This window comes from Oncorhynchus clarkii, chromosome 22 (genome assembly GCF_045791955.1).
Source record: "Oncorhynchus clarkii lewisi isolate Uvic-CL-2024 chromosome 22, UVic_Ocla_1.0, whole genome shotgun sequence".
NCBI classification, from domain to species: domain Eukaryota; kingdom Metazoa; phylum Chordata; class Actinopteri; order Salmoniformes; family Salmonidae; genus Oncorhynchus; species Oncorhynchus clarkii.
Window position 1 is genome coordinate 50,803,926 of NC_092168.1, and position 58,141 is coordinate 50,862,066.

A 58,141-nucleotide genomic window follows, 5' to 3' on the forward strand; every position below is an offset into this window, starting at 1 on the left:
TACACACTAAACATGCAACAGTGGATTTTTGCATATACAAAACAACAACTGTTGTGGATCCTTGCAACCACATAAAAAAAACTCTAACAAAACTAACCAATAACTAAAGCCTAATAACTCAGGTCTACCTGATGTCTCTGTATTCAACCCAGTTAAATAATTAGCTACAAACACGAGACCCACCTCCTCCTACAGCCCAGGTCTCCAGAGGAGGAAAAAGTGTTTGTGACTTACCGCCTGGAACGTCTGTTCTTATCACCTGTTACTTACTGCCTGTGACTTACCGCCTGTGACTTACCGCCTGGAATGTCTGTTCTTACCGCCTGTGACTTACCGCCTGGAATGTCTGTTCTTACCGCCTGTGACTTACCACCTGGAACGTCTGTTGTTCCCACCTGTGACTTACCGCCTGGAACGTCTGTTGTTCCCACCTGTGACTTACTGCCTGTGACTTACCGCCGGGAACGTAACGTCTGTTCTTACCGCCTGTGACTTTCCACCTGTGACTTGCCGAATGTGACTTACCACCTGTGACTTACCACCTATGACTTGCCGCCTGTGACTTAAAACTTCTTGCTCCTACTTGAGACGCAGATGTCTCAAGTAGACACCTGGAAATGCAAATGCGCTACGCTAAATGTACTCGTTAAAACTCAAACTTTCATCAAAATGCACATGCAGGGTATTGAAATGAAGCTACACTCGTTGTGAACCTAGCCAACAAGTCAGATTTTGAAAATGCTTTTCGGCGAAAGCATGAGAAGCTATTATCTGATAGCATGCAACACCTCAAAATGCCTGAATGAGACGTAAACAAAGACTTTGCTTATCCGGCGCTACACAAAACGCAGAAATAAAATATAAAACATTCATTACCTTTGACGAGCTTCTTTCTTGGCACTCCTATATGCCCCATAAACATCACTATTGGGTCTTTTTTTCGTTTAAATCGGTCCATATATACCCAAAATAGCTTTCTATGGAAGCTGTGTCATTCGGAAAAAAACATTGTTTTTAAACGCTGCGTCATTTTTTTAAATTAAAAAAGTCGACGATAAACTTTCACAAAACACTTCGAAATACTTTTGTAATCCAACTTTAGGTATTAGTAAACGTTTATAATCTATCAAAATGATTACAGGGCGATGTATATTCAATAGCTCCTCGTCTTCAAATCAATGGCTGCCAATGTGTACATTCAAAACATCCTGGTGGAGACCGGAAGAAATTGAATCCAGTTAGTTGGATTTACCAAGAAAAAAGTCCCTTGAAAATGACGACAATGGCGACATCGTGTGGAATCTGTAGGAATTGCATGCATATCCATAATTAATTTTGTGCCCTTTTAACAACCCATGAAAGTGACGCATGGAAATTATTTTTAGCTTTCAGAGAGCAGTTTTTCTTGCGTTTTTTGATGAAACACACGATCTGTTATAGTCACAGCCGTGATTTAACCAGTTTTAGAAACTTCAGAGTGTTTTCTATCCACACATACTAATCATATGCATATACTATATTCCTGACATGAGTAGCAGGACGCTGAAAAGTTGCGCGATTTTTAACAGAATGTTCGAAAAAGGAAGGGGTAGACTTAACAGGTCTGTTCTTACCACCTGTGACTTACCACCTATGACTTGCCGCCTGTGACTTGCCGCCTGTGACTTAACGTCTGTTCTTACCACCTGTGACTTACCACCTGTGACTTACCACCTGTGACTTACCGCCTGTGACTTACCGCCTGTTCTTACCGCCTGTGACTTACCGCCTGTGACTTACCGCCTGTGACTTACCACCTGTTCTTACCGCCTGTTCTTACCGCCTGTGACTTACCGCCTGTTCTTACCGCCTGTGACTTACCACCTGTGACTTACCGCCTGTGACTTACCACCTGTGACTTACCACCTGTGACTTACCGCCTGTTCTTACCGCCTGTGACTTACCACCTGTTCTTACCGCCTGTGACTTACCGCCTGTGACTTACCACCTGTGACTTACCGCCTGTTCTTACCGCCTGTGACTTACCGCCTGTTCTTACCGCCTGTGACTTACCACCTGTGACTTACCGCCTGTGACTTACCACCTGTGACTTACCACCTGTGACTTACCACCTGTGACTTACCGCCTGTTCTTACCGCCTGTGACTTACCACCTGTTCTTACCGCCTGTGACTTACCGCCTGTGACTTACCGCCTGTTCTTACCGCCTGTGACTTACCACCTGTGACTTACCGCCTGTTCTTACCACCTGTGACTTAACACCTGTGACTTAACACCTGTGACTTACCACCTGTGACTTACCACCTGTGACTTACCACCTGTGACTTACCGCCTGTTCTTACCACCTGTGACTTACCACCTGTGACTTAACACCTGTGACTTACCACCTGTGACTTACCGCCTGTTCTTACCACCTGTGACTTACCACCTGTGACTTAACACCTGTGACTTACCACCTGTGACTTACCACCTGTGACTTACCACCTGTGACTTACCGCCTGTTCTTACCGCCTGTTCTTACCGCCTGTGACTTACCACCTGTGACTTACCACCTGTGACTTACCACCTGTGACTTACCGCCTGTTCTTACCGCCTGTGACTTACCACCTGTTCTTACCGCCTGTGACTTACCGCCTGTGACTTACCGCCTGTTCTTACCACCTGTGACTTACCACCTGTGACTTAACACCTGTGACTTACCACCTGTGACTTACCGCCTGTGACTTACCGCCTGTTCTTACCGCCTGTGACTTACCACCTGTGACTTACCGCCTGTGACTTACCACCTGTGACTTACCGCCTGTTCTTACCGCCTAGACTTACCACCTGTGACTTACCGCCTGTTCTTACCGCCTGTTCTTACCACCTGTGACTTAACACCTGTGACTTACCACCTGTGACTTACCACCTGTGACTTACCACCTGTGACTTACCACCTGTGACTTACCGCCTGTTCTTACCGCCTGTTCTTACCGCCTGTTCTTACCGCCTGTGACTTACCACCTATGACTTACCACCTGTGACTTACCACCTGTGACTTACCGCCTTGACTTACCACCTGTGACTTACCGCCTGTTCTTACCGCCTGTTCTTACCACCTGTGACTTACCACCTGTGACTTACCACCTGTGACTTACCACTTGTGACTTACCGCCTGTTCTTACCACCTGTGACTTACCGCCTGTGACTTACCACCTGTTCTTACCACCTGTGACTTACCACCTGTGACTTAATGTCTGTTCTTACCGCCTGTTACTTACCGCCTGTTCTCTCCCCATTCTAGCACGGCTCGGGGCCTGGCTGAGGATATAAAGGTTAAGTCCCAAAAGGCACCTTTTCTTCCTGTAACAGTGTACTACAGGGAACATGGTGCCATAGGTCTGCCTACCTCAGTAGTCGGTGGGGGAGGGCAGCTCTGAGCCCCAGCTGAGGATACTGCTGCCTGATCCTGGTTAAATCCTCATAGGAGAGGATTACTGCTGAGGCATCTGAGGCAGAGATCACACTGACTACAGGTCTGGTGATGGAGAAGAAGGGTTAGCCTGGTCCATGGATCTGTTGTTGCTGTGTTGCCAACTCCTGTGGTCATTGTCACGTGTGGGATTGTGAACAGGAAAAGTAGGATAGGGGAGAATCACAGACTGCCTTGTCTGAGTTGCCTGGTAACAGCAGCCCGACATGGTCATCACCGCCCTCTGGTCTCTTCTTCCCAAGACCGCATTACCTCATTCTGTTTCAACAGAAGACTTTAGTCTTGTCACATTCTCGTAAAAATAAAAATAAACACCGTAACCATAGCAACTGAAAAAGACAACGTTTCGATGACATTTAATGAATAAATGTAATACATAAAAAAAGACACTCCAATAGAAACGTACATTTTGATAATAAGCTACATGGACAGATATTCTGTACATTACATTCTCATGTCTGAAACTCAGTAGGAGTCAGGTTTTTCCAGTTTATCAAACTAGTCACTTCAAACAAATACTATGATAGAAAACACAACATAACACAGTCTGTGGGTGTGTCCTCAACGCCAACCGGATCATCATAGGGTTCTGACCAATAGAATTGCATTATATAAAATGTATTTATTTTATTTTTTTAACCTTTTATTTAAACATTGGAGTCATTTTGAGATGAAAAATCTCTTTACATTACAATAACAAAACAATAAAACATACACATATATGTGTGTGTAAAACAATATAATTCAGCACACAATAACTAAATAAACATATTTAATGAAATCAATCCCATTCAACTACATAGAGGTCCTCAATCAATAATGTAAACTGCCTGAGTTGGCACCAGCACATCTAACTACAGTGAACTCTGCAGATTATCCCATAAATTAGGGGCAAAAATATAAAAATCGCAGATTTTTTCCAAATCTGTGGAGACTGGAGGGGATCTCTAGTGTTGTCCATTCTTGAGAACAGGTAGGGTAACTTATGATTCTTATCTTAGTTAATGATGTTACATCTATACATTCATGTACATACTACCTCAATTGGGCCGACCAATCAGTGCCCCCGCACAGTGGCTAACCGGGCTATCTGCATCCCCCCCCCCCCCCCCTCCTATTTTCAAATTTATTTTTACTGTTGTTTTATTTCTTTACTTACCCACACACACACTTTTTTTTCTCCACACTATTGGTTAGAGCCTGTAAGTAGGCATTTCACTGTAAGGTCTACTACACCTGTTGTATTCAGCATTTCACTGTAAGGTTGTAACGATTTTCTGTATGAGAAGGAGAGTCGGACCAAAATGCAGCGTGTAGATTTCGATCCATGTTTTAATAAACAAACGTAAAACACGAATCAATACAAACACTACAAAAATAAAGAACGTAACGAAAACCTAAACAGCCTATCTGGTGAAAACATATAGACAGGAACAATCACCCACAAACACACAGTGAAACCCAGGCTACCTAAATATGGTTCCCAATCAGAGACAATGACGAACACCTGCCTCTGATTGAGAACCATATCAGGCCGAACATAGAACTAGACAAACTAGACATGTAACATAGAATGCCCACTCAGATCACACCCTGACCAACCACAACATAGAAATATACAAAGTAAACTATGGTCAGGGTGTGACAGTACCCCCCCCCCAAGGTGCGGACTCCGGCCGCAAAACCTGAACCTATAGGGGAGGGTCTGGGTGGGCATCTGTCCGCGGTGGCGGCTCTGGCGCTGGACGTGGACCCCACTCCATAATCGTTTTAGTCCACCTCCTTAGCGTCCCTAGATAGGTTACCCTCCTTAATGACCGCTCGGGACAGAGGGACAGCTCGGGACAGAGGTAGCTCGGGACTGATGGGTAGCTCAGCACTGAGAGGAAGCTCAGCACTGAGAGGAAGCTCAGCACTGAGAGGAAGCTCAGCACTGAGAGGAAGCCCAGGCAGATAGTTGGATCTAGCAGATCCTGGCTGACTGGAGAATCTGGAAGAGTCTGGTCGACTGGCAGATCTGGAAGAGTCTGGTCGACTGGCAGATCTGGAAGAGTCTGGTCGACTGGCAGATCTAGAAGAGTCTGGTCGACTGGCAGATCTGGAAGAGTCTGGTCGACTGGCAGATCTGGAAGAGTCTGGTCGACTGGCAGATCTGGAAGAGTCTGGTCGACTGGCAGATCTGGAAGAGTCTGGTCGACTGGCAGATCTGGAAGAGTCTGGTCGACTGGCAGATCTGGAAGAGTCTGGTTGACTGGCAGCTCTTGCTGCTCCATGCTGACTGGCTGCCCCATGCTGACTGGCAGCTCTGGCTGCTCCATGCTGACTGGCTGCTCCATGCTGACTGACAGCTCTGGCTGCTCCATGCTGACTGGCAGCTCTGGCTGCTCCATGCTGACTGGCGGCCCTGGCTACTCCATGCTGACTGGCGGCCCTGGCTGCTCCATGCTGACTGGCGGCCCTGGCTGCTCCATGCTGACTGGCGGCCCTGGCTGCTCCATGCTGACTGGCGGCCCTGGCTGCTCCATGCTGACTGGCGGCCCTGGCTGCTCCATGCTAACTGGCGGCTCTGGCTGCTCCATGCTAACTGGCAGCTCTGGCGGATCCTTGCAAACTGGCAGCTCTGGCGGATCCTTGCAAACTGGCAGCTCTGGCGGATCCTTGCAAACTGGCAGCTCTGGCGGATCCTTGCAGACTGGCAGCTCTGGCGGCTCCTTGCAGACTGGCAGCTTTGGCGGCATCCTGCAGACTGGCAGCTCTGGCGGCTCCTTGCAGACTGGCAGCTCCCTGCAGACTGGCAGCTCTATGCAGACTGGCAGCTCTATGCAGACTGGCAGCTCTATGCAGACTGGCAGCTCTATGCAGACTGGCAGCTCAATGCAGACTGGCAGCTCCTTGCAGACTGGCAGCTCCTTGCAAACTGGCAGCTCCTTGCAAACTGGCAGCTCCTTGCAAACTGGCAGCTCCTTGCAAACTGGCAGTTCTGAACAGGCGGGAGACTCCGGCAGCGCTGTAGAGAAGGAAGGCTCTAACAGCGCTAAACAGGCGGGAGACTCCGACAGTGCTGAAGAGGAGGAAGGCTCTGGCAGCGCTGAACAGGCGAGGCGCACTGTAGGCCTGATGCGTGGTGCTGGCACTGGTGGTACTGGGCCGAGGACACGCACAGGAAGCCTGGTGCGGGGAGCTGCTACCGGAGGGCTGGGGTGTGGAGGTGGTACTGGAAAAACCGGACCGTGCAGGCGCACTGGAGCTCTTGAGCACCGAGCCTGCCCAACCTTACCTGGTTGAATGTTCACGGTCGCCCTGCCAGTGCGGCGAGGTGGAATAGCCCGCACTGGGCTATGCAGGCGAACCGGAGACACCGAGCGCAAGGCTGGTGCCATGTAAGCCGGCCCAAGGAGACGCACTGGGGACCAGCTGCGTAGAGCCGGCTTCATGGCATTAGGCTCGACGCTCAATCTAGCCCGGCCGACACGCGGAGCTGGAATATACCGCACCGGGCTATGCACCCGCACTGGAGACACCATGCGCACCACTGCATAACACGGTGCCTGTCCGGTCTCTCTAGCCCCCCGGTAAGCACAGGGAGTCTGCCCAGGTCTCCTACCTGGCGTAGCCATACTCCCTGTTAGCCCCCCCCCCAAGAAATTTTTGGGGCTGCCTCTCAGGCTTCCATCCGCTACGTCGTGCTGCCTCCTCATATCTGCGCCTCTCAGCTTTCGCCGCCTCCAGTTCTTCCTTGGGGCGGCGATATTCTCCAGGCTGAGCCCAGAGTCCTTTACCGTCCAGTTCCTCTTCCCATGTCCATTTCTCCAGGTGGTGCAGCCTCTCCCACTGCAGCTGCTCCTGCTGCTGCTGCCTCTGTTCCTTCTCCTGCTGCACCTTGATGCGGCTACACTCCCCTGGTTTAGCCCAGGGTCCTCTCCCGTCGAGGATTTCCTCCCATGTCCAGAAATCCTTACTATGTATCTCCTCTTTTCGCTGCTGTTGCTGCCTGTTGACACGCTGCTTGGTCCGTTGGTGGTGGGTGATTCTGTAACGGTCTTCTGTATGAGAAGGAGAGTCGGACCAAAATGCGGCGTGTAGATTGCGATCCATGTTTATTGTGACTATAGCAACACGAATCTAAATACAAACACTACAAAATAATAAACGTAATGAAAACCGAAACAGCCTAAACTGGTGCAAACTAACACTAAGGACAATCACCCACGACAAACTCAAAGAATATGGCTGCCTAAATATGGTTCCCAATCAGAGACAACGATAAACACCTGCCTCTGATTGAGAACCACTTCAGACAGCCATAGACGTAGCTAGAACACCCTACTAGCTACAATCCCCATACATACACACCACATACAAAAACCCATGCCACACCCTGGCCTGACCAAATAAATAAAGATAAACACAAAATACTTCGACCAGGGTGTGACAAAGGTCTACTGCACCTGTTCTATTCAGCATTTCACTGTAAGGTCTACTACACCTGTTGTATTCAGCATTTCACTGTGAGGTCTCCTACACCTGTTGTATTCAGCATTTCACTGTAAGGTCTACTACACCTGTTGTATTCAGCATTTCACTGTAAGGTCTACTACACCTGTTGTATTCAGCATTTCACTGTAAGGTCTACTACACCTGTTGTATTCAGCATTTCACTGTGAGGTCTCCTACACCTGTTGTATTCAGCATTTCACTGTAAGGTCTACTACACCTGTTGTATTCAGCATTTCACTGTAAGGTCTACTACACCTGTTGTATTCAGCATTTCACTGTCAGGTCTACTACACCTGTTGTATTCAGCATTTCACTGTGAGGTCTACTACACCTGTTGTATTCAGCATTTCATTGTGAGGTCTACTACACCTGTTGTATTCAGCATTTCACTGTAAGGTCTACTACACCTGTTGTATTCAGCATTTCACTGTAAGGTCTACTACACCTGTTGTATTCAGCATTTCACTGTAAGGTCTACTACACCTGTTGTATTCAGCATTTCACTGTAAGGTCTACTACACCTGTTGTATTCAGCATTTCATTGTAAGGTCTACTACACCTGTTGTATTCAGCATTTCACTGTGAGGTCTACTACACCTGTTGTATTCAGCATTTCACTGTAAGGTCTACTACACCTGTTGTATTTAGCATTTCACTGTAAGGTCTACTACACCTGTTGTAATTCAGCATTTCACTGTAAGGTCTACTACACCTGTTGTATTCAGCATTTCACTGTAAGGTCTACTACACCTGTTGTATTCAGCATTTCACTGTAAGGTCTACTACACCTGTTGTATTCAGCATTTCACTGTAAGGTCTACTACACCTGTTGTATTCAGCATTTCACTGTAAGGTCTACTACACCTGTTGTAATTCAGCATTTCACTGTAAGGTCTACTACACCTGTTGTATTCAGCATTTCACTGTGAGGTCGACTACACATGTTGTATTCATCACGTGACAAATAAACTTTGATCATTTAGAGGGAGTTTCTGTCAGATTGGAAATTGTAAAAAATGGTAAATCATTTTTTGTAAATAATTTTTGTAAATTGATTGTAAATAAAATAAATCAGATCGATCAGTCGATTTCGTCCTTTAAGTTTGGAAGAGTAGAAAGCCTACTGGGTCAAATTTAGATTAGTACAAAAATAATTTAAACACTCAGCATCCCGGTTAAAATCTCCAACAATCAACACCACTGGGGTAGACCCCGGTGAAACAGGACCCACCTTAGACCCCGGTGAAACAGAGCCCACCCCGGTGAAACAGGACCCACCTTAGACCCCGGTGAAACAGGACCAACCTTAGACCCCGGTGAAACAGGACCCACCTTAGACCCCGGTGAAACAGGACCCACCGTAGACCCCGGTGAAACAGGACCCACCTTAGACCCCGGTGAAACAGGACCCACCTTAGACCCCGGTGAAACAGGACCCACCGTAGTCCCCGGTGAAACAGGACCCACCTTATTCCCCGGTGAAACAGAGCCCACCCCGGTGAAACAGAACCCACCGTAGACCCCGGTGAAACAGAACCCACCTTAGACCCCGGTGAAACAGAACCCACCTTATTCCCCGGTGAAACAGAGCCCACCTTAGACCCTGGTGAAACAGAGCCCACCGTAGACCCCGGTAAAACAGAACCCACCTTAGACCCCGGTGAAACAGAGCCCTCCTTATTCCCCGGTGAAACCGAGCCCACCTTAGACCCCGGTGAAGCAGAACCCACCTTAGACCCCGGTGAAGCAGAACCCACCTTAGACCCCAGTGAAACAGAACCCACCTTAGACCCCGGTGAAACAGAGCCCACCTTAGACCCTGGTAAAAGAGCCCACCGTAGACCCCGGTAAAAGAGCCCACCGTAGACCCCGGTGAAACAGAACCCACCGTAGACCCCGGTGAAACAGAACCCACCTTAGACTCCGGTAAAACAGAGCCCACCGTAGACCCCTGTAAAACAGAGCCCACCGTAGACCCCGGTAAAACAGAGCCCACCTTATTCCCCGGTGAAACAGAGCCCACCTTAGACCCTGGCGAAACAGAGCCCACCGTAGACCCCGGTAAAACAGAACCCACCTTAGACCCCGGTGAAACAGAGCCCTCCTTATTCCCCGGTGAAACCGAGCCCACCTTAGACCCCGGTGAAGCAGAACCCACCTTAGACCCCGGTGAAGCAGAACCCACCTTAGACCCCAGTGAAACAGAGCCCACCGTAGACCCCGGTAAAACAGAGCCCACCGTAGACCCGGTGAAACAGAACCCACCGTAGACCCCGGTAAAACAGAGCCCACCATAGACCCCGGTAAAACAGAGCCCACCGTAGACCCCGGTAAAACAGAGCCCACCGTAGACCCCGGTAAAACAGAGCCCACCGTAGACCCCGGCGATGCAACACCTCCGACGCTCCATGAAAAGATGATGCCGAGACATCAGGGTCCAGAGCAGTGAAGCTATTTGATGTCGGCAGCCCATTCATGAATCCCGTCACTGCAGAGGGCTCAGAAAGTGGAGGATGCCACCCTGACTTCCACGATGAAAGGTGACATGTCTCCCTGTCCAGCCAGCCAGGTCCAGTAAAGGATCATCCCGCGATTCAGCAACAAAGGTCCCGCCGACTCCATTCTCCGTCAGTGAGCGAACACTTCTGAGCAGCGGCCAGTCCACCAAAGATAGCCTGCCCGAAAGCAAGACTCCCATCAACCCAGCGCGATGCACGGCCCTCGGAGTCAAGGAAAACAGGTCTTGGCTTTCCCAGTAGCCTGTGCAAATTAGCTATTTGTATACCCAGCGTAGCGACTTCTTCTCTGTAGCCCTCCGCGAGCAGGCAGTTATATCGCAGTTATCGCACTGAAAGTCAGGTTGTTCGACTTCATCCCGGAACAGGGCAAAATATATACAACTCCTGCAGCATTGGTAGTGCAACGAGTCCTCCATTTTATCACTACAACGCAGGAAGCTCCCGACGAACAGTTATTGTGCTGATGTTGCTTCCAGAGTCAGTTTGGAACTTGGTGAATCAAATAAACCTCCAAAACATTTTTTCTCTCTCTCACAGACACTCCAGCCACCTGCTGCTGGTCCACTTGGGATGCAGCCTGTATGTCTGATAGTGTGTAAATGATACAAGACGACAGATACCCTGTTTCTATATTTCCTAGCTAACAGGTGACGGTGCCATCAGCCCCAGGAAGCCCCCAGGCACTGCTTCAGAGTTACTCGCTAACGTTCAATCACTGGATGATAAAGTAGACGAGCTCAGGGCGAGGATCTCCTTTCCAGAGAAACATCTGACAACATACTCTGTTTGACGGAATCACGGCTCTTTCAGGATATATTGTCCCCGTCCATTCAGCCTGCAGGGTTTTCTTGTACGGCAACTCCTGTTGTTCACCCGATCTGTAATACCTCACCATCAAATGCCAACCGCATTACCTCCCGTGAGAATTTTCTTTGATCATCAATCTCCCCCTATTGCTCAGTTTGGCCGGGCGGCCAGCTCAGATATTATTATTATTGTTATTTTCTAGGTGTTATTTCTGCCCTCCTCCTCCCCCTCTTCCTCCTCTCCTGCCCTCCTCCTCCTCTCCTGCCCTCCCCCTCCACCTCCTCTTCTCCTGGATTTGGAGTCACACTCAAAATTAAAGTGGAAAACTACACTACAGGCTGATCCAACTTTGATGTAATGTCCTTAAAACAAGTCAAAATGAGGCTCAGTAGTGTGTGTGGCCTCCACGTGCCTGTATGACCTCCCTACAACGCCTGGGCATGCTCCTGATGAGGTGGCGGATGGTCTCCTGAGGGATCTCCTCCCAGACCTGGACTAAAGCATCCGCCAACTCCTGGACAGTCTGTGGTGCAATGTGGCGTTGGTGGATGGAGCGAGACATGATGTCCCAGATGTGCTCAATTGGATTCAGGTCTGGGGAACGGGCGGGCCAGTCCATAGCATCAATGCCTTCCTCTTGCAGGAACTGCTGACACTCCAGCCACATGAGGTCTAGCATTGTCTTGCATTAGGAGGAACCCAGGGCCAACCGCACCAGGATATGGTCGCACAAGGGGTCTGAGGATCTCATCTCGGTACCTAATGGCAGTCAGGCTACCTCTGGCGAGCACATGGAGGGCTGTGCGGCCCCCCAAAGAAATGCCACCCCACACCATGACTGACCCACCGCCAAACCGGTCATGCTGGAGGATGTTGCAGGCAGCAAAACGTTCTCCACGGCATCTCCAGACTCTGTCACGTCTGTCACATGTGCTCAGTGTGAACCTGCTTTCATCTGTGAAGAGCACAGGGTGCCAGTGGCGAATTTGCCAATCTTGGTGTTCTCTGGCAAATGCCAAACGTCCTGCACGGTGTTGGGCTGTAAGCACAACCCCCACCTGTGGACGTCGGGCCCTCATACCACCCTCATGGAGTCTGTTTCTGATCGTTTGAGCAGACACATGCACATTTGTGGCCTGCTGGAGGTCATTTTGCAGGGCTCTGGCAGTGCTCCTCCTGCTCCTCCTTGCACAAAGGCGGAGGTAGCGGTCCTGCTGCTGGGTTGTTGCCCTCCTACGGCCTCCTCCACGTCTCCTGATGTACTGGCCTGTCTCCTGGTAGCGCCTCCATGCTCTGGACACTACGCTGACAGACACAGCAAACCTTCTTGCCACAGCTCGCATTGATGTGCCATCCTGGATGAGCTGCACTACCTGAGCCACTTGTGTGGGTTGTAGACTCCGTCTCATGCTACCACTAGAGTGAAAGCACCGCCAGCATTCAAAAGTGACCAAAACATCAGCCAGGAAGCATAGGAACTGAGAAGTGGTCTGGTCACCACCTGCAGAACCACTCCTTTATTGGGGGTGTCTTGCTAATTGCCTATAATTTCCACCTGTTGTCTATTCCATTTGCACAACAGCATGTGAAATGTATTGTCAATCAGTGTTGCTTCCTAAGTGGACAGTTTGATTTCACAGAAGTGTGATTGACTTGGAGTTACATTGTGTTGTTTAAGTGTTCCCTTTATTTTTTTGAGCAGTATATATATATGTAGATATAAAGAGAGATGTCTCTATCAGTGTTATAAGTGTTTACTACGATGGCACAACACAGCCTCTCTGCTCAGCACTCAATCCAAACTAAACCAACCATAATAACACAGAACATTACTAAAATATATATAAATATAAAGTACTAGTCAAAAGTTTTGGGAAACATCATTTAAGGGTTTTTCTTTATTTTTACTATTTTCTACATTGTAGAATAATACTGAAGACATTATGAAAATATCACATATGGAATCATGTAGTAACCAAACAAAAAGTGTTTAATAAATCAACATATATTTTATATTTGAGATTCTTCAAAGTAGCCCTCCTCCTCCCCCTCGCTTCTCCTGCCCTCCTCCCCCTCTACCCTCCTCCTCTCCTGCCCTCCACTTCTTTGCCTTGATGACAGCTTTGCACACCTGGGATTCTGTCCAATTTTTGTAGAAAATAGTAAAGAAAAACCCTTGAATGAGCAGCTGTGTCCAACCATTTGACTGGTTCTGTATATATATATATATATGTATGTATGTAGGAAAACATATATATTTGTTTTATTGTCACATACATCTGAGGTACAATACAAAGATACAGTACATAAAGGCACCTTCTAACTATACTGGACTCTACTTTCCAGTTTTAATTTCAACAGTCAATGTATCGTTGGCTGTCTCTCCCTCCTAGTTGGTCTGAAACATTCGCCATCTGAATTATACTGTTCAACAACGCCTGTATATATACTGTATATCCCTCATCTCCTCTCTCTGTATATCCTGTATATCCCCCATCTCCTCTCTCTGTATATCCTGTATATCCCCCATCTCCTCTCTCTGTATATCCTGTATATCCCCCATCTCCTCTCTCTGTATATCCTGTATATCCCCCATCTCCTCTCTCTGTATATACTGTATATCCTGTATATCCCCCATCTCCTCTCTCTGTATATACTGTATATCCTCTATATCCCCCATCTTCTCTCTCTGTATATACTGTATATCCTCTATATCCCCCATCTTCTCTCTCTGTATATACTGTATATCCTGTATATCCCCCATCTTCTCTCTCTGTATATACTGTATATCCTCTATATCCCCCATCTTCTCTCTCTGTATATACTGTATATCCTGTATATCTCCTCTCTCTGTATATACTGTATATCCTGCATATCCCTCACCCCCTCTCTCTGTGTATATGTATATCCCTCATCCCCTCTCTCCCAATCCAAGTCATGCAGCAGGGATCCACTGTAGTTCCTCCTGGGCCATCCCTCCATCTCTTCTTCCTCTTCCTCTCCTCTCCTCTCCTCTCCTGCCCTCCCCCTCCTCTCCTGCCCTCCCCCTCCTCTCCTCTCCTGCTTTACCCCTTACTTCCTCTCCTGCCCTCCCTCTCCCCTCCTCCCTCTCCTTTCTCTAGTCCTCAGTACTGAGCCATGCGGCAGGTATCCAATGTGGTCCCTCCTGAGCCAGCTGTATGGTATTGAACAGCTTCATACAGGCATCCTGCAGCTCCTCGTTGACTATGACGCGGTCGAAGTACTGACCGTACTTCCCCTCCATGAACCTGGCAGCATCCTCCATCTCCTCAAAGTCAACATCCTGAGGGGAAGGAGGAAGAGGGGTGGGGGGAAGGAGAGGCCAGGGAGGTAGAGGGGCCAGGGAGGTGTGGAGGAGGGGCCATGGAGGAGCAGAGGAGGGGCCAGGGAGGAGCAGAGGGGTGATGGAGGAGCGGAGGAGTGGCCAGGGAGGAGCGGAGGAGTGGCCAGGGAGGAGCGGAGGAATGGCCAGGGAGGAGCAGAGGAGTGGCCAGGGAGGAGCGGAGGAGGGGCCAGGGAGGAGCGGAGGAGGGGCCAGGGAGGAGCCAGACAGCATTATAAAAAAAGAGGAACTCAAGCGTGTCTGACAAGACAGAATATGAGCAGGCGGGTCAGTATAGTATACTATAGTATATTTGAACGCATCAACATCAAATATATACACAGTGTACAAACCATTAAGAAAACCTTCCTGAGTCTATGTCATGGAAAAAGCAGGGGGTCCATAATGTTTTATCTATAGGGATGTGCATCTGGGCTCCAATACGATACAGGAACGATACAATTCATGGGGATTTGGTTAGAGAACGAATCGATTCGAATCGGTTCGATGCGATACGATTCAATGCACTAACATTTGTTGCATAAACACATTAATGTTCCATTCTAAATTAAAACCTGCTGCTGATGGAGATCATAAGCTGGGCCTCTCTGAGCCGGACCTGTCTGAGCCGGACCTCTGAGCCGGGCCTCTCCGAGCCGGGCCTCCCCGAGCCGGGCCTCTCCGAACCGGGCCTCCCCGAGCCGGATCTGTCTGAGCAGGGCCTCTCTGAGCCGGGCCTCTCTGAGTCGGGCCTGTCTGAGCCGGGCCTCTCCGAGCTTAATCTGTCTGAGCTGGGCCTCTCCGAGCTTAATCTGTCTGAGCTGGGCCTCTCTGAGCTGGGCCTCTCTGAGCTGGGCCTCTCTGAGCTTAATCTGTCTGAGCTGGGCCTCTCTGAGCTGGGCCTCTCTGAGCTGAATCTGTCTATGTTTGTCTACCACCCCACTACCACTATCAGATTAGAGCCATAAAGGAGACTAGACATCTACCACCCCACTATCAGATTAGAGCCATAAGGGAGACTAGACATCTACCACCCCACTACCACTATCAGATTAGAGCCATAAAGGAGACTAGACATCTACCATCTACCACCCCACTACCACTATCAGATTAGGGTCATAAAGGACATCTACCACCCCACTATCAGATTAGGGCCATAAAGGAGACTAGACATCTACCACCCCACTATCAGATTAGAGCCATAAAGGACACTAGACATCTACCACCCCACTATCAGATTAGAGCCATAAAGGACACTAGACATCTACCATCTACCACCCCACTACCACTATCAGATTAGGGTGGGCAATGTAGCCTATGTGTTTTTGTACAACGTTGAAATCACCATCACTAATTAACTTGTCATGTTTGCAGATGATGTTTCAGTTAGTAATGTATCAATATGTACTGTTTGCAGATTAGCTATGGCATAGCCTGTGAATTTATACTGTAGCACAACTTTGGATTTCACCCCCATCTCAAAATCAATTGATTTTGAGTTTTTAGTGAGTTTATTTTCTCCGCCTGCTTTGGCCATGCAGTGCGCCTCGCAAAGTGATTGCTTGTCCTCGTTATGAAATTATCAACTTTACCCTGTATATCTAAAAAAACAACCATATACACTGATTGTTTATAGGAAAACGACCACGACTATTGCGGATGGTGAACCTGTGCAATCAAAAATATATATATTGAAAACCCCATTCAGTAGGTTTCAACCAGATGAAAGTTGTGTCTCAGATTTATTTTATTCTGGTAAAACACACAATAACCAATTACATAGGTTGTCACTCAACTAATAAATCCTAATATCACGCAAGACATTTGAGGATTTCAATGCTGAAGGTGCCGCAAGATCAGGAACACGCCTTCCATGACCTGATGTTGGTCAGCGGGCCGAAGCTGGGCACAGCCCGCAGTTTAACTAGGCTACTGATATTGGCTGGATTTTGTTTCAGCAAAATTACTTGTAGATCAATGGATGTCAATACAGTTACCCTGTGTACCCAGTTACACGCGGTTCGACACTGAAGGAAAGGACGCGTCGGTTTACACAAAAGATAAGGTATTTTCGGGAAATGGTAGAAAGAAAGTATAAGCAAAACATTTGATTAAATCTGCGATTTGTAACAGTACTATCTTAAATATTTGAATTGGGACAGATGCGTACCGATGAATCTTTACAACCCTAATTATCTACATTCAAAAGGGACAGCACATTCATCTCACTTTAAAAGGTCTGTTGACAACACAGCTGGTGATGATGTGTGCATCCCTCCGTGTCTGTCTCAGTCGTTCTGAACTGGGAGGCTTTATAAAGATGACATAAGGCTTGAATTTCTTATTCCTCACGGACAGGATGCTCTGAAAGACACAATACATACACACATACTGTATAAAATAAATGTATACATGAATAAATGGCAGTTATATACAGTTGAAGTCGGAAGTTTACAAACACTTAGGTTGGAGTCACTAACTTGTTTTTCAACCACTTCACAAATTTCCTGTTAACAAACTATAGTTTTGGCAAGTCGGTTAGGACATCTACTTTGTGCATGACACAAGAAATGTTTCCAACAATTGTTTACAAACTGATTTTTCACTTATAATTCACTGTATCACAATGCCAGTGGGTGAGAAGTTTACATACACTAAGTTGACTGTGCCTTTAAACAGCTTGGAAAATTCCAGAAAATGATGTCATGGCTTTAGAAGCTTCTGATAGGCTAATTGACATCATTTGAGTCTATTGGTGGCGTACTGTCGTAGCAGAATCAGAATCAATTAGGTAACATTGATAAATAAGATGTTTTATTTACTTTCATAAATATGCTAATGTGGGCAAGTCACTTGGGGCCCTGAGAGGGGAGAGGTCAGGCTTGTCTTCATATGTGAGGGTATCTGTTAAACCATGTGAAGGGCTCCACAATGTCTGTACACCAGTCGCTCCCTCCTTTTCCAGTGTCTGGAACCATTGTATGTCCCCTCTGAAGTTGCCCTTATCTTGACCTAGTATATGACCTAGAGGCTCACTCTCCTCCGTGAGCTTGTCAAGGTATTTGAGATGGGAGTATCTAGAATTGACAATTGATATATGCCATTGGATGAGGTAATGTTTTGGTACTATGTTGTACCAAAAACAAGATAAGAACTTCGTTTAGGAGACCAATCTGAACGATAATGTATAGCTAATGCTGTCTGGCTCTGGGATACTCCTCTCTCAAGTAAAAGTCTTCCTTTGTGCGGTTTTCCTAAGACCTGTGGTTCGTCATTGTGAGTTGGGAGGGGTGGATCTTTGCTATAAAAGATCTCAGTTGCCATTATGGTGACACTCTCAGAATTAATTTATAGACACTGAATTGATCTGAGAGTCAAAGGGCTATGGTGAAGCTCATGTTATTAAAATATTAAGTTTAAAGTATAACTGACTTGTGTGTGGTTTGTAAACTCTCCTTTTTTAATACAGGAAATTACCACGACAGTACCTGTGGATGTATTTCAAAGCCTACCTTCAAACTCAGTGCCTCTTTGCTTGACATCATGGGAAAATGAAAAAAAATCAGCCAAGACCTCAGAAAAACAATTGTAGACCTCCACAAGTCTGGTTCATCCTTGGGATCAATATCCAAATGCCTGAAGGTACCATGTTCATCTGTACAAACAATAGTATGCAAGTATGAACACCATGGGACCAGACAGCCGTTAAATCGCTCAAGAAGGAGACGCGTTCTGTCTCCTAGAGATACTTTGGTGGGAAAAGTGCAAAACATTTCCAGAACAACAGCAAAGGACCTTGTGAAGATGCTGGAGGAAACAGGTACAAAAGTATCTATATACACAGTAAAACGAGTCCTATATAGACATAACCTGAAAGGCCGCTCAGCAAGGAAGAAGCCACTGCTCCAAAGCCGCCATAAATAAGCCAGACTACGGGTTGCAACTTCTCATGGGGACAAAGATCGTCCTTTTTGGAGAAATGTTCTCTGGTCTGATGAAACAAAAATATAACTGCTTGGCCATAATGACCATCGTTATGTTTGGAGGAAAAAGGGGCAGGCTTGCAAGCCGAAGAACACCATCACAACCGTGAAGCACGGGGGTGGCAGCATCATGCTGTGGGGGTGCTTTGCTGCAGGAGGGACTGGTGCACTTCACAAAATAGATGGCATCATGAGGTAGGACAATTATGTGGATATATTGAAGCAACATCTCAAGACATCAGTCAGGAAGTTAAAGCTTGGTCGTAAATGGGTCTTCCAAATGGACAATGACCCCAAGCATACTTCCAAAGTTGTGGCAAAATGGCTTAAGGACAACAAAATCAAGGTATTGGAGTGGCCATCAGAAAGCCCTGAACTCAATCCCATAGAAAATTGTGGGCAGAACTGAAAAAGCGTGTGCGAGCAAGGAGGCCTACAAACCTGACTCAGTTACACCAGCTCTGTCAGGAGGAATGGGCCAAAATTCACCCAACTTATTGTGGGAAGCTTGTGGAAGGCTACCCGAAACGTTTGACCCACGTTACACAATTTAAAGGCAATGCTAACAAATACTAATTGAGTGCATGTAAACTTCTGACCCACTGGGAATGTGATGAAATAAATAAAATCTGAAATAAATCATTCTCTCTACTATTATTCTGACATTTCACATTCTTAAAATAAAGTGGTGATCCTAACTGACCTAAAACAGGGAATTTTTACTAGGATTAAATGTCATGAATTGTGAAAAACTGAGTTTAAATGTATTTGGCTAAAGTGTATGTAAACTTCAGACTTCAACTCTATTAGCAACTTAATTTTAATCCCATTTCTACTATTTAACAATGAATCCTTTTTCCTGCTGTGATAAAAAACCTTCCTATAGATACAGAAGTAAAGGAACATAACTCACATGTGGCTCAGTGTCAATAACACACATCCTTCCACTGTCTATCACGTCTTTGACAGCATCAATACTGGTCCCATATAGATGGCCTTTATATTCACCGTACTCCAGGAACCTAGAACAGACCAAAGATACTCTATAAAACTCATGAACTGTATTACAGCTATATTACAACACGTATATAACAACTATGAGAAACCCATGAAATCCCCCAATGGATTCTGTTTCATCTCTTATGAAATGACTGTTGATTCAGAAACAGGAAGTAAGGTCAATCCTGCCAGGTCGCAAGGTCAATCCTGCCATGTCGCAAAAGAGGTCCAAAGGGTCATTTTGTTACGTTACAGCCTTATTCTAAAACGGATTAAATAAATAATATCCCTCGTCAATTTACACACAATACCCCATAAAGACATCACAATATCCCATAATGACATCACAATACCCCATAATGACATCACAATATCCCATAATGACATCACAATACCCCATAATGACATCACAATACCCCATAATGACATCACAATACCCCAAATAGAAAAAGCTAAACTGTTTTTTTAGAAATGTTTGCAAATGTATTAAAAAATTTATAATAAATACCTTATTTACATAAGTATTCAGACCCTTTGCTATGAGACTCTAAATTGATCTCAGGTGCATCCTGTTTCCATTGATCATCCTTGAGATGTTTCTACAACTTGATTGGAGTCCACCTGTGGTAAATTAAATTGATTGGATATGATTTGGAAAGGCACACACCTGCCTATATAAGCTCCCACAGTTGACAGTGCATGTCAGAGCAAAAACCAAAGCCATGAGGTTGAAGGAATCGTCCATAGAGCTCCGAGACAGGATTGTGTCAAGGCACAGATCTGGAGAAGGGCCCCAAAACATTTCGGCAGCATTGAAGGTCCCCAAGAACACAGTGGCCTCCATCCTTCTTAAATGGAAAAAGTTTTGAACCACCAAGACTCTTCCTATAGCTGGCCGCCAGGCCAAACTGAGCAATCGGGGGAGAAGGGCCTTGGTCAGAGAGGTGACCAAGAACCCGATGGTCCCTCTGACAGAGATCTAGAGTTCCTCTGTGGAGATGGGAGAATCTTCCAGAAGGACAACCATCTCTGCAGCACTCCACCAATCAGGCCTAAAGTACTCTGAACATGAGAAACAAGAGTCTCTGGTCTGATGAAACCAAGATTGAACTCTTCGGCCTGAATGCCAAGCGTCACGTCTGGAGGGAACCTGGTACCATCCCTACGGTGAAGCATGGTGGTGGCAGCATTATGCTGTGGGGATGTTTTTCAGTGGAAAGGACTGGGAGACTAGTCAGGATCTAGGGAAAGTTCAATGGAGCAAAGTAGAAAGAGATCCTTGATGAAAGCCTGCTCCAGAGCACTCAGGGCCTCAGAATGGGGAGAAGGTTCACCTTCAAACAGGACAACGACCCTAAGCACACAGGCAAGACAACGCAGGAGTGGCTTCGGGACAAGTCTCTGAATGTCCTTGTGTGGCTCAGCCAGAGCCTGGACTTGAACCCCATCGAACATCTCTGGAGAGACCTGACAAAAGCTGTACAGCAACGCTCTCCATCCAACCTGACAGAGCTTGAGAGGATCTGAAGAGAAGAATGGGAGAAATTTCCTAAGCACAGCTGTGCCAAGCTTGTAGCGTCATACCCAAGAAGACTCGAGGCTGTAGTCGCTGCCAAATGTGCTTCAACAAAGTACTGAGAAAAGGGTCTGAATACTTATGTAAATGTGGTATTTCATATATATACATACAGTGCAGCAAAAAAGTATTTAGTCAGCCACCAATTGTGCAAGTCTTCCCACTTAAATAGATGAGAGAGGCCTGTAATTTTCATCATAGGTTTTCAACTATGACAGACAAAATCAGAAAAAAAAATCCAGAAAATCACATTGTAGGATTTTTAATGAATTTATTTGCAAATTATGGTGGAAAATAAGTATTTGGTCAATAACAAAAGTTTATCTCAATACTTTGTTATATACCCTTTGTTGGCAATGACAGAGGTCAAACGTTTTCTGTAAGTCTTCACAAGGTTTTCACACACTGTTGCTGGTATTTTGGCCCATTCCTCCATGCAGATCTCCTCTAGAGCAGTGATGTTTTGGGGCTGTTTGCTGGGCAACACTGACTTTCAACTCCCTCCAAAGATGTTCTATGGGGTTGAGATCTGGAGACTGGCTACGCCACTCCAGGACCTTGAAATGCATGATGTTTCCACCCCCATGCTTCACAGTAGGTATGGTGTTCTTTGGATGCAACTCAGCATTCTTTGTCCTCCAAACACGACGAGTTTAGTTTTTACCAAAAAGTTATATTTTGGTTTCATCTGACCATATGACATTCTCCCAATCTTCTTCTGGATCATCCGAATGCTCTCTAGCAAACTTCAGACGGGCCTGGACATGTACTGGCTTAAGCAGGGGGACACGTCTGGCACTGCAGGATTTGAGTCCCTGGCGGCGTAGTGTGTTACTGATGGTAGGCTTTGTTACTTTGGTCCCAGCTCTCTGCAGGTCATTCACTAGGTCCCCCCATGTGGTTCTGGGATTTTTGCTCACCGTTCTTGTGATCATTTTGACGCCACGGGGTGAGATCTTGTGTGGAGCCCCAGATCGAGGGAGATTATCAGTGGTCTTATATGTCTTCCATTTCCTAATAATTGCTCCCACAGTTGATTTCTTCAAACCAAGCTGCTTACTTATTGCAGATTCAGTCTTCCCAGCCTGGTGCAGGTCTACAATTTTGTTTCTGGTGTCCTTTGACAGCTCTTTGGTGTTGGCCATAGTGGAGTTTGGAGTGTGACTGTTTGAGGTTGTGGACAGGTGTCTTTTATACTGATAACAAGTTCAAACAGGTGCCATTAATACAGGTAACGAGGGGAGGACAGAGGAGCATCTTAAAGGTCTGTGAGAGCCAGAAATCTTGCTTGCAAATACTTATTTTCCACCCTAATTTGCAAATAAAATCATTAAAAATCCTACAATGTGATTTTCTGGATTTTTTTCCCTCAACTGTCATAGTTGAAGTGTACCTATGATGAAAATTACAGGCCTCTCTCATCTTTTTAAGTGGGAGAACTTGCACAATTGGTGGCTGACTAAATACATTTTTGCCCCACTGTATATACAGTATATATGTATATTCTTTACATTTGCAAACATTTCTAAAAACCTGTTTTTGCTTTGTCATTATGGGGTATTGTGATGTCATTATGGGGTATTGTGATGTCATTATGGGGTATTGTGATGTCATTATGGGGTATTGTGATGTCATTGTGGGGTATTGTGATGTCATTATGGGGTATTGTGATGTCATTATGGGGTATTGTGATGTCATTATGGGGTATTGTGATGTCATTATGGGGTATTGTGATGTCATTATGGGGTATTGTCTGTAGATTGATAACGAACAATTTAATCCATTTTAGAATAAGGTTGTAGCGTAACCAAATGTGGAAAAAGGGAAGGGGTACTTTCCAAATGCACCGTATAATATCACATTTTACATCTGAGTCATGTAACAGATGCTCCTATCCGGGTACGAGTTACATCTGAGTCATGTAACAGACGCTCCTATCCGGGTACGAGTTACATCTGAGTCATGTAACAGACGCTCCTATCCGGGTACGAGTTACATCTGAGTCATGTAACAGACGCTCCTATCCGGGTACGAGTTACATCTGAGTCATGTAACAGACGCTCCTATCCGGGTACGAGTTACATCTGAGTCATGTAACAGACGCTCCTATCCGGGTACGAGTTACATCTGAGTCATGTAACAGATGCTCCTATTCGGGTACGAGTTACATGAGCAATTAGCGTTAAGGATATCTACAGATTTTTCACCTTGTCGGCTCAGGGATTCGAACCAGCGACCTTTCGCTTACTGGCCCAATGCTCTTAACCGCTAGTCTAAGAGCTAGGCTACTTGGAAATTACTAGAACTAATATGATAACAAATCACTAGCATTACCTGTGGTTGCACACCATGTAATCAAACAGCTCTTTGGTGACAAAGTTATATTCTTTTCCTGTCCCCTCTCCATCTCTGGCTGGTCGCGTTGTGTCTGAGGACGAGAAAACACATCCATACAGAATTACACCCCACCTCTATCACATCACAACACAACACCACAGAGGATACATACAGTACAGAATTACAACCCACCTCTATCACATCACAACACCACAGAGGATACATACAGTACAGAATTACAACCCACCTCTATCACAACACAACACAACATAACACCACAGAGGATACATACAGTACAGAGATACATAGAGGAGTCATAGACGATACATACAGTACAGAGATACATAGAGGAGTCATAGAGGATACATACAGTACAGAAATACATAGAGGAGTCATACAGTACAGAGATACATAGAGGAGTCATAGAGGAGACAGAGGGATCATAGAGGATACATACAGTACAGAGATACATAGAGGATACATACAGTACAGAGATACATAGAGGAGTCATAGAGGATACATACAGTACAGAGATACATAGAGGAGTTATAGAGGATACATACAGTACAGAGATACATAGAGGAGACACAGTACAGAGATACATAGAGGAGACATACAGTACAGAGATACATAGAGGAGTTATAGAGGATACATACAGTACAGAGATACATAGAGGAGTTATAGAGGAGTCATAGAGGAGACATACAGTACAGAGATACATAGAGGAGTTATATAGGATACATACAGTACAGAGATACATAGAGGATACATACAGTACAGAGATACATAGAGGAGTCATAGAGGATACATACAGTACAGAGATACATAGAGGAGTCATAGAGGAGACATAGAGGAGTCATAGAGGAGACATACAGTACAGAGATACATAGAGGAGATATAGAGGAGTCATAGAGGATACATACAGTACAGAGATACATAGAGGAGTCATAGAGGAGACATACAGTACAGAGATACATAGAGGAGTCAGAGGAGACATACAGTACAGAGATACATAGAGGAGTCATAGAGGATACATACAGTACAGAGATACATAGAGGAATCATAGAGGATACATACAGTACAGAGATACATAGAGGAGTTATATAGGATACATACAGTACAGAGATACATAGAGGAATCATAGAGGATACATACAGTACAGAGATACATAGAGGAGTTATATAGGATACATACAGTACAGAGATACATAGAGGATACATACAGTACAGAGATACATAGAGGAGTTATAGAGGATACATACAGTACAGAGATACATAGAGGAGTCATAGAGGAGACATAGAGGAGTCATAGAGGAGACATACAGTACAGAGATACATAGAGGAGATATAGAGGAGTCATAGAGGATACATACAGTACAGAGATACATAGAGGAGTCATAGAGGAGACAGAGGAATCATAGAGGATACATACAGTACAGAGATACATAGAGGAGTCATACAGTACAGAGATATATAGAGGAGTCATAGAGGAGACATACACTACAGAGATACATAGAGGAGTTGTAGAGGATACATACAGTATAGAGATACATAGAGGATACATACAGTACAGAGATACATAGAGGAGTTATAGAGGATACATACAGTACAGAGATACATAGAGGAGTCATAGAGGAGACATAGAGGAGTCAAAGAGGAGACATACAGTACAGAGATACATAGAGGAGTCATAGAGGATACATACAGTACAGAGATACATAGAGGAGTTATAGAGGAGACATAGAGGATACATACAGTACAGAGATACATAGAGGAATCATAGAGGATACATACAGTACAGAGATACATAGAGGAGTTATATAGGATACATACAGTACAGAGATACATAGAGGATACATACAGTACAGAGATACATAGAGGAGTTATAGAGGATACATACAGTACAGAGATACATAGAGGAGTCATAGAGGAGACATAGAGGAGTCATAGAGGAGACATACAGTACAGAGATACATAGAGGAGTCATAGAGGAGACATAGAGGAGTCATAGAGGAGACATACAGTACAGAGATACATAGAGGAGATATAGAGGAGTCATAGAGGATACATACAGTACAGAGATACATAGAGGAGTCATAGAGGAGACAGAGGAATCATAGAGGATACATACAGTACAGAGATACATAGAGGAGTCATACAGTACAGAGATATATAGAGGAGTCATAGAGGAGACATACACTACAGAGATACATAGAGGAGTTGTAGAGGATACATACAGTATAGAGATACATAGAGGATACATACAGTACAGAGATACATAGAGGAGTTATAGAGGATACATACAGTACAGAGATACATAGAGGAGTCATAGAGGAGACATAGAGGAGTCAAAGAGGAGACATACAGTACAGAGATACATAGAGGAGTCATAGAGGATACATACAGTACAGAGATACATAGAGGAGTTATAGAGGAGACATAGAGGATACATACAGTACAGAGATACATAGAGGATACATACAGTACAGAGATACATAGAGGAGTTATAGAGGATACATACAGTACAGAGATACATAGAGGAGTCATAGAGGAGTCATAGAGGAGACATACAGTACAGAGATACATAGAGGATACATACAGTACAGAGATACATAGAGGAGTCATAGAGGATACATACAGTACAGAGATACATAGAGGAGTCATAGAGGATACATACAGTACAGAGATACATAGAGGAGACATACAGTACAGAGATACATAGAGGAGCTATAGAGGATACATACAGTACAGAGATACATAGAGGAGTCATACAGTACAGAGATACATAGAGGAGACAGAGGATACATACAGTACAGAGATACATAGAGGATACATACAGTACAGAGATACATAGAGGAGTCATAGAGGATACATACAGTACAGAGATACATAGAGGAGACATACAGTACAGAGATACATAGAGGAGTCATAGAGGATACATACAGTACAGAGATACATAGAGGAGTCATAGAGGATACATACAGTACAGAGATACATAGAGGAGACATACAGTACAGAGAAACATAGAGGAGTCATAGAGGAGACATACAGTACAGAGATACATAGAGGAGTCATAGAGGAGACATACAGTACAGAGATACATAGAGGAGTCATAGAGGAGTCATACAGTACAGAGAGACATACAGTACAGAGATACATAGAGGAGTCATAGAGGAGTCATACAGTACAGAGATACATAGAGGAGATATAGAGGAGTCATAGAGGAGACATACAGTACAGAGATACATAGAGGAGTCATAGAGGAGTCATACAGTACAGAGATACATAGAGGATACATACAGTACAGAGATACATAGAAGATACATACAGTACAGAGATACATAGAGGAGTCATAGAGGATACATACAGTACAGAGATACATAGAGGAGACATATGGTCTGATTGTACTGTATGCTGTAACATTAAGATTTCCCTTTACTGGAACTAAGGTGCCCAGCCCCGAACTATGAAAAACAGCCCATTTCCTCATCCACCAAACTTTACAGTTGGTACTATGCATTGGGGCAGGTAGCGTTCTCCTGCCATTTGACAAACCCAGATTCATAAGTGGGACTGCCAGATGGTGCAGCGTGATTCATCACTCCAGAGAATACATTTCCACTACTCCAGAGTCCAGCGAGCTTTACACCACTCCAGCCGACACTTGGCATGGTGATCTTAGGCTTGTGTGCGGCTGCTCGGCCATGGAAACCCATTTCATGAAGCTCCATACAAACAGGTATTTTGTTGACGTTGCTTCCAGAGGCAGTTTGGAACTAGGTAGTGAGAGTTGCAACTGTGGACAGAGGATTTTTACGCGCTACACGCTTCCCGCACTCGGAGGTCCCGTTCTGTGAGCATGTGTGACCACTTCACGGCTGAGCCGTTGTTGCTCCAAGGCATTTCCACTTCACAACATCAGCACTTACAGGTGACTGGGGCACGCTCTAGCAGGGCAGAAATTTGACGAACTGACTTGTTGGAAAGGTGGCATCCTATGACGGTGCCATGTTAAAAGTCACTGAGCTCTTCAGTAAGGCCATTCCACTGACAATGTTTGTCTATGGAGATTGCAGGGCTGTGTGCTCGATTTTATGCACTTGTCAGCAACGGGTGTGGTTGAAAAAGCCGAATCCACTAATTTGAATAGGTGTCCACATACACTATATATGCTAAAGTAACATATGATGCTAGACATTATAGATGGAATACATGCATACAAGGAGTAGTGGAAGAATGACAGAAGGTGGTACTAGTGACTTGCAGGCGCCGAGGCCCAGCGTGATGACTCAGTCACCATTTATAACATTGTTTGGATGGCTGACCATCTGTGGGCTATGGCAGGGGTCTACCACACTTTATCTGTGGGCTATGACAGGGGTCTACTACACCTTATCTGTGGGCTATGGCAGGGGTCTACCACACCTTATCTGTGGGCTATGGCAGGGGTCTACCACACCTTATCTGTGGGCTATCGCAGGGGTCTACCACACCTTATCTGTGGGCTATGGCAGGGGTCTAATATACCTTATCTGTGGGCTATGACAGGGGTCTACTATACCTTATCTGTGGGCTATGGCAGGGGTCTAATATACCTTATCTGTGGGCTATGGCAGGGGTCTACCACACCTTATCTGTGGGCTATGGCAGGGGTCTACCACACCTTATCTGTGGGCTATGGCAGGGGTCTACCACACCTTATCTGTGGGCTATGGCAGGGGTCTACCACACCTTATCTGTGGGCTATGGCAGGGGTCTACCACACCTTATCTGTGGGCTATGACAGGGGTCTACTACACCTTATCTGTGGGCTATGGCAGGGGTCTACCACACCTTATCTGTGGGCTATGGCAGGTGTCTACTACATCTTATCTGTGGGCTATGGCAGGTGTCTACTACACCTTATCTGTGGGCTATGGCAGGGGTCTACCACACCTTATCTGCGGGCTATGGCAGGGGTCTACCACACCTTATCTGCGGGCTATGGCAGGGGTCTACCACACCTTATCTGTGGGCTATGGCAGGGGTCTACCACACCTTATCTGTGGGCTATGGCAGGGGTCTACCACACCTTATCTGTGGGCTATGACAGGGGTCTACTACACCTTATCTGTGGGCTAAGGCAGGGGTCTACTACACCTTATCTGTGGGCTATGGCAGGGGTCTACCACACCTTATCTGTGGGCTATCGCAGGGGTCTACCACACCTTATCTGTGGGCTATGGCAGGGGTCTACCACACCTTATCTGTGGGCTATGACAGGGGTCTACCACACCTTATCTGTGGGCTATGGCAGGGGTCTACCACACCTTATCTGCGGGCTATCGCAGGGGTCTACCACACCTTATCTGTGGGCTATGGCAGGGGTCTACTACACCTTATCTGTGGGCTATGACAGGGGTCTACCACACCTTATCTGTGGGCTATGGCAGGGGTCTACCACACCTTATCTGTGGGCTATGGCAGGGGTCTACCACACCTTATCTGTGGGCTATGACAGGGGTCTACTACACCTTATCTGTGGGCTATGGCAGGGGTCTACTACACCTTATCTGTGGGCTATGGCAGGGGTCTACCACACCTTATCTGCGGGCTATCGCAGGGGTCTACCACACCTTATCTGTGGGCTATGGCAGGGGTCTACTACACCTTATCTGTGGGCTATGACAGGGGTCTACCACACCTTATCTGTGGGCTATGACAGGGGTCTACCACACCTTATCTGTGGGCTATGGCAGGGGTCTACTATACCTTATCTGTGGGCTATGGCAGGGGTCTACTATACCTTGTCTGTGGGCTATGGCAGGGGTCTAATACACCTTATCTGTGGGCTATGGCAGGGGTCTACTATGCCTTATCTGTGGGCTATGGCAGGGGTCTACCACACCTTATCTGTGGGCTATGGCAGGGGTCTACCACACCTTATCTGCGGGCTATCGCAGGGTCTACCACACCTTATCTGTGGACTATGGCAGGGGTCTACCACACCTTATCTGTGGGCTATGGCAGGGGTCTACCACACCTTATCTGCGGGCTATCGCAGGGGTCTACTACACCTTATCTGTGGGCTATGACAGGGGTCTACCACACCTTATCTGCGGGCTATCGCAGGGGTCTACCACACCTTATCTGCGGGCTATGGCAGGGGTCTACCACACCTTATCTGTGGGCTATGGCAGGGGTCTACCACTCCTTATCTGCGGGCTATCGCAGGGGTCTACCACACCTTATCTGTGGGCTATGGCAGGGGTCTACTATACCTTATCTGTGGGCTATGGCAGGGGTCTACTACACCTTATCTGTGGGCTATGGCAGGGGTCTACCACACCTTATCTGTGGGCTATCGCAGGGGTCTACCACACCTTATCTGTGGGCTATGGCAGGGGTCTACCACACCTTATCTGTGGGCTATGGCAGGGGTCTACTATGCCTTATCTGTGGGCTATGGCAGGGGTCTACCACACCTTATCTGTGGGCTATGGCAGGGGTCTACTATGCCTTATCTGTGGGCTATGGCAGGGGTCTACTCCGCCTTATCTGTGGGCTATGGCAGGGGTCTACCACACCTTATCTGTGGGCTATGGCAGGGGTCTACTACACCTTATCTGTGGGCTATGGCAGGGGTCTACCACACCTTATCTGTGGGCTATGGCAGGGGTCTACCACACCTTATCTGTGGGCTATGGCAGGGGTCTACTATACCTTATCTGTGGGCTATGGCAGGGGTCTACTATGCCTTATCTGTGGGCTATAACACATAGAATGCTGAGTACTTAGCAGGACAGGAGAACGGTGAAATTCACGTACTTGTTGTAATTGTGTTGTAATGTGCCCCTGACTATCCGTACATTGTTAAATACAAGAAAATGGTGCAATCTGGTTCGCTTGATGGAAGGAATTTAAAATTATTTATACTTTTAACTTCTACTTTTGATACTTAAGTATAGTTTAGCAATTACATTTAACATTGAGACTTAAGTATATTTAAACCCAAATACTTTTAGACTTTCCTCAAGTAGTATTTTACTGGGTGACTTCCACTTTTACTTGACTAACTTTCTATGAAGGTATCTATACTTTTACTCCAGATTGACAATTGGGTACTTTTTTCCACTACTGAATATAAACATATGATACTAGACACTATAGATGGAATATAAACTTACGAGGCACAGCTCCCTGGAAGGTGTGTGGGTTGAGTTTGATCAGTCTTTTCCTCAGTTCATTCACCCCTACACCAGAAGGACCTGTAGAAACACACACTGTCAGCCCTACACCACTACAGTAGATGTGATACCCCAACCTATAAGCTGTGTGTGTGTGTGTGTGTGTGTGTAAGACTGTCTCAGAGGGTTTAGGAAGACTAATTTCTGTTTCCCCTGTGACAAAGGACAATAACAAATCATGTATCATCATCGTCTTCAGATACAGAACATAGCAGTGAGCTCCTCACCTACGAGGATGATCAGTCTGTGCGGGTCGTCAGGTCGTCTCTGGTAGCTGACCACCTCTTCATAGGGGCTGGACAGAGCCGAGGTGTTGGGAGAACAGGAGTAGCAGGATTGGCGACGCTTACGGTGGGTCATCCTCCGCCACAGACGGAAACTACGCCGGAATCCCGCTGGAAACAACAATAACGACTACAAGATAAACATCATCAACAACATAAACGACTACAAGATTAACATCATCAACAACAACATAAACGACTACAAGATTAACATCAACAACAACAACAACATAAACGACTACAAGATTATCAACAACATAAATGACTACAAGATTAACATCATCAACAACAACAAACGACTACAAGATTAACAACAACAACAATAACGACTACAAGATTAACATCATCAACAACAACATAAACGACTACAAGATTAACATCAACAACAACATAAACGACTACAAGATTAACATCAACAACAACAACAATATAAACGACTACAAGATTATCAACAACATAAACGACTACAATATTAATATCATCAACAACAACATAAACGACTACAAGATTAACATCATCAATAACAACATAAACGACTACAAGATTAACATCATCAACAACATAAACGACTACAATATTAACATCATCAACAACAACATAAACGACTACAAGATTAACATCATCAACAACAACAACAACATAAATGACTACAAGATTAACATCATCAACAACAACAACATAAACGACTACAAGATTAACATCATCAACAACAACAACAACATAAACGACTACAATATTAACATCATCAACAACAACAACAACATAAACGACTACAAGATTAACATCATCAACAACAACAACATAAACGACTACAAGATTAACATCCTCAACAACAACAACAACATAAACGACTACAAGATTAACATCATCAACAACATAAACGACTACAATATTAACATCATCAACAACATAAACGACTACAAGATTAACATCATCAATATTAACATCATCAACAACATAAACGACTACAAGATTAACATCATCAACAACAACATAAACGACTACAATATTAACATCATCAACAACAACAACATAAACGACTACAAGATTAACATCATCAACAACAACAACATAAACGACTACAAGATTAACATCATCAACAACAACAACATAAACGACTACAAGATTAACATCATCAACAACATAAATGACTACAATATTAACATCATCAACAACAACAACAACATAAACGACTACAAGATTAACATCATCAACAACAACAACATAAACGACTACAAGATTAACATCATCAACAACATAAACAACTACAATATTAACATCATCAACAAAAACATAAACGACTACAAGATTAACATCATCAACAACAACATAAACGACTACAAGATTATCATCAACAACAACATAAACGACTACAAGATTATCAACAACATAAATTACTACAATATTAACATCAACAACAACAACAACAACATAAACGACTACAAGATTAACATCAACAACAACATAAACGACTACAAGATTAACATCATCAATAACAACAACAACATAAACGACTACAAGATTAACATCATCAACAACAACATAAACGACTACAATATTAACATCATCAACAACAACATAAACGACTACAAGATTAACATCATCAACAACAACATAAACGACTACAAGATTATCATCATCAACAACATAAACGACTACAATATTAACAACAACAACATAAACGACTACAAGATTAACATCAACAACAACATAAACGACTACAAGATTATCATCAACAACAACATAAACGACTACAAGATTATCAACAACATAAATTACTACAATATTAACATCAACAACAACAACAACAACATAAACGACTACAAGATTAACATCAACAACAACATAAACGACTACAAGATTAACATCATCATCAATAACAACAACAACATAAACGACTACAAGATTATCATCAACAACAACAACATAAACGACTACAAGATTAACATCAACAACAACAATATAAACGACTACAAGATTATCAACAACATAAACGACTACAATATTAACATCATCAACAACAACATAAACGACTACAAGATTAACATTATCAACAACAGCATAAACGACTACAATGTTAACATCATCAACAACAACATAAACGACTACAAGATTAACATCATCAACAACAACAACATAAACGACTACAAGATTAACATCATCAACAACAACAACATAAACGACTACAAGATTAACATCATCAACAACAACAACATAAACGACTACAAGATTAACATCATCAACAACAACAACATAAACGACTACAAGATTAACATCATCAACAACAACAACATAAACGACTACAAGATTAACATCATCAACAACAACAACATAAACGACTACAAGATTAACATCATCAACAACAACAACATAAACGACTACAAGATTAACATCATCAACAACAACAACATAAACGACTACAAGATTAACATCATCAACAACAACAACATAAACGACTACAAGATTAACATCATCAACAACAACAACATAAACGACTACAAGATTAACATCATCAACAACATAAATGACTACAATATTAACATCATCAACAACAACAACAACATAAACGACTACAAGATTAACATCATCAACAACAACATAAATGACTACAATATTAACATCATCAACAACAACATAAACGACTACAAGATTATCAACAACATAAACGACTACAATATTAACATCATCAACAACAACATAAATGACTACAAGATTAACATCATCAACAACAGCATAAACGACTACAAGTTTAACATCATCAACAACAACAACAACAACATAAACGACTACAAGATTATCATCAACAACAACAACAAAAAGCTGTAAATCTATGTTGCAAGCATCGTTAGCTTACAAAAAAGGATGATTGATTAATAAAAGTGTCAATGAATTTGTCAATCAAAAAACATCTTACAGATGTAGATGCCACCCATCGTATGTGCTCCTTCTTCAGCCTCTTCGGGATACACTGGGAACATTCATTACAATGTTATTATATACAGTGCCTTCAGAAAGTATTCATACCCCGAGACTTATTCCACATTTTGTTGTGTTACAGCCTGAATTCAAAATGGATTAAATATATGTTTTTGTCTCACTCATCTACCCACAATACCCCATAATGACAAAGTGAAAACATGGTTTTAGATTTTTTTTTATATATATATTTTTTTTAAGAGCTGTGAGTTTTCTGTGTCAGTCTATAAGAGCTGTGAGTATTCTGGGTAAGTCTCTAAGAGCTGTGAGTTTTCTGGGTCAGTCTATAAAGCTGTGAGTCTTCTGGGTAAGTCTCTAAGAGCTGTGAGTCTTCTGGGTCAGTCTCTAAGAGCTGTGAGTTTTCTGTGTCAGTCCATAAGAGCTGTGAGTCTTCTGGGTCAGTCCATAAGAGCTGTGAGTCTTCTGGGTCAGTCTATAAGAGCTGTGAGTCTTCTGGGTCAGTAAATAAGAGCTGTGAGTCTTCTGGGTCAGTCCATAAGAGCTGTGAGTTTTCTGTGTCAGTCTATAAGAGCTGTGAGTCTTCTGGGTAAGTCTCTAAGAGCTGTGAGTTTTCTGGGTAAGTCTCTAAGACCTGTGAGTCTTCTGGGTAAGTCTCTAAGACCTGTGAGTCTTCTGGGTAAGTCTCTAAGAGCTGTGAGTCTTCTGGGTAAGTCTCTAAGAGCTGTGAGTCTTCTGGGTTAGTCTCTAAGAGCTATGAGTCTTCTGGGTCAGTCTCTAAGAGCTGTGAGTTTTCTGGGTAAGTCTATAAGAACTTTCCACACCTGGATTGTGCAACATTTGCCCGTGATTCTTTTCCAAATTCTTCAAGCTCTGTCAAATTGGTTGTTGATCATTATTAGAAAACCATTTTCAGGTCTTGCCACAGATTTTCAAGCACATTTAAGTCAAATCTATAACTCTATAAGTATCTCCAGTGTAAATTTGGCCTTGTGTTTTAGGTTATTGTCCTGCTGAAAGGTGAATTCATCTCCCAGTGTCTGGTGGAAAGCAGACTGAACCAGGTTTTCCTCTAGGATTGTTCCTGTGCTTTATCCTGAAACACTCCTCAGTCCTTAACGATTACAAGCATACCCATAACATGATGCAGCCACTACTATGCTTGAAAATATGGAGAGTGGTACTCAGTAATGTGTTGTGTTGGAGAGTGGTACTCAGTAATGTGTTGTGTTGGAGAATGGTACTCAGTAATGTGTTGTATTGGAGAGTGGTACTCAGTAATGTGTTGTGTTGTATTGCCTCCAAACATAACACAAAGTAGTTGTAGTTTTACTTTAGTGCCTTTAAAAAAAATTCTAAAAACATAATTCCACTTTGACATTATGGTTTATTGTGTGTAGGCTATTGACCAAAATAATCTACATATAATCCATTTTAAATTCAGGCAGTAACACAACAAAATGTGGAAAAAGTCAAGGGGTGTGAATACTTTATGAAGGCTCTGTATTGTCCTCTTCTGAATACAGTGGGAAAATGTATTATAATATTGTTTTATACTCTCCAAACCAAGAGAATACAGGTAAACAACTACTACAGTAAACCGTCAAATGATAAATTGACAAAACGATTCACAGCAAGAAATATGAATTGGTATATTGACCTTCTCGGAGGTCCTCTAGAATATCACAACGGTGGAAAATAAAGAGAAGGAAAAAAACCTGGTGAATAACGGTCTCTGTCTTTTCATCGTACAGATGAACCACAAAAGATACTGATGAACACTATATTGAAAGAAAACAGATACATCGACAGAATCTATCAAAACCATGACTCTAATAAAAACTTACCTACCAGATTCAAAATCTTCTTCATCTAATAAAGACCGATCAAAAAAAAAAGTGTTAATTCGCTGCCTGTTATTACGGAGCAATAGTAGTTAGTATACAACAGATTATTATAAGAGTGATATGGGAATGAGGACGATGTGGTTACCTGCTATGGCACCATTCCCAATGTTGGTCTTAACGTCGTCCTCTGGAAGAGAAAGCACAAGGTCAAACAGAGATCCTGCTACTGTCTCGGTCAAGACAAATCCAAGTCGTCGTCCCCCCCCCACACCACAAAAAAAGTATTTGTTTATATATTGTACATACCATCAGCAGCTATGCTCACTTTAGGGTCAGCAGAGAAGACAAAGGAAACAGAACTCATGATAAAGACATTTGGACAACCTGACAAACACCAAACACACAAAAGAGGGTGGAGCTTTGTGGTCCATATTTTACAGAAGCTCTATGTATCTTATCTAGAATTCACACTATAGAGTGCTGTGACTTTGGCTATGGATATTCAAGATAATTTACTGAACAATGACTTACTTCTGATTTATTTAATTTGTTTTTTTATCCAAATGAACTGAACGAACCATTAAGGTGTTTTTGACATAGACAGATCCCTTGAATTTACTGTATCAGTAGTTATCATGAACAATTACATCAACAATAGTCTTAACAGTGAATTTACACGTCTTTCACGTGACACAAAGGGTCCTGGAAGTGTTGAAAACATGCGAGAATTCGTTAAGGAGGGGACTTTCTCTTTTTCTTTTGAATTAGCCCTCTGGCTAATTATTTTGGCTGAGAAAACTCAGAATATGACAACAGGAGAAATATGCCAAGGCGCTATTCCTTTGGCAACACAGAATAAGCGTGTGCTCGTTATGGCATTTTCAGACCTCACGGTGGAGGCCGTTGTTTTATTGCTCAATGAATATACACTACCGGTCAAAAAAATTGCAAATATAAAATATATTTTTTAATTTGTTTAACACTTTTTTGGTTACTACATGATTCCATATGTGTTATTTCATAGTTGTGATGTCTTCACTATTATTCTACAATGTATAAAATAGTAAAAATAAAGACAAACCCTTGAATGAGTAGATGTTCTAAACCTAATCCGTCCGGCCTTGTGAATGTTGACCTGTTACCAACCCTTAGTAAACTTTTGGAAAAAATGATGTTTGACTAGATACAATGCTATTTTACAGTAAACACATTGTCAACAGACTTTCAGCACGCCTATATAGGGAAGGGCCTTCAACATGCACCGGCACTTACACAAATTACTGATTGGCTGAGAGAAATTGATGATAAAAAGTGGTGGCTGTCTTGTATGACTTCAGTGCGGCTTTTGACATTATCGATCAGAGTCAGCTGCTGGTAAAACGTATCTGTTATGTCTTTACATCCCATTCTATATTGTGTTTTGAGGGTTACCTGTCTAACAGAACACCGAGGGTGTTCTTTAATGGAATCCTCTCAAATATAATCCAGGTAGAATCAGGCATTCCCCAGGGCAGCGCTCTAGGCCCCTTACTTTTTTCATTTTTTTTTTTTACTAATGACAGTGTGTATGTATGCGAATGACTCAACACTATACACGTCAGCTACTACAGCGACTGAAAATCACTGTGACACTTAAAGAGCTGGAGTCAGTTTCAGAATGGGTAGTCCTAAATATTTCAAAAACTAATAGATTTGTATTTGGGAGGAATCATTCACTAAACTCAAAACCTCAATTAAATCTTGTAATGAATAATGTGGAAAATGAGCAAGTTGAGGTGATTAAACTGCTTGGAGTAACCCTGGATTGTAAACTGTCATGGTCAAACATATTGATGCAGTAGTAGCTAAGACGGGGAGAAGTCTGTCCATAATAAAGTGCTGCTCTACCTTCTTAACAACATTATCAACAAGGCAGGTCCTACAGGCCCTAGTTTCTACCTTCTTAAAAGCACTATCAACAAGGCAGGTCCTACAGTTCCTAGTTTCTACCTTCTTAACAGCACTATCAACAAGGCAGGTCCTACAGGCCCTAGTTTCTACCTTCTTAACAACACTATCAACAAGGCAGGTCCTACAGGCCCTAGTGTCTACTTTCTTAACAGCACTATCAACAAGGCAGGTCCTACAGTTCCTAGTTTCTACCTTCTTAACAGCACTATCAACAAGGCAGGTCCTACAGGCCCTAGTTTCTACCTTCTTAACAACACTATCAACAAGGCAGGTCCTACAGGCCCTAGTTTCTACCTTCTTAACAACACTATCAACAAGGCAGGTTCTACAGGCCCTAGTTTCTACCTTCTTAACAGCACTATCAACAAGGCAGGTCCTACAGGCTCTAGTTTCTGTCTTCTTAACAGCACTATCAACAAGGCAGGTCCTACAGGCCCTAGTTTCTACCTTCTTAACAGCACTATCAACAAGGCAGGTCCTACAGGCCCTAGTTTCTACCTTCTTAACAGCACTATCAACAAGGCAGGTCAAATGTAATGTCATGTAATATTTGTAATTGTAAATAACTGCCTTAATGTTGCTGGACCCCAGGAACTAATGGGGATCCTTTATAAACCCCAGGAAGAGTAGCTGCTGCCTTGACAGGAACTAATGGTGATCCATAATAAACCCCAGGAAGAGTAGCTGCTGCCTTGGCAGGAACTAATGGGGATCCATAATAAACCCCAGGAAGAGTAGCTGCTGCCTTGGCAGGAACTAATGGGGATCCATAATAAACCCCAGGAAGAGTAGCTGCTGCCTTGACAGGAACTAATGGGGATCCATAATAAACCCCAGGAAGAGTAGCTGCTGCCTTGGCAGGAACTAATGGGGATCCATAATAAACCCAGGAAGAGTAGCTGCTGCCTTGGCAGGAACTAATGGGAATCCCTAACAAACCCCAGGAAGAGTAGCTGCTGCCTTGGCAGGAACTAATGGGGGTCGTTAATAAATACAGCTAGAGTGGGAATTAAAACAGTGTGTATAGTAAAGGTGATACTATAGGTGTACAGACTGTTGTTGTTAGTGCTGTTACTCACGGGATTTGATGCAGGTATGGGCCTGGAAAGGCTGTGACCACCATGTCTCCCTCTGTTTGCTGCACCAGAGAGGTCAGGGGGTTAAAGCAACAACAACAACAACAAAAACATCCCTGAAAATTAAATCGATCTCAGATCGATTGTCTGCGTAGCCAAGGTAACCTACCTTTTTTAAATTATATAAATGTCATTATATCTGAGTTGGGATTTTTGGCCTAAAAATGACCTCTTCCATGCTCTGATGGCGCTGTAACCTAGCAGCTGCTGGTATGAGGCCTACATTCAGACAGTCACTGTGCTCACGCTCCCAATTCGAATCTACGTTCACAGTGCATGCCCGAAAACGTCGACATGAAAAATCCTATGACTGAAACTTCCCAGGTGGGCCTGGGAGGGCATAGGCTCACCCACTGTGGAGCCAGGTCCAGCCAATCAGAATCAATTTTTTTCTGCACATGAAATATGGGACCAATTTACATGCTGTGTTTATATTTTCGTTCAGTCTATATGACAGAAGTCCGTCGCAGTGACGGACCTATACTCCTTCACTGATTTGATCACACTGAACATACACCTATTCGATTGAGTGACCGCTATAACTGTGCTGTGTTGGTCTGGCTACGGGTTAAATTAGGAGTCTTCCAGGGTTGGGGTCAATTCCATTTTCATTTAGTCAATTAAGGAAGTGAACTGATTGACTGAATTGAAATGGAATTGATCCCAGGTGGTGTCCCACCTCTTGTGAAGGCTGTGGTGTTTATGTCTGTCTGTCTGTCTGTCTGTCACCCCCCACCTCTTGTGAAGGCTGTGGTGTTTATGTCTGTCTGTCTGTCTGTCTGTCTGTCTGTCTGTCACCCCCCACCTCTTGTGAAGACTGCAGTGTTTATGTCTGTCTATCTGTCTGTCTGTCTGTCACCCCCCACCTCTTGTGAAGGCTGCAGTGTTTATGTCTGTCTGTCTGTCTGTCTGTCTGTCTGTCACCCCCCACCTCTTGTGAAGACTGCAGTGTTTATGTCTGTATCTGTCTGTCTGTCTGTCACCCCCCACCTCTTGTGAAGGCTGCAGTGTTTATGTCTGTCTGTCTGTCTGTCTGTCACCCCCCACCTCTTGTGAAGGCTGCAGTGTTTATGTCTGTCTGTCTGTCTGTCTGTCTGTCTGTCTGTCTGTCTGTCTGTCTGTCACCCCCCACCTCTTGAGAAGACTGGTGGAGGGGATGAGTCCAGCGCAGGCTGAGGCATTGGGCAGCTTCCTAGCCTGCCACCAGTGGATGTCTGTCTGGTCGACTATCTCCAGCAGGTCTCCTCTACTGAAGACCATGCCAGCGTCAGGACAGGGGATGGCTGGGTCCTGCAGGGGGCAGTAGTCTGCCATGGCCCGTACATACAGCTGAGGAGAGAGAAAAAGAAGAAGAAGAAGCAGCAGAAAAAGAAGAAGAAGAAGCAGAAGAAGAAGCAGCAGAAGAAGAAGAAGCAGAAGAAGCAGAAGAAGAAGCAGAAGAAGAAGAAGAAGAAGAAGAAGCAGCAGAAAATGAAGAAGAAGAAGAAGCAGCAGAAGAAGAAGAAGCAGAAGAAGAAGAAGAAGCAGAAGAAGAAGAAGCAGAAGAAGAAGAAGCAGCAGAAGAAGAAGAAGCAGAAGAAGAAGAAGCAGAAGAAGAGAAGAAGCAGCAGAAAAAGAAGAAGCAGCAGAAGAAGAAGCAGAAGAAGCAGAAGAAGCAGAAGAAGAAGAAGAAGCAGAAGAAGAAAAAGCAAAAGAAGAAGAAGCAAAAGAAGCAGAAATTGGAGCAGAAGAAGAAGCAGAAGAAGCAGCAGAAAAAGAAGCAGCAGCAGAAAAAGAAGAAGCAGAAGACAGAAGAAGAAGCAGAAGAAGAAGAAGCAGAAGACAGAAGAAGAAGCAGAAGAAGAAGAAGCAGCAGAAAAAGAAGACGCAGAAGCAGAAGCAGAAGAAGAAGAAGCAGAAGAAGAAGAAGCAGAAGAACAAGTTGGAGCAGAAGAAGCAGCAGAAAAAGAAGAAGCAGAAGAAGCAGAAGCAGAAGACGAAGCAGAAATTGGAGCAGAAGGAGAAGAAGAAGCAGCAGAAAAAGAAGAAGCAGCAGAAGAAGAAGTTGGAGCGGAGAGGAGGGACATGAGTAACACACATGCTATTAGGAAACTACATGGATTATTGAGAGATTGTTATAGTGACCTCACCAAGGCTGGCTGTTGGGTCTTAGTTGATTGTGGTGTGTTTGGAATCACTTTGAACAAAATAGTGCCTTGAGATTGGACCTAGAGGGATGAGTTTAAAACAGAACAATAAAGAGACGAGAGAAGACGAGAGATAGGGAGAGACGAGAGAGAGAGAGGGAGTGGGAGAGGGAGAAGAAACAAGACAGAGAGAGAGAGAGAGAGGGAGAGAAGAAAAGAGACAGAGCGAGAGGGAGAGAAGAAAAGAGAGACATACAGTATATATATATATATGGAGAGAGAGAGAGAGAGAGACAGAGAGAGAGAGAGAGAGGGAGAGAGAGAGAGAGAGAGAAAGAAAGAGAGAAAGAGAAAGAGAGAGAAAGAGAGAGTGAGTGAGAGAGAAAGAAAGAGAGGAGAATAACTGACCAGTATCTGTATGACCTGTTCTGGGTCCAGTCCTTCTACAGGGTTCCCATTCACCTCCACCAGCAGATCCCCTGGATGCAGAAGACCTGCACAACAAACACAGTAAGGAAACCTTGGATCCACAACTTGATCTTACAGACTCAGGCAGCAGCAAGTCGCTAAGAGGTTTTATAGAGATAATCATGACTGTACAGGTAAATGCTAGTCTCTCAAGTCGGGCAATTGTTTCTATATTAGCCACAAAAAAAGCACACAAGGCTAGGTGGAAGTCAAGGCTAGGTGGAAGTCAAGGCTAGGTGGAAGTCAAGGCTAGGTGGAAGTCAAGGCTAGGTGGAAGTCATGGCTAGGTAGACGTAAAGGCTAGGTGGAAGTCAAGGCTAGGTGGAGGTCAAGGCTAGGTGGAAGTCAAGGCTAGGTGGAAGTCAAGGCTAGGTGGAAGTCATGGCTAGGTGGAAGTCATGGCTAGGTGGAAGTCATGGCTAGGTAGACGTAAAGGCTAGGTGGAAGTCAAGGCTAGGTGGAAGTCAAGGCTAGGTGGAAGTCATGGCTAGGTGGAAGTCAAGGCTAGGTGGAAGTCAAGGCTAGGTGGAAGTCAAGGCTAGGTGGAAGTCATGGCTAGGTGGAAGTCAAGGCTAGGTGGAAGTCAAGGCTAGGTGGAAGTCATGGCTAGGTGGAAGTCATGGCTAGGTGGAAGTCAATGCTAGGTGGAAGTCAAGGCTAGGTGGAAGTCAAGGCTAGGTGGAAGTCATGGCTAGGTGGAAGTCATGGCTAGGTGGAAGTCATGGCTAGGTAGAAGTCAAGGCTAGGTGGAAGTCAATGCTAGGTGGAAGTCAAGGCTAGGTGGAAGTCAAGGCTAGGTGGAAGTCATGGCTAGGTGGAAGTCAATGCTAGGTGGAAGTCAAGGCTAGGTGGAAGTCAAGGCTAGGTGGAAGTCATGGCTAGGTGGAAGTCAAGGCTAGGTGGAAGTCAAGGCTAGGTGGAAGTCAAGGCTAGGTGGAAGTCATGGCTAGGTGGAAGTCAAGGCTAGGTGGAAGTCAAGGCTAGGTGGAAGTCATGGCTAGGTGGAAGTCATGGCTAGGTGGAAGTCAAGGCTAGGTGGAAGTCAAGGCTAGGTGGAAGTCAAGGCTAGGTGGAAGTCATGGCTAGGTGGAAGTCAAGGCTAGGTGGAAGTCAAGGCTAGGTGGAAGTCAAGGCTAGGTGGAAGTCATGGCTAGGTGGAAGTCAAGGCTAGGTGGAAGTCAAGGCTAGGTGGAAGTCAAGGCTAGGTGGAAGTCATGGCTAGGTGGAAGTCAAGGCTAGGTGGAAGTCATGGCTAGGTGGAAGTCAAGGCTAGGTGGAAGTCATGGCTAGGTGGAAGTCATGGCTAGGTGGAAGTCAAGGCTAGGTGGAAGTCAAGGCTAGGTGGAAGTCAAGGCTAGGTGGAAGTCAAGGCTAGGTGGAAGTCAAGGCTAGGTGGAAGTCAAGGCTAGGTGGAAGTCAAGGCTAGGTGGAAGTCATGGCTAGGTGGAAGTCAAAGCTAGGTAGAAGTCAAGGCTAGGTGGAAGTCAAAGCTAGGTGGACGTAACGGTTAGATAAATGCACCAGGCAGAATTGTCACATTTGAGAAGAAAAGGTCAATAGTATGTGTGAATGAACCGACAGACAGACAGACTCACCACTGCGATCTGCAAGGCCTCCGTGTATCACCCGGGCTATGTATATCTCTCCTGTTTCCTCGTCCCTCTTTATCGTGGCTCCCTGGTGGGTACAACATTAAAAAACGTGATCACATGCATTTCTTTGACATAAAAAAGGCCCTAATTGAAGTGTTCTGTGTGAATGGAGACGAGACATGTTCCTGGTTCATGGGGAAAAGAGGAAAGCGATGACGATGGACACGATGACGATGGACACGATGACGATGGACACGATGACGATGGACACGATGACGATGGACACGATGAAGATGGACACGATGACGATGGACACGATGACGATGGACACGATGACGATGGACACGATGAAGATGGACGCGATGACGATGGACACGATGACGATGGACACGATGACGATGGACACGATGACGATGGACACGATGACGATGGACACGATGAAGATGGACGCGATGACGATGGACACGATGACGATGGACACGATGACGATGGACACGATGAAGATGGACGCGATGACGATGGACACGATGAAGATGGACACGATGACGATGGACACGATGACGATGGACACGATGAAGATGGACACGATGAAGATGGACACGATGAAGATGGACACGATGACGATGGACACGATGAAGATGGACATGATGAAGATCAACAAAACATGCCCTGTCAAGCTGATGGAGGTGGTGATGCAGGTAGCAGCCGATGTGATCAGGAGGAAATTAATGATATGAAACAGCAGGGAAAAGGAGGCAGATGGTGGTGATGTTGATGATGATGATGAGGATGGTGGTGATGATGGTGGTGGTGATGATGATGGTGGTGATGATGATGATGATGGTGATGATGATGATGATGATGATGATGATGATGATGATGATGATGATGATGATGATGATGATGATGATGGTGGTGGTGATGATGATGGTGGTGATGATGATGGTGGTGGTGGTGATGATGATGATGATGGAAAGTTTAATCAAATTTTTGAGAATGAAGAGATGCCAGAATGTGAGACAGAGTAAAACCAGTAACAAGGTAGAGACCAGATTAAAGGAGAGATAGTAAGTAAGTTATACACTGCAATGACGGGATGTACCGCTGAACCTTTGACTGAGATCACAGGAGGTCAACAGTCCAAATACAGGAGACAGAACCCTTGGGAATGATAACGCCGTCAACCGAATTCAGTCTATTTACCTTTCACGGTTATGTTCGTTGTTGAAGACAGCAGAGCAGATGAAGGAGGAGAGGACACCAGGATCCTGAGTGTTACTTCTTCTTCTTCTTCTTACTGGAAAAGCATCCTGTGGTGTTCTGGTCCTCCTCTACTCCTGAACATGAACCAGAGAACCCGTTGGAGAGATGGGCCTGTCCGTTACCAGGTCCCTGGAGAGGACCACTGATGGCCACCCTCCTCTTACCGCTGCCCTTCTGACCCGAGACTGAGGAAGACTTCCTGGAACTTGGAGGTGAGAGGTGACTATCCATATAGGCTACGATGGAGGATGAGGAGGAGGAAGAAGAGGAGGAGGAGGAGGAGCTGAAAAAGTGGCTAGGGGGAGGAGATGGGAAGCGTTTGATTTGAGGACGAAGAGGAGGTGGTGGAAGAGGAGAAGGAGAGGGAGGTGAAGGGAAGAGTATGGGTTGAGGAGGAGGAGGTGGTGGAGGAGAGGGAGGTGAAGGGAATAGTATGGGTTGAGGAGGAGGAGGTGGTGGAGGAGAAGGAGGTGAAGGGAAGAGTATGGGTCGAGGAGGAGGTGGTGGTGGAGGAGAGGGAGGTGAACGGAAGAGTATGGGTTGAGGAGGAGGAGGAGGAGAGGGAGGTGAAGGGAAGAGTATGGGTTGATGAGGAGGAGGAGAAGAGGGAGGTGAAGGGAAGAGTATGGGTTGAGGAGGAGGAAGAGAAGAGGGAGGTGAACAGAAGAGTATGGGTCGAGGAGGAGGAGGAGGAGGAGAGGGAGGTGAAGGGAAGAGTATGGGTTGAGGAGGAGGAAGAGAAGAGGGAGGTGAACGGAAGAGTATGGGTCGAGGAGGAGGCGGCGGCGTGTCGTGAGACTTGGATTCAATAACGAGTCCCTGCAGTTTATCGACCACCTCCACTAACAAGTTGAGAGCTAGAGCATTCTCATCCACGCTATCTGACATCAGCTGCGTGGCGGACACCATCTTCTGGCCCAGGTCACGGACATCAATACTGCTGTTCTCCATGCTGCTGGCTACGGCCTGGACCGTACTCCTCAGCTCATCCAAGCTGGGCTGCTCAGTCATATCCAGAGAGTGGTCCCTGCTAGCTCCGTTCTGGGAGCCTAGCCAACTCCGACGCCTGGGCGTGGGGCTAGAGGGAGCCGTCCGAGCCCGGGGGCCACCGCTACTACTACCAGGAGTTAGGATCTTACTGGGGTGGTCCCCCAAAGCGGACTGATAGACAGGGGACTTAGTGATGGTTGGGACGGGGCCCTTCCAGTGAGAGAGAGGGTAGGCATAGTCCCCCTTTCTTAGGTCGTAATTCCTGTTGTCTCCGTTCTGTTTGTCCTCAGGTGAGGTTTTATCTCCACAGGGGGACGAGGAAGACAGTCGTAGAGGTTAGAGGTCAGAGGAGAAGATGGAAGAGAAAGAAAGCAGAAACATTCATGATCATTAAGAAGAAGATCCAACCCAGCAGAAAGTAGTAACAGAAACAGTGATGATGAGGACGAATCACACGTATTTAAAAATACTTCCTGGAAAGGAAAGAAGAAGCATTACAATACACTAACACGCATTGTAGCTGCTTCCTGTGTCTCCTCTGTCCTCCTACCATCTGTGTGTACAGGGCTGTAGACAGAGGGAGCAGAGTGGTTCAAGCCTCTCTCCCAGAGGTCTCCTGTCTGGCGACACAGCTTGCAGCTGCCTATGGAGTCATAGCGAGGAAGGAGTCGCGACCCGATGGACTCGAAGCGAGGGAGGGGCCGGGACTGACCAGGAAGCAGGGGGGCCAGCAGGTCAGCAGAGGTATAACTGTCCCTGTGCACCCCTGACGCGGCTAAATGCTCCCCTGACCACGCTCTCCTCCCGTGGACCAGTCTCTCGAGGGTGATGCGCCGCAGGCTGTCCCAACGACTACGCATAAACCCTCCGCTGGCACTACCTCGTCCACCGTTCTTATAAGTAGAGACAGAGTCTGGGGTTACATTAGGACTAGCACCCCAGTCAACAAGTTAACAGCCCCAGGGATGAGACCGAAGTCTTTAGGGGAGCTACGAGAGAGTAGCAGCCACTACAGATTATAGCTTCTGTAATGTCCTCAGAGTGACTAACAGACCGTATAAATAGAGATTACTGTTTTGCATGTTCATGATACGTATACCACAGAATATTCCCCTTGAGAATGTAACTTCAGCTACTTTGAGCCGTCATCAGTAACAGAGTTTATTGCCTTATCTCCCTTATCGTACCTCATTTACACACACTGTATATAGATTTTTCTACTGTATTATTGACTGTATGTTTGTTTATGTGTAACTCTGTGTCGTTGTTTCTGTCGCACTGCTTTGCTTTATCTTGGCCAGGTCGCAGTTGTAAATGAGAACTTGTTCTCAACTGGCCTACCTGGTTAAATAAAGGTGTTCTCAACTAGCCTACCTGGTTAAATAAAGGTGTTCTCAACTAGCCTACCTGGTTAAATAAAGGTGTTCTCAACTAGCCTACCTGGTTAAATAAAGGTGAAATAAATAAAAAAAAAAAAAAAACATTAGTGTAATGTGTGAGTGTAACAGCATTGTGAGGTGTAGAGTTCTAGTAGATATATGTACCAGAGGCTGTTTGTTCTTGACCAGACAGACGATCCTCATGGCCTCCTCGTCTTCCGGCAGGTCCTCAGGGAGCGGAGGGAGAACTGGCTCATAGTCCGTCTGGGCCACCATGTCATGGGCTGAGAAGAGGGCCTGGGAGAGGAAGAACACGGGCAGTCAGCCAGCAAGTACGCCAACTAGTCAATCAGTCAGTCATTCAGTTAGCCAGTCAGTCAGCAAGTACGCCAACTAGCCAGTCAGTCAGTCAGTTAGCCAGTCAGTCAGTTAGCCAGTCAGTCAGTCAGTTAGCCAGTCAGTCATTCAGCCAGCAAGTAGGCCGACTAGTCAGTCAGCCAACAAGTAGGCCGACTAGTCAGTCAGTCGGCCAACCAGCTAGTCAGTCAGTCAGTCAGTGAGTCAGTTAGCCAGTTAGCCAGTCAGCCAACCAGTCAGTCAGCAAGTCAGCCAACCAGCCAGTCAGTCAGCAAGTCAGCCAACCAGGTAGCCAGTCAGTCAGTGAGTCAGTTAGCCAGTCAGTCAGTGAGTCAGTTAGCCAGTCAGTCAGCCAACCAGTCAGTCAGTCAGCAAGTCAGCCAACCAGGTAGCCAGTCAGTCAGTGAGTCAGTTAGCCAGTCAGTCAGTCAGTTAGCCAGTCAGTCAGTCAGTTAGCCAGTCAGTCAGCCAACCAGTCAGTCAGTCAGCAAGTCAGCCAACCAAGTAGACAGTCAGTCAGTGAGTCAGTTAGCCAGTCAGTCAGCCAACCAGTCAGTCAGTCAGCAAGTCAGCCAACCAGCCAGTTAGTCAGTTAGCCAACCAGCCAGTCAGTCAGTCAGCAAGTCAACCAACCAGCCAGTCAGTCAGTTAGCCAGTCAGCCAACCAGTCAGTCAGCCAACCAGTCAGTCAGCAAGTCAGCCAGTTAGCCAGTCAGTCAGCCAGCCAGTCAGTCAGTTAGCCAGTCAGTCAGTCAGCAAGAGGAACACAGATCAACAGAGGGAAGTCCTATAGCCTCTTTCACAGTACTAAGCCAAGCTAAACTGAGCCAAACCAAGTGATACTTCACTGGCCATTTACCCATCTAGAATAGTTTATTGAAAGGAAAATAATCAAGACAGCACGCTAACGTTCGGGTTAGCACGCTAACGTTCGGGTTAGCACGCTAGTGTTCGGGTTAGCACGCTAGTGTTCGGGTTAGCACGCTAGTGTTCGGGTTAGCACGCTAGTGGGAGAAGGCCACAAGTAGTCTAATCTGTTCTGACAATAAAAGTCCAACGGTCTGAATAAGGTGAATGAAAGCTCCCACAGCTTACCTGTAGATGGGGGGACTTCAGTAGACTATAGAGCTGTCTGGCCTCTGGGGACGGGGCTGGTACTGCTCTGATGTTGGACAGGATCTGTTAAACAGGCATACAAACAAACACAAGATCAATACCATTAGCTGTCATTCATGATGTTGTGGGCTGCACAGTTAGCCCAAGTCATCTAGTTCTCTGTCGGAGAGTGAGGGTACGTCCTAAATGCTACCCTACTATATATATAGTGCACTACTTTAGACCCTTTAGGCCCTGGTAAAAATATAAGGAAAAGGGTGCCAATTCAGACACTCCCTAAGAGTCTAGCGCACTTTTTATTTTTACGTTTATTTAACGAGGCAAGTAAATTAAGAACAAATTCTTATTTTCAATGACGGTCTAGGAACAGTGGGTTAACTGCCTTGTTCAGGGGCAGAACGACAGATTCTTACCTTGTCAGCTCGGGATTTGATCTAGCAACCTTCCGGTTACTAGTCCAACGCTCTAACCACTAGGCTACCTGCCGAGGTACTGACCTTGAGAGTGAGACCAGAGGCATAGGGCAGGTAGTGACTGGGTGGACTGACCTCGTGAGAGAGACCAGAGGCATAGGGCAGGTAGTGACTGGGTGGACTGACCTCGTGAGAGAGACCAGAGGCATAGGGCAGGTAGTTACTGGGTGGACTGACCTCGTGAGAGAGACCAGAGGCATAGGGCAGGTAGTGACTGGGTGGACTGACCTCGTGAGAGAGACCAGAGGCATAGGGCAGGTAGGGACTGGGTGGACTGACCTCGTGAGAGAGACCAGAGGCATAGGGCAGGTAGTGACTGGGTGGACTGACCTCGTGAGAGAGACCAGAGGCATAGGGCAGGTAGTGACTGGGTGGACTGACCTCGTGAGAGAGACCAGAGGCATAGGGCAGGTAGTGACTGGGTGGACTGACCTCGTGAGAGAGACCAGAGGCATAGGGCAGGTAGGGACTGGGTGGACTGACCTCGTGAGAGAGACCAGAGGCATAGGGCAGGTAGGGACTGGGTGGAAGCCTTCTGAACTTCTGCAGACACTCGTAGATCTGTAGAGAGAACAGACATGCAATACAATGCATCTTTATCTGTTCATTACACAGAGACAAAACAGACAGACAGGCACTGGGTATGACATTAAACAGGGTTGGCGTAGCGACTACTGTAGAAAACACCAACATTACAGAGGGCTAGCATAGCGACTACTGTAGAAAACACCAACATTACAGAGGGCTAGCATAGCGACTACTGTAGAAAACACCAACATTAAAGAGGGCTAGCATAGCGACTACTGTAGAAAACACCAACATTACAGAGGGCTAGCATAGCGACTACTGTAGAAAACACCAAGATAACATTACAGAGGGCTAGCGTAGCGACTATTGTAGAAAACACCAACATTACAGAGGGCTAGCATAGCGACTACTGTAGAAAACACCAACATTACAGAGGGCTAGCATAGCGACTACTGTAGAAAACACCAAGATAACATTACAGAGGGCTAGCGTAGCGACCATTGTAGAAAACACCAACATTACAGAGGGCTAGCATAGCGACTGCTGTAGAAAACACCAAGATAACATTACAGAGGGCTAGCATAGTAACTACTGTAGAAAACACAAAGATAACATTACAGAGGACTAGCATAGTAACTACTGTAGAAAACACCAAGATAACATTACAGAGGGCTAGCATAGTGACTACTGTAGAAAACACCAAGATAACATTACAGAGGGCTAGCATAGTGACTACTGTAGAAAACACCAACATTACAGAGGGCTAGCATAGTGACTACTGTAGAAAACACCAACATTACAGAGGGCTAGCATAGTGACTACTGTAGAAAACACCAAGATAACATTACAGAGGGCTAGCATAGCGACTACTGTAGAAAACACCAAGATAACATTAAAGAGGGCTAGCGTAGCGACTACTGTAGAAAACACCAAGATAACATTAGAGGGGGCTAGCATAGCGACTACTGTAGAAAACACAAAGATAACATTACAGAGGGCTAGCGTAGCGACTACTGTAGAAAACACCCAGATAACATTAAACAGGGCTAGCGTAGCGACTACTGTAGAAACACCAACATTACAGAGGGCTAGCGTAGCGACTACTGTAGAAAACACCAAGATAACATTAGATACATATAATTCATGTACCATGTCACTATCATGTTTGTCTGTATGTATGGATTAAAAGGTACAATCAGCATGTATGGTTGATAAGAAGCTAACTAACACTTAAAGCTGTCATTATGGTAGTATTATACACAGGTGTATGGCCAAGGTGTATAGCCAAAATCTGGGTGATGTATGGTTTGGCTCATAAAGGGGTTGGATTAATGGTCAGATTTCAGACCCTGTATAAAAAAAATTAAGATAAATATGACAGACTTTTAGCAGAGACTGTATAAAAAATTTAAAAAAAGATTTGAGACCTTGAGTAGGGACTGTAGCCAGGGGGCACTGAGAAGGCTGTAGAGGACTTCAGACCCACTGATGTCACTGTGGATAGCCAGCCTCACCTCCTCTGCCACACTGGACAGCATCTCTGTCAGACCTGGGGGGGGGGAGAGAGAGATTGAGATAAAGACATACAGCAGAGACAGAAACAAGGACCTGGACAGAGACAGGCACATAGTTAACCAGAAGAAGAGTCAGGGACAGGGAACTGAACAGAGACAGGGATAGAGACACAGATAGGGATGAGAGACAAGGACAGGGAACGGAACAGGGACCTGAACAGAGACAGGGATAGAGACACAGACAGGCAGAAGAAGAGACAGAGACAGGCAGAAGAAGAGACAGAGACAGTCAGAAGGAGAGACAGAGACAGTCAGAAGGAGAGACAGAGACAGGAGACAGAGACAGGCAGAAGAAGAGACACAGACAGGCAGAAGAAGAGACAGGGACAGACACCTAAACAGAGACAGGCAGAAGAAGAGACAGGGACAGACACCTAAACAGAGACAGGCAGAAGAAGAGACAGGGACAGACACCTAAACAGAGACAGGCAGAAGAAGAGACAGGAGACAGAGACAGTCAGAAGAAGAGACAGAGACATGGACCGGGGACAGAGACAGGCAGAAGAAGAGACAGGGACAGACACCTAAACAGAGACAGGCAGAAGAAGAGACAGGAGACATAGACAGTCAGAAGAAGAGACAGGAGACAGAGACAGTCAGAAGAAGAGACAGAGACAGGGAACGGGGACAGAGACAGGCAGAAGAAGAGACAGGGACAGACACCTAAACAGAGACAGTCAGAAGAAGAGACAAGGACAGTCAGAAGAAGAGACAAAGACAGGCAGGGATAAGGTCAGAGAAAGATATAGGCAGAAGAAGAGACAAGGGCAGGAAGAGAGACAGGGAGAGGCAGGGATAGAGACAGGCAGAGACAGGGACAGGCAGGGACAAGCAGAGACAGGGACCGGAACAGGAGCAGGGACAGAGACAGGGACAGGAAGCGGCAAAGGACACACAGAGACAGAGAGAGAGAGAAGCAGATACAATAGAGCACACAGAAGGGGGTGGTGTAATCTAGTGAGGTAATGCTAGAGACATCTCTGACAAAGGGGAGACAGAGACAAAAGAGATAAAGACACAAGGGAGACAGCGACCATAGAGATAAAGACACAGGGGAGACAGCGACCATAGAGATAAAGACACAGGGGAGACAGAGACAATAGAGATAAAGACACAGGGGAGACAGACAATAGAGATAGACACAGGGGAGACAGAGACACTGGATATAAAGACACAGGGGAGACAGAGACACTGGATATAAAGACACAGGGGAGACAGAGACACTGGAGATAAAGACACAGGGGAGACAGAGACAGTAGAGATAAAGACACAGGAGAGATGGAGACAATAGAGATAAAGACACATGGGAGATGGAGACGATAGAGATAAAGACACAGGGGAGACAGAGACATTAGATATAAAGACACACTGGAGACAGAGACAATAGAGATAAAGACACAGGGGAGACAGAGACAATAGAGATAAAGACACAGGGGAGACAGAGACAATAAAGATAAAGACACAGGTGAGACAGAGACAATAGAGATAAAGACACAGGGGAGACAGAGACAATAGAGATAAAGACACAGGGGAGACAGAGACAATAGAGATAAAGGCACAGGGGAGACAGAGACAGTAGAGATAAAGACACACTGGAGACAGAGACAATAGAGATAAAGACACAGGGGAGACAGAGACAATAGAGATAAAGACACAGGGGAGACAGAGACAATAGAGATAAAGGCACAGGGGAGACAGAGACAGTAGAGATAAAGACACAGGGGAGACAGAGACAATAGAGATAAAGGCACAGGGGAGACAGAGACAGTAGAGATAAAGACACAGGGGAGACAGAGACAATAGAGATAAAGACACAGGGGAGACAGAGACAATAGAGATAAAGACACAGGGGAGACAGAGACAATAGAGATAAAGACACAGGGGAGACAGAGACAATAGAGATAAAGACACAGGGGAGACAGATACAATAGAGATAAAGGCACAGGGGAGACAGGCACGGTAGAGATAAAGGCACAGGGGAGGGTTAGGGTTAGGAGCATCCAGGGTTAGGGTTAGGAGCATTCAGGGTTAGGGTTAGGAGGATCCAGGGTTAGAGATAGGAGGATCCAGGGTTAGGGTTAGGAGCATCCAGGGTTAGAGTTAGGAGCACCCAGGGTTAGGGTTAGGAGCATCCAGGGTTAGGGTTAGGAGCACCCAGGGTTAGGAGCATCCAGGGTTAGGGTTAGGAGCACCCAGGGTTAGGAGCATCCAGGGTTAGGGTTAGGAGCACCCAGGGTTTGGAGCATCCAGGGTTAGGAGCATCCAGGGTTAGGGTTAGGAGCATCCAGGGTTAGAGTTAGGAGCATCCAGGGTTAGAGTTAGGAGCATCCAGGGTTAGAGTTAGGAGCATCCAGGGTTAGGGTTAGGAGCATCCAGGGTTAGGGTTAGGAGCATCCAGGGTTAGGGTTAGGAGCATCCAGGGTTAGGGTTAGGAGCATCCAGGGTTAGAGTTAGGAGCATCCAGGGTTAGGGTTAGGAGCATCCAGGGTTAGGAGCATCCAGGGTTAGAGTTAGGAGCATCCACGGTTAGGAGCATCCAGGGTTAGAGTTAGGAGCATCCAGGGTTAGAGTTAGGAGCATCCAGGTTTAGAGTTAGGAGCATCCAGGGTTAGAGTTAGGAGCATCCAGGGTTAGGGTTAGGAGCATCCAGGGTTAGAGTTAGGAGCATCCAGGGTTAGGGTTAGGAGCATCCAGGGTTAGGAGCATCCAGGGTTAGAGTTAGGAGCATCCAGGGTTAGAGTTAGGAGCATCCAGGGTTAGGGTTAGGAGCATCCAGGGTTAGGAGCATCCAGGGTTAGAGTTAGGAGCATCCAAGGTTAGAGTTAGGAGCATCCAGGGTTAGGGTTAGGAGCATCCAGGGTTAGGGTTAGGAGCATCCAGGGTTAGGGTTAGGAGCATCCAGGGTTAGAGTTAGGAGCATCCAGGGTTAGAGTTAGGAGCATCCAGGGTTAGGAGCATCCAGGGTTAGGAGCATCCAGGGTTAGAGTTAGGAGCATCCAGGGTTAGAGTTAGGAGCATCCAGGGTTAGAGTTAGGAGCATCCAGGGTTAGAGTTAGGAGCATCCAGGTATAGGGTTAGGAGGATCCAGGGTTAGAGTTAGGAGGATCCAGGGTTAGAGTTAGGAGCATCCAGGGTTAGAGTTAGGAGCATCCAGGGTTAGAGTTAGGAGCATCCAGGGTTAGAGTTAGGAGCATCCAGGGTTAGAGTTAGGAGCATCCAGGTTTAGAGTTAGAAGCATCCAGGGTTAGAGTTAGGAGCATCCAGGGTTAGGGTTAGGAGCATCCAGGGTTAGGGTTAGGAGCATCCAGGGTTAGGGTTAGGAGCATCCAGGGTTAGAGTTAGGAGCATCCAGGGTTAGGGTTAGGAGCATTCAGGGTTAGGGTTAGGAGGATCCAGAGTTAGGGTTAGGAGCATCCAGGGTTAGAGTTAGGAGCATCCAGGGTTAGAGTTAGGAGCATCCAGGGTTAGAGTTAGAAGCATCCAGGGTTAGAGTTAGGAGCATCCAGGGTTAGGGTTAGGAGCATCCAGGGTTAGGGTTAGGAGCATCCAGGGTTAGGGTTAGGAGCATCCAGGGTTAGAGTTAGGAGCATCCAGGGTTAGGGTTAGGAGCATCCAGGGTTAGGGTTAGGAGCATCCAGGGTTAGGGTTAGGAGCATCCAGGGTTAGAGTTAGGAGCATCCAGGGTTAGGGTTAGGAGCATCCAGGGTTAGGGTTAGGAGCATCCAGGGTTAGGAGCATCCAGGGTTAGAGTTAGGAGCATCCACGGTTAGGAGCATCCAGGGTTAGAGTTAGGAGCATCCAGGGTTAGAGTTAGGAGCATCCAGGGTTAGAGTTAGGAGCATCCAGGGTTAGAGTTAGGAGCATCCAGGGTTAGGGTTAGGAGCATCCAGGGTTAGGAGCATCCAGGGTTAGAGTTAGGAGCATCCAGGGTTAGAGTTAGGAGCATCCAGGGTTAGAGTTAGGAGCATCCAGGGTTAGGGTTAGAAACATCCAGGGTTAGGAGCATCCAGGGTTAGGAGCATCCAGGGTTAGAGTTAGGAGCATCCAGGGTTAGAGTTAGGAGCATCCAGGGTTAGAGTTAGGAGCATCCAGGGTTAGGAGCATCCAGGGTTAGGAGCATCCAGGGTTAGAGTTAGGAGCATCCAGGGTTAGAGTTAGGAGCATCCAGGGTTAGAGTTAGGAGCATCCAGGGTTAGAGTTAGGAGCATCCAGGGTTAGAGTTAGGAGCATCCAGGTATAGAGTTAGGAGGATCCAGGGTTAGAGTTAGGAGGATCCAGGGTTAGAGTTAGGAGCATCCAGGGTTAGAGTTAGGAGCATCCAGGGTTAGAGTTAGGAGCATCCAGGGTTAGAGTTAGAAGCATCCAGGGTTAGGGTTAGGAGCATCCAGGGTTAGGGTTAGGAGCATCCAGGGTTAGAGTTAGGAGCATCCAGGGTTAGGGTTAGGAGCATCCAGGGTTAGAGTTAGGAGCATTCAGGGTTAGGGTTAGGAGGATCCAGGGTTAGGGTTAGGAGCATCCAGGGTTAGAGTTAGGAGCACCCAGGGTTAGGGTTAGGAGCATCCAGGGTTAGGAGCATCCAGGGTTAGGGTTAGGAGCATCCAGGGTTAGAGTTAGGAGCATCCAGGGTTAGAGTTATGAGCATCCAGGGTTAGGAGCATCCAGGGTTAGGAGCATCCAGGGTTAGAGTTAGGAGCATCCAGGGTTAGAGTTAGGAGCATCCAGGGTTAGAGTTAGGAGCATCCAGGGTTAGAGTTAGGAGCATCCAGGGTTAGAGTTAGAAGCATCCAGGGTTAGGGTTAGGAGCATCCAGGGTTAGGGTTAGGAGCATCCAGGGTTAGGGTTAGGAGCATCCAGGGTTAGAGTTAGGAGCATCCAGGGTTAGAGTTAGGAGCATCCAGGGTTAGGGTTAGGAGCATCCAGGGTTAGGGTTAGGAGCATCCAGGGTTAGAGTTAGGAGCATCCAGGGTTAGAGTTAGGAGCATCCAGGGTTAGAGTTAGGAGCATCCAGGGTTAGAGTTAGGAGCATCCAGGGTTAGAGTTAGAAGCATCCAGGGTTAGGGTTAGGAGCATCCAGGGTTAGGGTTAGGAGCATCCAGGGTTAGGTTTAGGAGCATTCAGGGTTAGGGTTAGGAGGATCCAGGGTTAGAGATAGGAGGATCCAGGGTTAGGGTTAGGAGCATCCAGGGTTAGAGTTAGGAGCACCCAGGGTTAGGGTTAGGAGCATCCAGGGTTAGGGTTAGGAGCACCCAGGGTTAGGAGCATCCAGGGTTAGGGTTAGGAGCACCCAGGGTTAGGAGCATCCAGGGTTAGGGTTAGGAGCACCCAGGGTTAGGAGCATCCAGGGTTAGGAGCATCCAGGGTTAGGAGCATCCAGGGTTAGGGTTAGGAGCATCCAGGGTTAGAGTTAGAAGCATCCAGGGTTAGGGTTAGGTGCATCCAGGGTTAGGGTTAGGAGCATCCAGGGTTAGGGTTAGGAGCATTCAGGGTTAGGGTTAGGAGGATCCAGGGTTAGAGATAGGAGGATCCAGGGTTAGGGTTAGGAGCATCCAGGGTTAGAGTTAGGAGCACCCAGGGTTAGGGTTAGGAGCATCCAGGGTTAGGGTTAGGAGCACCCAGGGTTAGGAGCATCCAGGGTTAGGGTTAGGAGCACCCAGGGTTAGGAGCATCCAGGGTTAGGGTTAGGAGCACCCAGGGTTAGGAGCATCCAGGGTTAGGAGCATCCAGGGTTAGGAGCATCCAGGGTTAGGAGCATCCAGGGTTAGGAGCATCCAGGGTTAGGGTTAGGAGCATCCAGGGTTAGGGTTAGGAGCATCCAGGGTTAGGGTTAGGAGCATCCAGGGTTAGGGTTAGGAGCATCCAGGGTTAGAGTTAGGAGCATCCAGGGTTAGGGTTAGGAGCATCCAGGGTTAGAGTTAGGAGCATCCAGGGTTAGGAGCATCCAGGGTTAGGGTTAGGAGCATCCAGGGTTAGGGTTAGGAGCATCCAGGGTTAGGGTTAGGAGCATCCAGGGTTAGGGTTAGGAGCATCCGGGGTTAGAGTTAGGAGCATCCAGGGTTAGGAGCATCCAGGGTTAGGAGCATCCAGGGTTAGGGTTAGGAGCATCCAGGGTTAGGGTTAGGAGCATCCAGGGTTAGGGTTAGGAGCATCCAGGGTTAGGGTTAGGAGCATCCAGGGTTAGGGTTAACTTCCATTGAGATTGGTGATCGGTTCTAAAAGTAAACATATGGATGAAGTCAGGGATTAAATGCTAAAACAAACCTCAGATAGTTCTCTTATATAATGAGGGATTTATTATACTGTGATTAAAGTCCTTGGACGAGGTCAGATGGTAGATTGTACTGTGGTTTCTTAAAATGAATAGCTATTATTTTGAGTACAAAGAAAAACTACAATTTAATATGACCCGAGGAAGACTAGAGTAGAACAAAACGACTAGAGTGGATTGTATATATGTGATCAGTGGTATGACTGATTGTGATAGCTACGTTTATCCAAATAGTTGACTCTCTCTGATAAAGGCAAGCCATCACTGACAACAAACTTAACAATCAATGTTTACAAAAGTAAAAAATGAAATCGTACCTTCTCTGACACTTCCTTAATCCTTCACCCCTGACCTCGTGAAACAGGTCTCTCCAGTGAAACAGGTCTCTCCAGTGACGATCACCTTATATTTTAGGTCATGTTTCAGAAACAAAGTACCACAGTCCCGGTGACAACATGTCTGTGATTTTACAACAAAGCGTTCCTGGGGAAGGCAGACTGTAATCCCTCTCTATCCCTGTTAATCTCGGAGCCAGCAGCAGAGCTCTCTTCTCTATCTCCCCCCTCTTTCTCTCTCTCCTCCCCCCTCTTTTCCCCTCCCCCTCTTTCCTCTCCTCTCCTCCCCCCCTCTCTCCTCTCCTCCCCCCTTCTCTCCTCTCCTCCCCCTCTCTCTCAGGGAGAAGAGCACTCTTCATTGGCAGTCCTAAACTGGCACACAAAGCTTCTTAACCCTTTCTGTTTTTAGCCAGAGGGCCGGCTGGCATTAGGGACTGGCAGGAACAAGTCTTTCTGTTTTTAGCCAGAGGGCCGGCTGGCATTAAGGACTGGCAGGAACAAGTCTTTCTATTTTTAGCCTAGCCAGAGGGCCGGCTGGCATTAGGGACTGGCAGGAACAAGTCTTTCTGTTTTTAGCCTAGCCAGAGGGCCGGCTGGCATTAAAGACTGGCAGGAACAAGTCGTCATTGAAAATAAGAATTTGTTCTTAACTGACTTGCCTAGTTAAATAAAGGTAAAAAAAAGTTTTAAAAAAAGACATACTTGGTATTCACATCTCAAAAAATATAAATGAATTTACTACAATTCATTTCAATAGAGAGTAATAA

The 58,141-nt window shown here is 45.7% G+C and overlaps 1 protein-coding gene across 1 annotated transcript; it reads right to left on the reverse strand.

Annotated features, from left to right (window-relative positions):
- Window positions 1-14,408: 14,408 nt before the first annotated feature.
- On the reverse strand, window positions 14,409-57,461 carry LOC139380160 (MAGUK p55 scaffold protein 4a). Its single transcript, XM_071122604.1, has 21 exons — window positions 57,357-57,461; window positions 50,628-50,749; window positions 49,156-49,233; window positions 48,179-48,262; window positions 46,892-47,023; window positions 43,098-43,179; window positions 41,443-41,528; window positions 41,038-41,115; window positions 40,041-40,237; window positions 38,852-38,910; window positions 36,129-36,146; window positions 35,957-36,009; window positions 35,823-35,847; window positions 35,636-35,650; window positions 33,956-34,009; window positions 30,985-31,152; window positions 30,698-30,778; window positions 23,530-23,623; window positions 19,534-19,642; window positions 16,867-17,001; window positions 14,409-14,598 (listed from the first exon to the last, which is right to left on the reverse strand). The coding sequence occupies exons 2-21, from the start codon at window positions 50,736-50,738 to the stop codon at window positions 14,413-14,415; spliced, it is 1,845 nt and encodes a 614-aa protein (XP_070978705.1). The 5' UTR covers window positions 50,739-50,749; window positions 57,357-57,461; the 3' UTR covers window positions 14,409-14,412.
- Window positions 57,462-58,141: the final 680 nt, after the last annotated feature.

Coding starts and splice junctions, on each gene's coding strand:
- LOC139380160 (XM_071122604.1), bottom strand. CDS start 50,738: ATGCTGTCCAGTGTGGCAGAGGAGGTGAGGCTGGCTATCCACAGTGAC. Junction 40,238..41,037: donor AGACCCAACAGCCAGCCTTG/GTGAGGTCACTA, acceptor CTCTCTCCTCAG/CTGTATGTACGGGCCATGGC. Junction 31,153..33,955: donor GATGGGTGGCATCTACATCT/GTAAGATGTTTT, acceptor TGTTGTTTCCAG/CGGGATTCCGGCGTAGTTTC.